The sequence below is a fragment of the Daucus carota genome, chromosome 7, assembly GCF_001625215.2.
Source record: "Daucus carota subsp. sativus chromosome 7, DH1 v3.0, whole genome shotgun sequence".
Taxonomy (NCBI): Eukaryota; Viridiplantae; Streptophyta; class Magnoliopsida; order Apiales; family Apiaceae; genus Daucus; species Daucus carota.
This window is the reverse complement of record NC_030387.2, coordinates 30,596,032-30,667,825: the sequence shown is the minus strand read 5'-3', so window position 1 is coordinate 30,667,825 and position 71,794 is coordinate 30,596,032. Positions and strand designations below refer to the sequence as shown.

Genomic DNA, 71,794 nt, shown 5'->3' with positions numbered 1-71,794 from the left:
TGATTCTTGATTAGTATTGTGTTTGACGGGCACGGGAGGCGGCCCAACTAATTTTTATCTAAATAATAATAATTTTTCCATTAATATTATGTTTGACGGGAAAGTGGCTAAAATAATTTTTTTATCTATGTTATAATATTTATTTTGTTAAAACAGGACCACAGTTCAAAATAATTTTTATCCAATTATAATATTTAATTTTATCATAATTAGAATAATTTTTATTAGTATTGTGTTTGACTGTAAAATGACTCAAACTAATATCTAAATTATGATATTTTGTTATGAGTATTGTGTTTGACAATAGAGCGGCTCAAACTAATTTTGATCAAAATCATAATATTTAATTTTATCATAAAAGTAATAATTATGAATTAATATTGTTTTTGACGGGAGGGGTGTTCGAACCAATTTTATCATTAGTATTGTGTTTCACACTTAAACAAATTTTTATACCAATTACAATATTTTATTTGTGATACGTTTAACGGGATGATGATTCAAAAATAATTTTTATGCTATTATAATACTGATTCATACCAAAATTTATCACGCCGCTGCGAAGCGCGGCTTTTTTCACTAGTATATATATATAAAGGAGGATGTGGGCGTCTCTAGAATTGTTCGATTCAGTTTTCTGATTTTTCTTAAATTTCGGATAAAAACTATACTTATAATTCAAAAATTCAAAAAATCAGGTTAAAAAATTCTAAGAGTAATACAATTCTTTTCTTATTGAATTCTAAAGATTGTACAATTCTTTTCTTATTTAGTATTTCTTATTAAATTCTAAAGATGATACAATTCTTTTCTTATTTAGTAATCCTAAAATAAATAGAATTATATTTATTCAAACTAACAATAATAGATAAAATACAAGTAGATAAGTTTTTAGATAAATAACAAAATATTTAGTTTCACTAAAAATAAAAGAATACTCATAATCGATTTTAACAACAATATCCATGACCTTTTCTATGTGTATAAAAGAATCACATTATTTATTCGGATCTTAGACACACCGTTTACAAAATTTAAAGTATCAGAATTTTAGGATTTCTAAATCCATTCAATCTTTAGGCCATCTCCAACAGTGGAACCAGTTTTTGGCCTAAATTTTGATCCAAATTCATATATCAATATTTTGTTATTCTAACAATTTTTATATTATTATTATTCTAATCTTTTTAAAAATAATATAAGATTTCATATTGATATTAAACTCAATAAATTCATTAAATTAGAAAAACAAAGAAAAATTAACATTTTATTTAATTAACTAAAATGAAATTTACAAAGATTCAATACTATTCCGAATTAATATATGTTCCCACAAATACTCAATTAATGCATCTCGAAGTGCAATATGAGTTTTTTTATTTTTTATTTTTCAATATCGTCCAAGAAACTGTTGAAATCGAGTATTTTAATGTGTTGTTAATTTGAATTATTTTAAAATTATTTAATTTTATTATATTTCATTATAATATATATGATTATTTAAGTAACATTTTAAATATAATTTATAAATATTTAATAATTTTTTTAACATAAAATCATTTAATTAACTAAATATAAAAAAGAAAAAAGGTTATTATTATATTATTAAAAAGATTTAGGCCGGTGAATAATGCCGGCCTAAATTTAGGCCGGTACTGTTCACCGGCCTAAATTTGGACCAAGATTTAGGCCACTGTTGGAAGGATTTAGACCGAAACCGGCCCAAATTTGGACCTTTAGGGCACTGTTGGATTTGCCCTAAGTGCGCTTCTGGAAATCCTTCGTCTAATTTTTCTAATATTTTGAGAGAAAATAAGTAAAATAGCTAAAAAATAGTAATCGTAAAAGAGATTTAATTTCTAAATAATTAAGAAATATGAATTTTAACAAAAATATAATAGCTAAAATCTACGAAATTCTAAGTAGTTAAGAAGTAGGAGTCTTAAAAGAAAAGAGAGATAATTCTAAACAATTAAAAAATATGAATCTTAGGGAAAAATATAATAGCTAAAATCTATGAAATTGAATATATTTATCCAATTATAATTATAATTTTATCATAATTAATGATTCTTGATTAGTATTGTATTTGAGGGGAGGGCGGCCGAAATTAATTTTTATCTAAATAATGATAAATTTTCTATCAGTATTATGTTTGGCGGGAAAACGGCTAAAATAATTTTTTATTTAAGTTACAATATTTTTTTTTATTAAAATGGGACCACTAACTTAAAAGGGAATATAGATTTTTTTGTCACCGAACTTATTATATTTTTAGAAACTTGCCACTCAACTAATTTTTTTTTCCTTTTAGTCACTGATGTTAGGTTCGGAATTTTTTTTGCCACTAAAGTTAGGTCCGGATTTGATTATTACCATTATATTAAATTTTTGTAGTATTATTAAAATATAGTGATAACCTGTAATATTTTGATGATTTGATATATGTCTATCTTTATATATAGTACTTTTATGTACCCAAGATCGTTTATCTTCGATGATAAGAGTTAAACACGCATTTTACGGTTTCTAAAAGTGTACTCTCATAAATTATTTTATTTTTTCTTCCGAATGAAGATTAGGGTTTGAATTTTTATACGCAAAAAGAAAATCTCATAAATCATCGAAGATTAAGTTTTCCTCTCTACTTATTTATCTTTATCTTGAAAATTATAATAAGATAAGGTTATTAAAAATTATGAGGATAAATTTAAGAGAGATCTTAGGCTGAACTAGGTGATTGAAACTTTAATAGTGAAAGATGATGCATCGTATCACTCAATTAGACTTTATTTTATCATGTAGAGCATAAATTATTTGAAGTCATTGATTCCATACTGATGATTTAATGAATTTCTAGAATTCTAATTACGATTTTTCCTGATTTTAATATTATATCACCCCCATTTTATGTTATTATTGCTATATACAAAGATATAAACATACATCATATTATCAAAAAATTATATACTATCGCTATGTATCAGTGATACTACAAAAAATTATCATAATGCTAATAATCATATCCGAACCTAAGTTAGTGACTAAAAACAAATCCAAACCTAACATCAGTGACTAAAAGGAAAAAAAATTTAGTTGAGTGGCAAGTTTCTAAAAACATAATAAGTTCGGTGACAAAAAAATCTATTTTCCCAACTTAAAATAATTTTATTTGATTATAATCTTTAACTTTGTCATAATTATAATAATTTTTATTAGTATTATGTTTGAAGGTAGGGCGACTAAAACTAATATCTATATTATAATTTTTTGTTATTAGTATTGTGCTTGACAAGAGAGCGGCTCAAACTAATTTTTATCTATATTCTTATATTTAATTTTATCATAATTATAATAATTATTGATTAATATTGTCTTTGATGAGAAGGCCGGTCAAATAATTTTTTTTATTAGTATTGTGTTTGACAGGAGGGCCACTTAAACAAAATTTTATATTATTTATAATTTTTTTTATTAATGATATGTTTAACAGGAACATTACTCAAAATAAATTTTATGCAATTATAATATTAATTCGTATCAAAATTTCTAAAAAGATTCTTGATTAGTATTGTGTTTGAGGGGAGAGCGGCCCAAATTAATTTTTATCATATATTTTCTATTAGTATTATGTTTGACGGAAAAACGGCTAAAACAATTTTTTATCTAAGTTATAATGTATTTTTTTATTAAAACGGGACCACGGCTTAAAATAATTTTTATCTAATTATAATCTTTTTTTATCATAATTATATAATTTTTTATTAGTATTGTGTTTAACGGTAGGGCGACTCAAACTAATATCTATATTATATTTTTTTTGTTGTTAGTATTGTGTTTGACAAGAGAGCTGCTCAAACTAATTTTTATCTATATTATTATATTTTTCTATATTATTATATTTAATTTTATCGTAATTATAATAATTATTAATTAATATTATCTTTGATGAGAGGGTAGTTCAAACAACTTTTTTATTAGTATTGTGTTTGACAGGAGGGCCACTTAAACAAATTTTTATATTAGTTATAATTTTTTTATTAATGATATGTTTAACGGAATCAGACTTAAAATAACTTTTATGCAATTATAATATTAATTCATACCAAATTTATAAAAAATTCATAACGCCGCCGCGAAGCGCGGCTTTATTCACTAGTTAACATATAAATGAAGATCATATAATATTTTAAACATGTATAATGAACAATAAACGCTATGAATTTGATTCAAATTCTACTCATTCTCATCTCTAATTCACAGTTTTTAGAGACTTTCGACTCCATTATCATCGACTTTCTTGACCTTCCGAACATGCATCAGCCCTTTGTACATATGATTTTACGAATTACGATTGTGCGGAGACCTGTATTTTTTGGTAAATTGGCCCCTGAATTACAGGCTATTTTGCCGGAGTTCCTTAAGTTTCTCGTGCCCTAGAACATTTCTGATCATATACACTGTACAGGCTGAAATTAGAGGTGTAGGTGGTGTGGCCATTTCTGATGATATACAGGCTTCATCAGTTCATTCTTCAATTTTGTAAGCACCGATAAACATTCTCGGACCATTAAATATTGTAATGACCCTGCATATATAACACCAATAATTAAATGGCCACATCTTTGATTACGATTTCCACATTTATAATACTGCTATAGGAGAGACTGTAACTGGTGTCTGCTGCCTTGCAAAACTTTATGCTGGTGAACGGTAAGAACCAGCAGCAGAGTACCCACACATCTATTTTCGGCAAATTTAGGAGGAGCATATTTTGGTTCCCTTCTCTAGTTGCAGTGATATGAGCTAGACACTAAACCACAATATTTACTGCAAACTGTTGTCGAACATTGCAAAAACCTAAGAATGGTATCTGGGTAAAATGACGACAAAACAAAGGCTCCCTTATAGTTCCGCAGCTAGATACTTACAAATAACTTTTGCCACAAACAATGACACTGCAGTTATAAATTCCAAACATTGAAAGAGATTTTTCTTGTTTTTTGCCAGCAAAAAAGAAAGATGAATTTCTCACATGCCCGGTTTTTTTATTGAAACACAATAGAGTAGAGGTCCATCACCATCACATACAAGCATATAACAAAAATTTACAGATATTCGTGTTACCACAGTTAAGTACCAATTTGAGGACCTCCAGCATGGAAGTAGTGGATCAAACTCATTGGCTGCATACTATAACTGGCAAGTTCCTTGAACAATTAGGCAGAAATTGGCATGTGCAGAGCTATATAAATTATAAAAGCAAGTTTCATATCTGGTGAGTACTTTTATGATGCAATCATGTTCAACGTGGAAGCAGCGTGTTGCATGCAGTGGACATTCAAACTATAGAGGCAAGAACTTCAAACAAGGAAGCAGCAAATTGCATTTGCGTCTCCTCGTCTATAGTTAAAAAGGAAGGAACATGTACAAAGAGTGATGAGATCCCATTCTGCTCTGCAAAACTCAAGGAATGATAGTAGACATAGTTGCAAACAAACCGCCCAGCATCATCAGAGGTCATGACCTCATAACCCATCTTTGCCAAGGACTCCGTAATCTTCTCAACAGGAAGAGAAGTCTGATACAAAATAAGCAGAAAGTGGTTAAAAAGAAAGAAAGACGTTAACCTGTACTATAAAAGTAAAGATAAAATAGTTTTTCCAGGACAACTCTCATAAACATCAGTTAGCATACATACTATTATATAGTGACCTTGATTTGGTGATGCCCAATCGTAATGAGCTAATAAAATATGCATAAATGTAAAAAAGGCATTACTACAATATGACCACGTTCAATACCAACTTCAACTAATGTCACAATCAGCTAAACTATCTGATTCAATGAATGCTGTTTGGAAGTACAAGCTTTATGCATGAGAAAAAACGTTGGCAATTTAACTCGTTAAATAACCATATTTGACAGATACATTATAACTTATAAGTAACCATAGGACATTAGTAAATACTTTAGAATATGCTTGACAAGCTGTCAAAGAAGTAAAATAATTAAATTCTTATCAACAATATTATCCAATTCATCCTTTGAACAACAAATATGCAGCAAAGTTAAATGTCATACGGATGATGTAACATACAGAAAGCACATGTGAATTCCATAATTGTTAATGACAAATGTAATACAGTAAATAGAATATGTAATATTTCAGTATACTAATATTATAAATTAACATCTATAATAGGTAAGGTTATGTCTGGACAGGTAAGATGGCAAAAATTAGATGTATCAGTAATTCAGTATCAGTCTGATGATGCACCAGCCAGAAAAGGAGTCTTGTTTTGGGATGATAAAGTAGGAGAGAAAGAGGCATAAATCAAAGTTTAGTTGAGAGTCCAAGGGGCCAAAATATAACCAAGGACATTTTCTTGGAAGAAAAAGTGCTGTAGAAAAGCCACATAACTATTTAATCCTGAAATTTATGCCGTTTTAGATTACTTCGGTTAAACCATCTCCCGTAGTTTCTCTTTAAAAGAATACACACACATAACTGAAATTACATGTAGGTACGTTTTTAGTTTTCATACACTTTACTTCCACTTCTTATTTTATAACTTGCACCTGTTGTATGCTTTTTATTATCCCCATCTTCAAAATGTGTTTATGACCAGACCAAACAATTAAGTATCGAATGTGGATGAAAATAATATGCTTCAACTATATAACAACAACAACAACAACAATAATTTGTCAATCACTACGATTTATAGGCTATGGCTGTGAGGATACTAGCATATAGCATCCAACGAAAATTAACCAATACCGCCGAACTTGTACAGATGGAATAAATGAGCCTTTATTTTCTCCTAAAAGATCACAAAAATCAATTTAGAATCCATGCATTTTAACTAGTTGGCCTGATAGTTCCAGATGTATGCCGGAAAATTGGCAACACATGCTTAAGATTTTCTTTATTTTGTAGTTGGTGCGGAATGGAAACTAACCGTGACACAGATATTCTAAAAAGAAAATATATAGGATATATCTAGAATAACAACATCTTTATAACTTATCTTAGAACTATGGAAGAATATGAAGGGAGATCAAGATAGTTTGTAATTTTACCTCTCTTGTTCTTGATATTGCTCCATCTGCTGAAACTATAGGAGCTTTCTGTAAGAAGTAAATTTTTTACTTGTCAATAGAGATGTAATAGATTAGAAGCTGCAGTTATCTTTGTAAATTCTATATCTGACCTGAGGCTTCCATCCCATCTCATCCGCGCAACGAAAAGTAGCTTCATTGAATGCTTGATGTTCGATAGCAAACCTTGTTGCACCACTATTAACACCAAAGTGAACCTGCGATGTGTTTATTTAAATAAACTTAATCATTTTCAGAAGGTGGGTAACTGATATACAAATTGGAGATGATATCTACCAAATTTAAGCTTTAGACCTTGCTGCGTAAGTATATCATGTCATTGTACAAGATGATTAGTGCAGAGAGAAGGTTTAACCAGATTTGGCAATAACATTTGCACTACTGAAATGCAAGAGGAACTTTAAGACGAATATCACATCTTAGAAGTTTAGTTATCTGCTTTGTATGTCATAATTATATTTTGAAGTCATGAGCGTTGTGATACATGATAATGTCTAAACATCACTCTGCAATCTGAAGTCAAAGAGACATTTCTATGGTTCGCAACTGGTCCTCCAGTAAGGCCGTACACATTAAGCACCAAAAGAGGACACTCGATACATCTGATACACAGATATGTGCGTGCACACAATAGTAGATCCGCTCAAGATTTATGATTAGGTTTTCTAGGCTTTCTCCGTTTCTCTACTCATTTCATATTTCATAACATCATGATTAGAAATAATTTGGTGTACAACATAAGAGAGTCCGGATTAGTTTACAGTTACGTGTATGCCTATTGTCATTTGAAAATCTAAACTATACAATGTACATGAATGTTTCCTTAGCAAATGCTAGCTGGTAAGATGTAAATATTTATACTTATAACTATATGTCAGAGCAACTTACCCATATTATTTTGCCACCATTTGATGCTTCTGAGTCCTTTTCGCTCAAACCAGTTTCCAGTGCCTGGTAGAGGGGAATGACAGCTCCCTGGCCAGCAGTCTCAAGAATACTACAACTTCCCAGGGTCACCCCTTTTGGCAAACCTTTAACTTTTAAATACTCCTGTAAATTAGTGACAATGGTCTCAGTTGGATTCTCTGAAACACCATGAAATTTTTTAAACCCTGTCACATGTATAGTTACTGCTGGAGGCCCTTCTGACCCCATTTGTCAGAAATTCAGATAAACCCAAGAATGTCAAAGCATAAAATATAGTTACCTGCAATCAGAAATCATCAATAAGTTATTCAGAGATCACAAAATGAAGAAAATCACGACAAGGCATGCGAACTACTCCCTCCACGGGCTCCATCCCATATTAGATGAGCTAGTTGACTTTGGGCACGTAACTTAAGGTGCATTGACCGTCTAGTTCTTATAATTTTTCTTTTGTAAACGATAAACGAAAATTTCATATTTTAATTTTTATTTGCGAAAATAAAATTTTAAAAATAAATAATATAGCTATGCGGTCAATGAACCTTAAATTATGTGCCCAAAGTCAACAAGCTCATCTAATTTGGGATGGAGGAAGTAGTACACGACTCGCATTGCCCAAGAATCCGAGTATTCATTACAGAAACTGGAAAACTAGGTACAACAGTACCTAATGTCGTTATACAAATACAATTTTCAACATTCTATCCACAACAAATGACTAAATTATACTCCCTCCGTTTCAATTTACATGTCCACTTTTAAAAAAATAATTTGTTTCAAATTAGTTGTCCACTTTAACTTTCAATGCAAAATCATATTTCCAAAATTATTTCTACTCCACAAATTTCTCATTTATATTTCCAAAATCAACCCTATACCACATGTTATGGTCATTTAATGCAATTGATTTGTAAACAACCATTTTTCTTAAACTGTGTGATTTTTTTAAAGTAGACATGTAATTTCAAACGGAGGGAGTAGAATTCAAAATAAGAAAGGTCATTATTACCCAAATTTAAAGGCCGGTGAGATATGTAATCCATCTTTAAATCAATATTGTGCAGGTTTTCTAGGGTCAATTTCCACGGATAAAACAAAGACACAATATTCTGGTTTGGTGATAACAGGTTGAAGGCCACAAGCTCAAGATTTCTTAGTATGATACAAATGACTCAAAAATCAAAAGTAACAAAGCTGATAATCAGTACTTATATTGTAGTCAACCCCATCATCAAATAAGTTAAAACAACTACTTCCAACACTGAATCAAAAGATCATATTATAAGCTCATAAAAGTCCAGCCCGCGTATGATCAAGACTATAACACCAAAACCAAATGAAATTAATCACAGATAACAAGTTTTAACACTAATCGCACAGAATTAAATACATGATCAGAAACCCATATACAATTTAAGCTAAAACCATGTTTAATTCTCATGGTCATGGATACAAGATTTAATTACAAGAAAAGAAACAGAGAGTGAGTCTCTTACAAACCTGAATGAACAGTCCGTGGGTTCTTCTTATCTGAAGGGAAGTGAATAACGATATATGCGAAGTTAATAAAACTTAAAAACAATATATGCAAAGTTAGTGACGAGAGATTCTATGCGATTAGATTAGAATCAAATGAAAATCGAGTCGTTTTATCATTACTTAGCGACGTGGCAAACCTTCTACGGGGTGAATGTTTTTATTTTTCAACCTCCTACACCAAAGTGGTTTGTTGCGTGTCCAATTAAATGATTACTTTAAAATTTAATTAGATAAATAATGGAGTATGGATTATTTAAGTTATTGAAGTAGATTATAAATGATGAGTTGGTGATGATTTATAAAATATGGGGTTATAATAAATTAAATAAAATTATAAAGCTGATTCTGACAAAAAAAGCAAAATTATAAAGCCGATATATAAATATAATATATAAACAAAATAGTGTCTTTAACACGAAATTTAAATGATAGTAAAACATATTATTTTAAAAAAATAAAATAATTTGATGACTATTTTCTGAATATTTGATGAAAGAAAGGAAAGTAAGAAATGAAAAGTATGCGGAGTTAAAGTATCTTTGATAAGATTGGTTATGAAGGGGTCGGGTAAATTGGAATTATAAGGCAAGTAAAATTTGTTGAATTTATAACACATTTTGTTTTAATTGTAGCGAATATATTATCTGACTATATCCTAAAAATGATATGTTATTATTATTTTAAATTGTTATACATAAAATATATTATCTTAATCTTAATCTTAATCTTAATCTTAATATAATAATAGATGATGTGGTGCTTACCACATATTTGTGGTCTTTCTATAAATATAGTCATTTGCAGAGGCTTGACCAATTTTATAGACAATATGAATGGACTTGACTAACACTATTGATAAGAGGAGTGTAATATTGGATTGTGAGATTTTGAGGACAATATGTATTATTTTTTATTTATTTGATATGTCAACATTTTTTAGTTAAAGATTCGTGAAGGTTGAGTAAAAAAAAGAGAGGTGAAAATAGAATTATAGGAGTTTGAAAAAAAAAAAGAGAGAAGGTGAATTAGTAGAAAGAGAGAATGACCTAATTAAATAAGGACACACAAGTAATAATTTTAAAAGTACTTCGTATATATGTATAAAATTAGGTACAAGATTTTGCATAAAATAACATGATAATGAAAATGAGATGTCTAATTGGCGTTGTTGGCAAGAAAAAGAGATTTTTTATCGCTCAATTTATTGTGTCTTTAGAAACTTTTCACTCTGTTTCCTTTATCGTTTTACTCACTAATGTTTGATTTGACTTGTTTTCATCACTCTAACTTAGGTTCGGATTTTTTTTAAATTTTTTTGTCAGAAGGCTTTCATGTCAGAGAATTGAACCGAAATACAATATAAAAAAAATTTAAAAAAATTTTACGTTAGTGAATTGTTTTAGTCACTCTAACTTACGTTCGGATATAATTCTCAGCCTTTTAACTATTTTTTAGTATTACTAATACATAGTGGTAGTATATAATAGAATAATATCTTGATGATGTGATGTATTTTATATCGTTATATACACAAGTAATAATTTTAGAAGTACCGAACCTAATTTTAGTGATTAAAAAAATATCTGAACCTAACTTTATTGAGTAAAATAAAAAAAAATATAATTAAGTGGTAAATTTTTAAAATAATATTTTTAACTATATATAATATATATAATTTTAAAAAAAATATAAAACATTTTTAATACTAATTTATACAACTATTATTTAGCTAAATAATTCTTATATCATGTATTCTCATATAAATTATTTTAATCCTGATATACCAAAAATGTTTTCGCATTTTTGTCCAAAGGAAAAAGAAAGAAAATATAGAACTTCAATATCTTCCATATTAAGAAAAAGAAACAAATAGCGAGTAAAAATTACAGAGAAAAAGTCAGTCCAGGAGAGATCCCAATATCATCAGATCAGTCCCAAGAAATTGTTGACATCATTCTCATGGATCTCAATTCCGTAAGTTATCAAATGCTGTACATGATTCGATTTAGCTCATACTTTGTCTCTTCAATTATTATGTATTGTGGAGCGGTCAAGCACTTTGATTCTCAGATTGCACACGCTTTGTTTGATAATTGATTCGCACAGTGAAACCCTAACAAATTAGTACTCGATTAGTTAATAACATTGCTACGGTGTTGTTTTATCTTGATTAATTTTAAATCTTTTTGGTCCAGAGACTTTCAATTAGTAGATGTCATGTTACAGTATCTAGAAGGTCAGATTATAGGTTCATCTGTTGTAAGTAATTAATTGCGAATGTTAAAGCCAATTTTGCGGCATTGTAGAGGTTTTACTTATGTAAGTAATTAATCGCGAATGTGGAAGCCAATTTCCGGCATTGAAGCTATCTATACATGTATGAAAAGATTATGTATGAGCTGTAATATTTGATGATAGTGATTTCAAATTCATGATCTGTAAGTATGATTGTAATTAATACATATTATTTGCATTTTTTATCAACTACATGTGGGAATTTTGAATCTATGACTTTCATTTTGTTACATTCACTACCTTCTGTCTGTTAATTAGTAGTGTAGATGTGTTAGATGGGGTAATGTTTATATTGGGGGGTGAATTTATTGATATAATGCCGTATAATATAGATGACGAGTGAGATTTTCAGTACATTGTGGGGCTAAAATAATTAAGTTTTTTTCTGCAAGACTTAGCTTAGTGGATATTCCTCGTCCTAACAAAGGTTGGTGGTTCAAGCCTCAGTGAAGGCAAATGTGTGTGGGAGTATATAAGTTTCTTGTATTTGATTTTACCCGAATAATAAAATAATTGAGTTATTGCATTGCATTGTGATGATTTAGAATAATGATCTCTCTATTTATGTGTCTGTGTGTTCGATGCTGAGACTCTTTGTTAGACTCTCATTGTAAAGCTGTTTAAGATATTGCTACAATATGCAGACTGCAGGGGAGAATTATGCCCACCCACAGATATGTTTCTTCCATGTCATCTTCAAGGTAGTTACATTATTATTCCTAAATTATTCTTGTTTTCGAGTAGCATAATTTTGCCCTCTAACATGGTATTGTCTGTATGACAGGCTTCAGCTTTGGCATTTTACATACTTTCAGCTCTATTTTTTGACAGTTTTGTCATAATTTTTGTGGTAACTGTTCTTCTGGCTGCACTTGACTTTTGGGTAGTCAAAAATGTCAGTGGGCGAATTTTAGTTGGTTTGAGGTGGTGGAATGAAATTAATGATGAGGGTGAGAGCATCTGGAAATTTGAATGCCTCGACCAGGAGGTTGGTGATTGTCTTTCTTCTTTGACATGTTTGAGTTTTCCATGGAGTTTTGTTCCTTTCCTTGTTAATACTGAGAGACTTGATGATTGAGTCCTCTGGGTCTGGGTTATATGTTAGCCTACTTGCTAATTCTCACATAGTGTTATCTTTTCTATTGGTTTAGTCACTGGCTCGAATGAACAAGAAGGACTCTTGGCTGTTCTGGTGGACTATTTACCTTACTGTAAGTTGTTTATTCAGTAAAGCGTACTTGAATTGGTAATGGGTTCTCATGCATAAATAAAGGATACAACAAAAATAGCACCGAGATTATCGGTACAAGTATCACGGAGCACCGTTTTTTAATTAAAAATATGATGCTGCTCTTATGTGTTGGCAATTTTAGTTGACTTTTATTACCCAGGAAGTGAAGCTTCTTCATATTATTTTTTAAAAAATTTTGCACAAATTTTGAATTGGATATTTAGCCAATTAAGTTTCTTAAAACAAATTGCTGTTACCTGACGAGTTGCTCTTTCTGCCATAGCTATTTATTGGGAAAATTTATCTCTACTTGTTTACTGGTATCAATAATACATCAGATTTTTTTCTTTTCTTTTGACTGCAGGCTGTATTGTGGCTTATCCTTGGAATATTCTCCCTCATCAGGTTTCAAGCTGATTATGTCCTTGTTGTAGGAGTTTGTTTGACCCTCAGTGTTGCAAATATTGTTGGCTTTACTAAGTGCCGCAAAGGTGAGCATTACCACCTGCTGTGATTTTCTTTAATTTTCATTGCTATTAATGTGAGTATAATATCATTCTGTAATAAATTAGTCATTTCCTATTATTTTGCCACGCACCACTCCCTACTTACACTGAACGTTTATGTCTGGGATTAGCTGAAGAAATAGACATAGATATAGGAGCTTAAGTGTTCACATACAGAGGCAAAACTATTTTCTAATAATTAAATTCATATATTTTGCATGAAATATTGATGTGGGCTATTCAACAACGATATTGTGTATACATTTTTAATACAGAGAAGATAATAATAAGAAATTATATGTACTGAAGTAATTGGAACTATGCCCAATATTATGTATATGGGTAAAAACTTAAATTTATCAACTCCTTAAGTTCCCAGAGCCTGAAGATTGTTACATGTTAACAAGAAGTGAGTTGCTCTGGTCTATGCAGTAATTCACATTAATAGTTGTAGAGCCCCTAGTTGGTTGATGAATGATGGGAAAATTATTAAATAGGAGGTAAAACATCTTGGAAAATAAAGCAAGTTGGGTAAAGTGCAAGCTCTTTTTTTAGAGTCTCCACTGGTGCTCCTTAATCATTCTTTAAAAAATAATATAATATATGGCTCCTAAGAAGTTAATACATTAAATATCGTGACAACTCCAACCCTATTCTTGATACTTGCTCTTTATTTATATGTTATTATTATTTGAAAGAAAGGTTGTAGAGGGAAGTGAATAGAATTGGATAGAAATGAATATCATATTCAATAATAATAAGTTAAGAGCACCTAGATGCTCTTTAAAAGAGAGGAGAGAGAGAGGAGTCTCTTAAATTTTTAAAGAGCCACTTGGAGCCCGTTGGAGCACTATTTTTCACATGCTCCTTAAATTTAAAGTTAAGAGCTTGTTTGAAGAGCCCATTGGAGATGCTCTAAGATAATGAATGCGAGGATGAGTTGCTTTATTTATTTAATTATTTAACCAGATTTCTTTGTATTTGGTGAATTTTATTTTCTGAAAGTAAGAAGTTTTTCCTTTTCACACCAAGCAATTTAGTTGCCAGCAGTCAATTTCTTGACATCCTGATTGCTTATATGGAAAATTTGTATGACGAGGAATGAAGTTTAAGTTGAAAAAGGCTTTTTACTGCTGGAAAATAATTTAAAAATTTTCAAGTTAAAGTTTTTTCTTTGAATTTCACCTTAACTAACTTTATGTGAAGAAGCAGCTAAAATACTCTTGGTAAGTCGGTGATTAACTGATTATTAGGAAAACCTTTTTACTTTTAATTTGTTTATCTTTTCACCAACAAGTGAAGATGTTGATAGCTAATGGTTTTTGTTGGGCTTCCAGAGGACAAAGTCTTTTCTAAGCTAATTACCTGCCAGCATATAGGAGTATATCCTTATATGGATTTTAATACAAATCTGCACAATGCATTCCAGGGAATGGACATATACTAATTGTGAAATATGTCACAGGAGCCAGGCACCCGTGTGATTGAGATAATTTTTGCACGCTAATGAATCAATTTCGAAATTTTACACTTGTGTTTGTGTTATGTCTAAGTTCCTGAATAATGTGTTCTTTTTTGTTGTTCTACAGATGCTAAGAATCAGATTCAGGCATTTGCCTCACAAACCATTGCATCTCGGTTCTCATCCTCATTACAGTCTGCATTTACTGTTGTCTAAGCAATTCAGGAAGATTAAAAAGGGATCAAATGCATAGGAATTACTAACTTTATATGCCCAAGTATTGTATTATGGATGGATCATATCCGTGTTTGTTCTTTTATCTCTGGTGGAAAAATTACTTTTTGAAGACAATATGCTTAGCATAGGGTAATTGCTGATACAGGATACATTCTAAAATTTGAGCACTTTTTAGTGAATGCCCTGTATTATTTGCATTTTTGACTTTTGTCTTTGTATATGCTGAATACCAAAACATAAAGATTCTTTGCCTGATATATATATTTACACAAGGAAGCTTCTTGTTGGTTGTCTGTTACACTGTACCTCTGTATTCTCCACCGAGCAGTGTTTCTTTTCTGTTTTTTCAGTAAAAAACTCTGGTAAACCCTTAGCTACATTTACATGATTGAATTTGAAGTCCTCCGGTTAAAACATGTGGCAGAAGTTGCACTCATCAGAGCATGTCCGACCTCACAAAAATACCCCCATTTTTTCCAGATGAAGTGACAAAAAATTAAAAAAAATCCATTTATGATATTTTACCAATGAGATGAGCATTTCTAATTTAAGTAATTATATCAATTTTCTTGTTTCTGATATTTAGGAAAAAGAAAATTATATTTCATCAATATGATAATACCTTTTGGGTTAAAGCAATTCCTTGGCAATGGGATACCACTATACTAATACACCCAAAAATCTATGCACATAGGCTATATAATAACAAATAGGCTAATGATCAAATGGAAACCAATCTTAAAATAAAAACTAGAAACCAATACAAGTTAGTGATATTCTGAGTACAATTTAGTGATATTCTCTTTAGGATTTAGTGATGTGTGTTGCAGGAATTAGTGAAAACTTGCAGAAATTGCCCAGAATCTTTAGATATGTTCCTGAACCGCTCAGAATCTCCAGATCTGTTCACGTTTTCGATTCAGATGGTGGTGACGGTGGTGGAGATGGTGGAGGTGAAGGTGGACATGGAGGAAGGATGATTACAATGGAGGTTTGAGCGGCTTGAAGTTCGGGATTGGAGCGTTGCCGGAATAGTGGCGGCTCCGCCGTGATTTGAAGTTGAGCCGAGGTGGAGAAAGAAGTATGAACGGGGCTGAAGGATGTTGAAACAGCGACCAATATGGGGCCGGTGAAGATGGAGATGGAGATTGTGTTGTTAGAGAAATAATGGAGGTGGTGGTTATGTAGGGGCTGGCGACATAAGGGTGGTGGTGGTTATGGAGGAGACGACGGAGGTGGTGGCAATGGCGGATGTGGAGGTGGATTTGGTGAAGATGGAGGTGGAGATGTGGTTGTTTAAGAATTTAGTGGTATTTGCTTCAGGATTTAATGATATTTGAGCTTGATTTTTAGTTTCTAGAATAAAGAGGTGTCTATTGGAGTATGACTCATAATAAATATATGTATTTATATATTTACATAAATTTAAATTGATTGTGTTGTTAATTTTAAAATGATATTTTTGATTATATTATTGTATATTAATTTGAATATATGTAATTTTTTCTTTTATGATATTGAAAAATAGGACACTATTTTCAAAATTCGTCTAGGACATTTAAACTTATAGGCCGATCTTCTTAAAAGCATCACCTGAAAATTGTTTATTTATTTATCATTATTAGTTCTCACAGCAATTTAATAAATGAATATCAGTGATATCCAGATGGTAATGCAGATCATGCTGATATTTTTCTTTTTTGTGTTAATTGAAAATATTCCCGTTTACTCAATATTTGAGAACTTCAAATGCATAGTGACAATAATTAATAGATGTTTTAAATATTTAGTTGATCTTGACCTCAAGTACGAAATTATTATTTCCAACTTTATTCAAATTTTCCATAATAAAATTCAATCATACAAATTTAACTTAAATATAACACTTAAAAATACATTTTGAATTAATAATATATTTTTTTAATAGTTTCACGAGAATATCATATAAATGTACCGAACGAAAATGAAAAATCCAATTCAAAGATCTAAACTATACCCGAATCTAAGATCAAAGATCCGGAATCCCTACCAAGTCCAAACCCGATTACCCGGATCCCAAAACCCATAACCATCTCTCTCTCTCTCTCTCCCCATCTCTCCCTGGGTTCGCTTGATCTACTGAATAACGAGGAATCTCACACTCTCTCTCTCCATCTCTCCCTGCGTTTGTTTGATATACGGAAGAACGAAGAAATGTTACAGTGTATATTCCTTCTCTCAGATTCCGGGTACGTTTATATCTGCAATTCTTACCTGTATTTCAGTTCCCAATTAAATAATTTTTAGGCTCCTTAATTTCATTAATGATCTAGATGTAGTTTAAGAACACTAAAATCAATCTAATTGCATAAAATATTGTACTGTTATATACTGTTTGTATTAACTATATTGTTGGATTATAATATTAGGGAGGTGATTCTAGAGAAGCAGCTCACTGGTCATCGAGTTGATCGCTCGATATGTGCTTGGTATTGGGAACATGCTATGGCTCAAGCCGATACGTTTAAGGTACTAATTGACTATACTATGCTAATCTTACTCTAATTTGTTTTTGATGAAAACGTCGATTTCAGTTGAAGTTATTAACAATATCGATATGGAGGCTTATTGTTGTGGTAATAAATATTAATTCATTTCGCAGATAGAACTGTATCAACACCTGGTATGTGCATATATGATAAATGAGTGTTTTTTTGGGTAAGGGAGGGAGTATTGGAATTATTTATGTTTATCTTACTGTTGTTTGATTCAGTTTGGAGCTTGTATTAATAATATATTGCTATGGGATTGTAGCCTGCTCCGGTGATTGCTTCTCCTACGCATTACCTTTTCCAGATTGTTCGTGATAACATTACATTCTTAGCCTGCACGCAAGTTGAAATGCCGCCTTTGATGGCCATTGAGGTGAGATTTAATCCGGATTTACTAGGAAACTGATAAATCTCTGTACATATAGTACAATATTTATACTAAGTTGAGATTTTATATGAACATTATATATGAACAGCTATGCCATGCATTGTGCAGCTATGATGTTATAAATGCTGTGAAATTATCGTAGGAGATTATGTATCGTGGGAAGATATACACTAATATGCATTGGTTCATTCTAATGCATACTAGTGGAATTACTCTTTGAAACTTTCTTGTTATCTAGTTTCGTGGCCTTTACGGAACTACAAGATGTAGCTTATTTTAAGTAATAATATGATATTGCATACGATGACAACGTACATATCCTTGCCCTGTACAGACTCACTTCATGGTACAAATACCGGACTTGGTTATAAAGAATTATCTCTATGTGTGTTGTCTGTGTCATTAGGTGGATACTTTTGTTAGAGGCAAGACTCACTAATATCTAAATGATTGTCTTTAGTTCCTTTGCAGGGTGGCTGATGTTCTGTCGGATTATCTCGCAGGATTGAATGAAGATCTGATAAAGGATAACTTTGTTATCGTGTATGAAGTATGTGAGGAATTTGCATATTCCATCTTTTTAATTTGGTGGAATTTTTTTACTCCTATGCTAAATGTAATTTTTATGCTATAAACTGAAGGACTGCTAGTCACATGCTGGTCTAGTGACTAGTGGTCTGTGAGTGTTTTACTTTTTATCTTATTATATAAAAAATTAACCTGCCGTTTGGTTTTGGCTTTCAGCTATTAGATGAGATGATAGACAATGGCTTCCCCCTTACTACAGAACCTAACATCCTGAGGGAGATGATAGCTCCTCCAAGTATTGTTGGTAAAATGCTGAGTGTTGTTACCGGTAACTCTTCCAATATGAGCAACACCCTTCCAGGCGCCACCGCATCCTGTGTTCCATGGAGAACCACAGATCTGAAGCATGCAAGCAATGAAGTATATGTTGATCTCGTTGAAGAAATGGATGCAATCATAAACAGGCAGGCATCAATTCATTCTTTATAATTATTATTTCTGCATTTTTTTTATGATAATCTCATCAACACAATTTGCGGGAATAGTAAACTGAAAAAATAATAGAGAAGGGAAGAAAAAAGTTCATTTTAACTATACAACTTTGTAGACCTGCAGAGGATTTTAAAATTAAAGCTTCCAGAGGTCAGCACCTGCCCTTAATTGTATTATGTCATAATAAACCTTTGGTTAAAAATTAGAATTAATGTCTAAATTGTTTCCATAGGTTGATTAAGAAACTGGATTGCTTCCAAATGTACCCGTTTGGATTAATAATTATGTCTAGTTTTTAATTAACAATCCTATTAATATTGGAATTTTTCTGTAATTATTGAATGCTGTGTTTATGAATTGTTTTACTACAAATGATAATTTGTTGAAGGACATTTATCCTGGAATGCCCTGAAAAGAAATTATGGATGTTTAAATTGGAACAGAAGCACTTCTAATTTGTAACATACAGAGTGGATACAACATTCTTATTGTAAATTAATATAGAAGAAAAAAGGGGTCAATTATTTGTTTATCAATATTCGCTTGCTCTCTCCTGTGATATCCATCTTCTTGTATCGTTAGTAAAAAAGGGTGTCTATAAGAATCTCTGCAAGTGGCCGACTCCCATCCTTTCCCCTTTCATCTACTGATATATAGGAGTTAATAAATTTATGTGATATAGGAATTTTATGTCATTGTTAAATCCCTCGTCAATCCTGTTCAGGGAAGGGGCCCTTGTTAAGTGTGAGATCTATGGTCAAGTAGAGGTGAACTCGCAACTGTCAGGTTTTCCTGATTTGACTCTTTCATTTGGGAACCCTTCCATTCTGAATGATGTGCAATTTCATCCTTGCGTTCGGTTCCGTCCATGGGAATCAAATCAAAACTTATCATTTGTACCTCCTGATGGACAGTTTAAGTTGATGAGTTACAGGTTGGTGCTTTCAGATAGCATTTAGTCCATTCTAAATTTCCATGAACTTTGGCTGCTATAGCTTCTGATTTCTGTACATGCATATTTTGAACAATAGTTCTTGCACATCTTATGTATGCTAGCTTATAACCTGTACAGTGCACTGTTGCTTTTTAATTATTAAATTCGTGTTTGTTTGCGTTATATTATTGGTGTATTAATTTTTTTCCAAAATTATGTTTTTGGGTAAATATTAGGCCATACATTAGTACTTATCGTGGTTGATATAATTGGCCTTTTATCCGCTGTATATGCTTGAGATTCATCTCAAGCACTAGTGTTTTTTTTAATTTACGTTTTTTTCCCCTCCCTTGTAGTGATAGCAAAATTTGAATTGGTTTTGGTATATAGTATTTTGAGTTTTGATGTATAGAATTTGGATCGTTGAGTTAATAATTTGACTTCGAGAGAGGATGCTAACTTAATTTATGATCATTAAAATGAATATTACTCCCTTTATCCTACCAATTTGCTTACACATGGGTTGGGTATGGAGGCTAAGAAAAGAGATGAAAAGTGGGTAAAGTTGTTGGACCAATCAATATTAAACAATAAAGTACAATATTTTTGGAAAGGTTGAAGAAAGCAGTGGGTTTAATAGTGAACTTTAGAAATGTAAATAATTGGGACATCCAAAATGGAAATGTAAAGAATTGGTTGGTACAGAGAGAGTATATTTTAATATGTTTCATTGAACCATAAATCCCTAGAGTTTATGAAATGTATTATACTTTAATATGTTGGTAAGATTTGAACCCTTGACCTCTCGTAAGGTGGAATATGGACTAACAACTAAGAGCATCTCCAAGAGTTTCCTTGTAGGCTCCTAAATATAATATAATATAAAAAACGGTTTTTCTATGGTGTGCCCATGGGCACATGCTAAGCGCGGAAATTTTTGTGTTTGCATCATTTTGATTGGCTCCTGCTTCTTAATAATGGTGGGCCCTCCTGCAAATACACCAACCACACCAATCAAAATGCAAAAATATCCGCGCTTAGCATGTGTCCATAGGCACACATTAGACAAACCCTATAAAAAATATGGCTCTTAGTAATATAACGGGTTTTTGGATCATCAGCTTCTGGGCTTATAAGCTCCAGAAGCCCACTTCACTTATTCTGTGACTGTTTGGCAAATGTTCAGCAGGGCTTAATATAAGCGGAAAGAGCCCCAAAAAAAAGCTATCGAAGCTGGCTTTTTTTGTTCTCCAACTTATTGCAATTTGCAACACATTATCCCCTGTAATCACCTACCTATTTATTATTTTTGTATTTAAGATTTCCCGTCTCCATATGCCCGTTCATTTATAACTTCGTCTATAATTTTCTCCTTTTCCTATGTTATATATATACTCCCTCTGTTTTGAAATATAGGTCGTTAGACTCTTTAGCACACACTTTCAAGTCTTTTGACCGCATAGCAAAAATCTTTATTTTTAAAATTTTCTTTTTTCAAAAGTCAACCTTTTGTTTTTACATTTTGAATCTGTAAAATATTTCGTGTATTTAATAATAAAAGGTCTTGTATTATTATAATTTATTTTTAAATAAAATAATTTATATATTACAAAATTATACTAACTTATAAGTTAAGTTATCCAAACACTTCAAAAACCTATAAGTCACGGTATCCAAACACTTCTGGTAGCTTATAAGTCCAAACCAACTTCTCACTTTTAATCCACTTCTTTACTTTAAGCAATAAGTCACTTCTTTTAAGTCCAGCCAAACGACCCCTATAGTGTGATTTTAAGAGTGTCAACTCCAACAATGCTCTCTATATCCTCTCACTATTGTATATTTTATTCATATTTAAACCCACTATGTCAAAGATTCAAATTTATATAGTGGAGGGAATGCATTTTTTATTATTAGAAACAAGTTAAGAGCCACTAGATGGTTCCTAAATCAGAGGAGAGAGAGAAGAGGCTCTTAAGCTTTTTAGATAGATCCCTCACAGGGCTGTAATATATAGGTAATAGGATATAATCATACAATTCATGAACTTTTTATATTATGTATGGGAAACTGTCGAAGGGTGTGTAACTTGAGGATTAATCTTGTGTAAGTCTTGATTAAATTAGCTTAAAAAGATTATATGGAATTGGGAATAGAGTGATTATATGTTTATTTAACATCTTACCTTTAGTCTGTTTCTTTAAACTTGCTCCAGGATTAAAAAGTTGAAAAATACTCCGATATATGTGAAACCACAACTAAGTTCTGACGCTGGTACATGTCGCATCAATGTGCTAGTTGGAATACGTAATGATCCCGGAAAGACAATAGACTCTATAGAAGTGCAATTCCAGCTTCCTCCTTGCATTTTATCTGCTGATCTCACTTCAAATCATGGTACTGTAAACATCCTTGCTAATAAGGTACGATCCTAAGGCTTTGTTGGAAATTTATGAAGTGCAAATATTTATATAACATTCGTGTGCCCATGGGTTGCAAACCTGTCTGCTTTCGCAGACCCTGTAGTAAGTATAATTTCCAAAATTACATGATAAAGTGCATTTCCTTCATGGCACTTGTCACTGATTTGACTGTGTTAATCCTTGCAGACTTGTTGTTGGTCCATTGGGAAAATTCCCAAAGACAAAGCCCCTTCACTGTCTGGATCAATGAAGCTTGAGACAGGTCTAGAACGCCTCCATGTATCTCCCATTTTTCAAGTGTCATTCAAGATAATGGGTGTTGCTCTCTCTGGTCTTCAAATTGATAACTTAGATATAAAAAATCTTCCTGCACGCCCTTACAAAGGTTTCCGAGCTGTAACACGAGCAGGAAAATATGAAGTGAGGTCATAGTAGTAATTATTTCTGCTAGCATAAATTCCCATCGGTACTGTCATTGCCAAGCATAAGGAATGAGTTGTGTTCTATGCTGCTTGGAGTTGAGTACTTCTTGCACTTCTCTGATGCCGAAGTGAAGTGGAATTGTATTTAGTGTACTTTTTGTATTAAGGAAACTGAAACTTCTGTCGGAGGTTCAGTTTAAGATCGTTCCGATGGTGTTTTCTGCTGGACTATTACTCATATCTTCTGGACAAGACAACAAAAATCTTCTGGATGTCTGCCTTAAAAAAATGTAGGTAGACTGGTCCATATGTTTCGTTGAAGTATAACCAAAGACCTCAATTATACATAACAGTCTATTCCTTTCATTAGCCTATGCAGCTTAAACTTCAAGGGAGACGGTCTCTAGCTAGCAATTGTTTTTTGCTAATTGTTAATAATCTATACATGGTTATTTTTGTCGCAGAAAGTAAAAACTTCCTAGAATTGGTGTTTGAAGAGCGGATGGGTTCGCGAGCTATGTATGTACATAAGAAATTTAGAGTTAATATCTTTCTGTCATAAAACATGTCATAAAACATAGCGGATAGTTTGCTATTACAATTATTTTACGGGATCATAAATATCTTTTGATTTTCTTCCATTATAATTAAATGTGATGTTATTTTTTCCCATAAATATCTTTCGATTTTCTTTCAGTATTATTAAATGTGATGTTTATTTTTTTAATTATATGTTCAAATTATCTAGCATAATAGAAAATCAAGATGGAGTATATAATATACTCTGTAATATATGTTTTTGTCCAACTCGTGCGTCATAACTCATAAATAATTAATATTCAAAAATTTCGAAAAACAGATTAACTAAATGATATCACATATTTTATAATATTTACTATAAGTAAACTCTCTTTTTATTCTCCATTTACTATAGAACATAGCAATACTTTTAAAGTCAACAAGTAAAAGAAAAAGGAAGAACGACAGTTGCGGAAAAGGGACAAAATGCTGGCTTAAATAAAATCGGAGAAAATCTGGATTGAGAGGTGAAAAGAAATCAACGTCTTAGTTGCAAGGTAAACAGGGTTAACATGTGCATGAGCCTCTGATCAGGTTGCAACACCTTGAGAACCTCAAGGCTTTTGGTGTCATTGTACTTCTAATTCTGTCAATACTCGAGAACACCAAACTAAAGAAAACGATGGAGAAAACTTTTTATCTGATCAATGTATGGAGACCGAGTAGGTATTATGTGTCCAAATTCATGTTCAATAGTCACCCGAGAACCTTCTTCAAATAAGGATTCCAAGTCTCTGCTCGTTTGACTGGTAATCTGCCTGTCGTCACCCTTTTCATTGCCAAAAACATGGAGTGAAGGGCAATTTATTGATCCTTTCTCATACCCCATATTAACAGCAAATCCAGAACACAATATCACAAATCTAAATTCAATTTCTCCCTTTAGCTTTTGTTGTAGTCCACAAACTGAAGCAGCCATGGCTGCTCCTTGTGAAAATCCCAAGATCCCATCAAACGGCCCTTCCTGTAAATACACTTTCTTCAAGTATCCAAGTGATTCATCGAACCCTTGAGTTTGCTGCTGGTACTGCAAAGAATCAAATGGACCATCTGCTACTTTCCAGTCAGCATCGCCTTTCCAACTGATATTAGGATCAACCAACCATGCAAACTTCTTACTGCAACTTTTTGGTGGCTGTGAACTTTGCTCTGCACAGACTGATATATGATTAAGATTTTCATCTCTGGGCTGGTAGATGAATGGCAGCTCATGAGGCCCATTGATAAAAACAAGCTCGGCGATGTTTTTGAGTTTCTTGGCTAGTGATGCCAATCTTCCTTTGAAACCAGAAGCATTCTGCCGGAACCCATGTAAGCACAAAATTCTCAGTTTTCTTGATGTTGCACCTGTTAATATATATTTTTGTAAATTTAAAACTCTACATAAGTTATTAAAGTTTAAGCAAAGAAGTGGTCATGACTTTTGCAGAATCACACTTTGCATTAATGATTGGCTAATATATATGAAAAGATGGAAATTACACGATACCTATGCAAATACAAAACTATAAAAAGTAAAGCAGTATGCAGAGCTTACCATTTTTCTGACTGGCATTCATTGTAACACAAACTTCTAGATCAGGGGATATTGTTGTTTCATGTAACTCTTCATTTTCAACTGATAGAAGCAATGGAACACGCTTGCCATTATCATGACACAGTTCACAAACATATTCATAAACTCTTTCCTGTCAGGTTGTGTAAATAATATTAATAATCAAACTATTTAATATTAATAATCTAACTAGGATCATATCTAAAAAATTGCATTTACAACAGAATAGGCAGTAATCCTCTTATGTTGATATTTATACATGCACTAAAATGTGTATAGAATAACTTCTCCAACGCAAAAATATTTCCTTCTGTTGTGAGTGAATAATGATAAAGCAACCGGTATACTTGGATTTTGTTATGAATTTATAACAGTTACAGTGTAGGTGACAGACTGGCAGGTGTAATTAAGAAGACACCAATATTGTGCTTCAAGATTCAAGCACAAACTTTTGTTGGGTGGCATACGAAATATATATTGCTCCTCTTCCCCAACATTTTCTTTGTGCTTCCTAAAGTTACTTAAGTTCAGCTATCTTCCAAGCTAGAGGACCCAAGTCAATCATATAATATATGTGTTTGACAGAAGTGCGTAATAACTAATAAGGGGGCTTTTTATTGACAAGATACAACATTCAATGAACAAACAAACACTAAAACCAATCTGAAGTTGTTGAGAGAGTTATATGCAGCAACATACACTATTACTCAATCAGAACAAACTTTGAAGTTTTATTTACAGCAGCGAGCTATTTGCAGCACATATACAATCAATAATAAGTTTGAAGTTATGTCACCAGCACATACCCGACAGTTGTCACAAACTAACACAAGCATTCTGCAGTAACTGCATCGACTGCGAGAAGAATAATCATCATATGCTGTTTTACAGAGGAGGCAGGAACCCAAGATATTTGTATCTAAACTGCCAACAGAAACCCTACAAAAAATAAGTTAGCTGGTTAGCAAAATTCAAGAATTTATTATATAATATAATAATGAGCCAGGTTATACCATAATCATGTAAATTGGGTCTTTTTCTTAACATTCAAAAAGCACATATATTCACATGACCAAGAAAATGACACATTACAAAAAAACCCTATGTCAATATGAAGCGAGTTCAGATGTCTCCTTTAATCTGTGACGTTTAAATATCTGTAGGAGCTGAAAAACATAATTTTTAATATGGACATGTTATGCCTGTTCTGTGATGCATAGCTGTGCACAAATATCATTCTTAGTAAGAAAGAAACTCAAATCTTCAAATTAAAGAACATAACATATATACCTGTGGTCAAAAACAAAATTTTTTCCTTTAAAAAAGCCACCATCAGGATATTGCTCTAGGTAACGCTGAATTCCGCCATATAACTGCAGCCAAAGTATTTCAATAATTAAACTTCATTATCGCAAAAACCGCTTAGGGCTATTTTTTTAGTGGGGCTTTAAGCTTTACATGCCAAACCAAGTGCAAGGATAAAAACTATGACTTCACCAAATCTTGTGACAAGGAGAGTTTGGACTTACGAGGCACCAAAGCTTGAATCTTGTCTTTACTATGTAAATATGTAACTTACATGTTAAAAAAAGAGAAGGAATCACTTTTTTGTTTCAATGCAAGTATGTAACTCAGTTATTCAACTGCAAGTACCTTGGAACTGAAATGAGTTACTATCTACGGTTGATTGAACTTTAAGTTGGATAATGGACTTCTAGTTCCAAGGTACTTATAATTCAATCAACCAAAATTATTAACTCATTTAGTTATTAATTGAGTTCCTATCTATGAGTTAATTATTAATTAATAATTAAATTACATCGTAATCATATGATATATCATTGATTAATTTAATTTGTCAAAATTGAGTATAACTACTAGTTACTTAGTGCTGAAATTAAGACAGAGGAACTTTATTTTTGAAGGAAGCAAGAATTCTAACTTAGTTCCATGGGAATTGAAAATTTTTAAGTAACTCTAAAACTGGTGAAACATACAAGGCACAGTATAAAAACTAGAGGGTCAATTTTCTTTAAAAAATTTAAACATAATATTCTAAACAGTCAGCCTTCTAGGGGCGCAGCAGGCACCTCCCACTTTCCACACCTCCCTAGGTCAGTCAAGTACCAAATGATATAATCTAGATTCTGGAATCAGCACAGCAATTTTCCAATTATCTTAATCAGACAGAATGGTAACAAACAAAACATACAAAAAATTTCCCCAGATGAACATATTGCAATTACAAATAACATGTGCATAAAAAATGACCTTCAAATAAAAAATTGAAAACATTAATGTTAAGTAACAGATATCTATATTCTACACAGAAACACAACAAATCCATAATCAACACCTATAAAATCCATTTGTGCGCCTTGAATAGAAAAGTTCAAAGATTCTAAGGAAGGAACTGTCTAAAGATGAAATGCTGTAATTCTTGACCACTCTACCAATCACTTACAGAATTTCATAATGAATCAGTTCAGCTATATAACATCCAATCAAAAATCATCATTAACTTATATCTGCACATCAATTTACCAATCCCCATGATGATTACAAAGGAAAGGGTTTGGAGGTCACCTGGAAGACATTCTCAAATCCTGGACCTTTTGACCGAACATAGGCTGAGGCCATTTCGCACCTAATTCCACCAGTACAATACCTGTGAGAAGACAGCTAATGAGAAACCAATAGGCCGAGGAAGATGAAAGTTATAAGAAAACAATATAGTGACCATCATTTTTACCATGGGACTTGAGAAAACTGGTAGCTATGCAATAATATACTCCCTCCGTCCCGCCTGATTGTTTACGTGCACTGTTTACACGCATTCTGAGGCTCTCGTAGATTATAGTTCTATAACATATTTTTAATTTTTTTCTTTTCCTGAATTAAAGTTTAAACGTCAAACTTTTTTTCAGGATTTAAAAAAATATATATATATATATATAATGTAAGTATCCTTTATATGAGCCTTAAAATGCGTGCCAAAAAGTAACGTAAAGAACCTGGTGGGACGGAGGGAGTATGATGCTACCAACACAGGACAAGAGCATCTACTTACTCTGTCTGGCTCTGGCCATTACTACCACCCTCTGGATAATTAAAAAATATGATAGAAAGATGTTATCCATAAGAAATAATGATCAAAGCATACTACAAATAAATGAGCGAATGTATGCCATGAGCATAGCAGGAAAACTTTACGATTACATACAAGGATGCAAGCAAATTTTCATGATACAATGACATAAACACATTCATAATGCTACATATATAATATAAAAAAGAGAAACATCTTTTAGCAGTTAAATCATAATATAACCAAAGAAAGAATGTCTGGATAAAGGAGGAGTGCAAGAAAATCGTAATAAACGGGTAATCACAGAATATATGTCAAGATACAATTAGACATTAAAAACCTAAAAATATGAACTACGGCACTTGTACTTACATTAGGACACATTTTCCTTTCAACTTCTCTGAGTTATTATCAATCCAGGAAGGAAGATCACTATATTGCCGGATTGCTGGATCCAAAGTTTCTACAGTTGGAGTGTAAAACTTCCCAATTCTCGTCTCATATAAATTCCTAGCATCCAGCAGAATAAGTTTTTGTGGATTATTTTCTTCTACAAGATTCCCTGAGGAATATAAAAACTATGCTTAAAGAAGCAGTTTCTTATATATTATATTAATAACTGATAAAAATGTCGACATGAGCACTAACTGAGCAGATTAAACTGAAAAGAATTTTAAGAGATACTAACTAGGCAACTAAGTCGCACAAGGAGGCAGAAATATTAAACTCACCTCCATTCTGTAGCATAGAATGGAACTCAGCTGCAGAAAGATGCTGACCAACATTTGAAATTTCTGGTGGTTTGGACAGAGGATGAGAACCGAATGTTACCAACTCCTGTGCACAATATCAACCTATAACATTAGCATAAAAGGACAGATTACACTATACCTGACCAACCCATAATAAATTTCAGGATATCCTAGACAGGAAATGGATAGTTCACTCAAAACTTGTAGCTTACTGCATCTGTATGTAAGGAAGTTGGTTTGTAATTTTGTCTTTCTGAATGTTTTCCTATTTTATCTACTAGCCAGATCTATAACATAATGAGCGAGAACCTCAGTTCCACTTGAGCTAATATTCAAGTCTTCATATACAGTCACATATATTGGGAGATTAAAGGTAAATGATGCTATTTTAAGAACTACCCTTGCTCTGCAGAAATATTGCTATGACTCCTAACGTAAAGATTCACCATAGGAATTAAAATTTCATTAGAAGTAAAATGGATTCTGTAGAATAACCTTTATAATTACTAATGTAAAGATGCATAATAGGCTTTACAGTGTATTTTGTAGAATACGATTCGTAACAGCATAAATAAACATCTTTGTAGTTTTATATAGCTTGACACTGTTATTCTAGCTATTAATTACCCAGCACTAGATGCAGCAGAAAATTAAGTGTTGCAAGTTCCAATGCATATTAATCAACTAAATCTAAACAATTGTAGTTGTAAAAAGGTCGGATTTAGTGGACAAGAATCCCACATCAACAAAGTCTGTAAAAGATTGTAACTAGAGCTGTATCATGTGGATACTAAATATTTAATTATAATATAAGAGCAAAAGAAATAGTGGCAGATAAATAAAATGTTACAGTAAGGAGTTTAGTCTTACCTTGACAATTCGGATGGAGAGAGAAGTGAACCCACACTCCTCTGCAACTTTGTCCATTGAAGGCTGATGGCAAGTAGCCAGCTTGAAATCCGTCCCTTCAAATAAAGGATTAGACTTCATTGTAGCTATGTGTTTCTCCAAAGATGCAAGTTTTCCACCAATCTAGAATAAGAAAAACACATTACTAACTAATAGGCTTTAACACCCGTAACGTACATATACTACTGGAATTTCAAGATGAAATAGCACCTCAAACTCTCTTTATCCAATGGCAAAAATCTAAGGGTCATACTGTTTTTTCCTTCTATTTATAGGATATAGAGAATACATTTTCTTCCTTCCAAAATAATGTCCGTTAATAACTTAATATACTTGAGGAGTCATTAATATTTTTTAGGATATAGAAAATCTCTTTACTGATATTAGTGAGTACATTTTCTTCCTCCCACATTGACGTAACTTAATAAGTACAGTATTAGGGTACAAGGGTATCCATTTTACACTCCACCTCTTGGTGGTTCTTTGGAGAGAAACTAGAATTGATCCTCCTCCTTTAGCATTAACGGAATGAAATGATAAATCAAATTAGCAAGACTGAACTCTAATTCATATCAGAATGAACAACTATGGGAACTCTAATTACTAGAAATCCTAAATTTTTACTTTCAAAAATCCATTTAATTCCCAATAACCAAACAACAATACAATTAAGAAATAAATCTACTAATTGGCACAATAACACACACATAACACACAAAAAAGAGAGGGGATTACAGTGACATTGACGCCATTAGGAGAGAGACGAACACGACCGAGGAGCGAGAGAGAGTTGCAATTGGTGTTATAGAGATTGAAGAGCTCGTTTACGTCTGGAATAAGAGTGTACTTGTAGTACAACAATACGCCGTAGTGGTCAGGGGTAGACTTGTTATCCGCCATAAACCCTTTTTTTTCAACTTGCAACCCCGAGAAAAGCCACTTATTATCACACTTCTGGGTCTAAGCCGTCCAAAAAAGAGAGAAGGGCCTCCATGTCAATTGTCACAGTTTGCAGAATCAACGACCTTCGTATTAGGTTCTCGTCACACTTGACATATTTACGACATGTATTTTGAAATGTATATAAAATATAATTTATATTTTTTTCTTGGAAAATGTTCATTTGTATATTAAAATTTAGACAATAAATTTTTATTATAAAAAATTCAAAAGCTTTATGAAAAACATTTCATTCACAGATCAAAAATACATACTGTAGATATCAGCGACCTTTATTTTGACTCGAAAGTACTATTGATTTCTCACATATTCAATTATCAAATTTTATTTTATAGAAAAGAAATAAAGAAAATTTATGTATTTCAACTAAAATTTATAAATATAATATGAACATAGCAGCTAGATTTTAGACTCGTGTCTTGCATGAAATTTTATTTTAATTTTTAGTACATCACTTAAATGACAATTTGGTAATAAGAGATTTCATCCTAAATTTTAAAAAATAATCTTAATTTTATATTAAAATAGTTATAGACTAAATTCAAATGTTGAGTATCTAACCGCAAGCTTGATAATAATACTCCCTCCGTTCCAATCAATAGTATACATTGGGGGACGGGGGCGCGGCACGGACTTTAATGCTTCAATATAATATAGTTCTATAAATTATTTTTAAGATTTTTTTTTCTGTATAAATGTATAACATTTATATTTTTATACAAAAAAAGAAAATCTTAAAAATAAGTTGTAGAACTATGTTTTATAACCGCCTTAAAAAGCGTGTCGAGCAGTGAAAAAGAAACGTATACAGTTGACTGGGACAGAGGGAGTATATGTTTTGTAAAATAAAACAGTAAAAATTAATGTTTGTGTTTTATGGTATAGACATTATTAAGTACCCTGTTAATTAATTAATTATGGTGTTGGGTTCAAGAGCATCTCCAACGGTACTCCTAAATTATTCCCTAAACAATAATATAAAATGTGGCTCCTAGTAAGTTAATACACCGGAAAACGTGAGAACTCCAATGCTACTCTTTATATTTGGCTCCTTATTCACATTTTATATTTATTTTATATAAATGAGAGGAAAAAGTTAACTAAAAGAGAGAGAAGATTGAAGGAAAAATAATATAATATTGAGTTAGGAGCTACTAGATGCTCTTTAAAAGAAAGGAGAGAGAGTAGGCTCCTAAATTTTTAAAGAGCATCTAAGAGTCTATTGGAGCACTAAATTTTGATTTTCTCCGAAATTTTAGACTTAGGAGCTTGTTTAGAGAGCCCTTGGAGTTGCTCTAAGCCTGTTATTAGGTCACTTTCGACTTGAAATTGGGAGTAATTGAACTATTTCGGAGTCGGATCGGGTCAAGGTTGAATTCATTCTGTGCACTCTGTACTCAACCACTGAAACCCTGCTGCTCAAATGGCTCGGAGGCAATTTACATCAATTAATTCCCGATTTTTGTCAACACCCTCTTATTTTGCTTCAGATTTCAGAAGCTTTTCTTCTAAATCAACCCCTTATGAAGGTATTTTTATCTTTCTCCGTATGTGTCTGTTTATAAATGTCATAAATTTCACATTTGTATGTGTTTGTAGAAATGCGTGAGTGGGAAATTGGATATGGGTATTTATGTTAGTGGTTAATAATGTGCAGTGAAAGTTGGAATACCAGAGTTCTTGAAGGGCGTTGGGAAAGGGGTGGAAAGCTATGTCGAGAAGCTCGAAAATGGGATTGGTGATTTTCAGAAGCTGCTCGTTACTCGTACCCTCAAGCTCAAGCAACTTGGCGTTGAATCTTGCAAACATGTAAATGTTTCGGAATGCCCTTTATATCTTATACTGATATTCATTCGGAAGTTATAAATTTTGTTGGAATTTTGTGCTCAAGAGGCCGATGGTTTGTTGCTAATGTTGTGTTATGTATCTTTAAGTGGGAGAATGACTTTGTTTATGTGCTACTTTGTCCGAATATATGTATGATGCATCCTATGATGACTAACAGAAGAAATAACAAGAAAAGCTCCTTGCTTAGATGAGTTGTTGTATGTCTGTATCAGTCTACTCTCCTGATCATATAGTTTTTTAATGATCATCACCAAGGGCAAATGTTAAAATTGGTATAGCACTTTATTTTCGCCTTTGAATAGTTGGTTAGGCCACAGTCATGTCATCATCTATTTGACTTCTTCTAATTTACAATTCATGCAGAGTACTAACATTTCACTGATATTATCTGTATGCACACCATAAAAAGCTAGCTTGTTAGATTAGATATGCTAATTTTAGGATTCTTTGTCCATTTCCACTTGATCTGGATGAGTTTGTTCTTCGCTATTAATTTAATCACCAAAATTTTTTAAAGCTTTTGTATTTTTTCTGAAGAAATTTAAATTTGGAGCAGTGACCTCTGCTTTAGTAAGATATAGTGTAAAAGGATTAGCAGTTTATAATATCTACAATTTTAATGAGGAGTCAAAAGTATGTTGAAATGTTGATTGTTGCATAGTACATACTTTATGCTTGCATTTTGAGATAGGCACCTGTTAGGTGCCTTCTGTCTTTCTTGCGCACACTGTCTTAGATGAAAAGGGCCCTACAATTTTGGCTTCTTGTTTTTGAATTTTGGAGTTCCGATGGATTATTTAGTGGATCACTCATAGTTCAGTAGCTGCATTGCAACCTTAATGTTTTTAATAATTCTGAGTGGAGCCTCGTGGCTTCAATTAAATTGTTCAAGAAAACAAAGTTAATTAGCTGAATGTGTTGCCTTTGTAATAATTGTTTCATGTATCTAATAACTCATTTTGTGTGATGTTTTGTATAAGACTCGCTTGATAATATTGTTTTGCTTTTTCAGAGGAAACTGATATTGAAATATACCCACAAATACAAGTTGGGTCTGTGGAGGCCTCGAGCTGAACCTATGAAGACTCAGTGACTTCAAGAATATGTTCCTCCACAGTCATTGTTCTCTGAAAATCAAGTTTTAGAATTTTGGGAATCTCGTGTAGTCTGATTGTTCTATTTAATCTCATGCGAATGATTATCTCTTAATTGTTTGGGATACAATTTTGCTGCATGTTAACAAAGATTTGATTACTGAGCAAAGAGAAGTAGAGAATCATTTGGAATTTCTTTAGTCTTGTTTAAACTATGAGGATAGTTAAAGTTGGACCGGCGATTAAATTTATGTATTAGTGTTTGATTTGATTAATCTCAGTTGCCAATTTAATTAGATAATACATGAATTCCTGTTGAATGAAAAAGATGGATCACTTTAAATGATTTATTGGATTGTCCAGAATAAGGGTCTCCACTTTGTCGGTCTCCACTTTGTTATGAATTAATCTATTAAGTAATGGTTAATATATGTTTTAAAATCAAATACAACTAGTATCTGGTGGATTGGCGAGCAGAAAGATTTCAAATCTGTGAAGATTTTTCATGTTTTCTTATATGATACTCCCTCCGTCCCACCAGGTTCTTTACAGTTACCTCTTTTGGACGTCCCATCCATTTCTTTACATTACAAAACTTTCCCAAAATAGTTAATGGGTTCCACCACTTTATCACTTTTCCTTCCTTTTCACACTACTTTTACTCTACTATCTCTCTTTTATATATTAAAAATCGATGGGTCCCACCACTTCACCCACTTTTCTTCCTCTTTTTCACTACTTTATACATATTTCTTAACCTCCGTGCCCAAACCCAATGTAAACAATTGGGTGGGACGGAGGGAGTAGTAGAGAACTGAAATGTACTATATAAAGTAAGAGTGAAAAAGTAAGAAAAGTGAGGATAGTGGTGAAACCAGTTGATATTTAATGTACAAAACAAGTATAGTGCCAAAAATAGTGGGAGTAGTTCAGTTTTATATTATAAATTTTTACTATATTTGATAAGTTTTGAAAGGTAAAAAATTGGACAGGACACCTCAGAAAGAAAGTATAAGGAAATTGTTGGGACGGAGGGAGTATACAGTAACAAGAAGTTTTTTTTTATCTTGTTCAGAGTCAGCAAAGTTGGGAGCCAGCAAGGAAAAGATTAAATGCAAGTTAAAAGAAATGGATTTACAGAAAAAGCCCTTTGTTCATAGTGAGCTTAAGTTCAGTCTTTAAAACTATTGTCGATATCTTCGTAACCTATTCTACAAAACTTAACCAGTTGAACATTACAACAAATCTGCAAAGCTACTTGAGTATCAAGTCCAACAGAAGCACATCATCCAAACTCGAGGCTGATTCCAAGTTTTCTGCAGTACAAAATAATAAACAGAAAACGTTAACACTTTTATGCAAAATGAATTATACTAACAGTTAGTAATGTTACGTGGGGAATCATCATTTGACATTCGAATTCAAGAAATAAACATAATTGACAATTTCTTGTTTCAATAAGTAGCTGGAGACAAGCTCGTATAAGCACCTGCATGGCACCATTCTACAACAAAACTGAATACAACTTAAATTTTCTAGTCATGTGCAATGAAATGTTAGCTTTTACTATTGAACTACACATTAAAAAACCCAATTGACCTTCACAAATTTTAATTTGCCTAAAATACCAGTGGTGATTATTGCAAATTACTCAGGTATGAAACTACATAATACATCATCCAAATCATTGCTGTGTACAACAGGCAGTTGACTGCATATCTGCCTCCAATAATTCTTTCATAATGATACATACAAGTCATTCCCTAATGGAACTGAGCTCTTATGCTGTGTCTACATACATGCATACAAAAGAAGCGGATGCTTGACGAGTTCTTTCAAGTAAAACAGAAAAGAAATTGTAAACCTTTTCGCATATTCAATGTGTGCACGTTTATAAAGCCTCAGCTCGATCTTTTTACTCTTCTCCCTATGAACAATAAAGACTTCTCTATAACCCTTCATCTGCCCTGAAATATATATTTTATCTTCCCCATTCCTGGGAAAGGAAATGGCCAGCCAAGTAACTGGCCCTTGGAGAGTTGGAGTGAACCTGGCCATGTGTTTGTACAGTAAATGTATTTTCCCAAGTCATATAAGGAAAAGCTACTAGCTCCTAGCTTGTCTGGAGACATTCGACAATGTTGATAGGTTTATGAAGCCTAGACATAGGAGTTACAGACTGTAAACTTACTCAGCTAAGACCTTACTGCAATGAAGTTGGATCCTAATTAGGGTGCAGAATAATTATGACTTGGTAAAGACAAGTCGAAGCTTATATTCTAGAAAAAGAAAACAAACTTGGCATCCATAAACCTAAGAAAGGCAACTAGTTCGCTAAACCTAATAAGACTTTATTTTTTCCTATAAAGTTACTTGTAAATCTTACCTTACAGGACTTGCATCTACTCAAGAATCCTCCTAAGGTAAAAAGTTGTCAGCCCTAATTTGACTTGGGTAACCTATAAACTATACCAACTCAAAGCACGCAATATGATTTTGACTGTCATGCACTCTCTCTGTTAATAACAACCTCTTTACCTAATTACTTACCCATGCCAATCTCCTAGACGGTACAATCCCACCAGACTTTTTCTGTAGGTTGGCTATTGAGCACCCAAGGAGATGCATTCAATTCAGATTTAATGCACCTTAACCTTACCCTTGGGGTAAAGGCACCACTCAGGTACTTTATACAACATTAAGAACTTCCATCTTTGGACACTAAATTCATGAAAATCAACAGATATAGATAGCTGCCAGAATCCCTGATAAGAATACTAAAAAAATGCTTGCTTTGGTTCAAATAAGAGGGCAAATTCATTGCATAGTAAGATAAACAAGATTTCTATAACTGACAAAATATTAATATTGTTTGCACACTAGTACTTCATAATGCTCGTACATAGTTTTCTCTCCATTCGTAGATGAATAAATAATGATCTGTAAACAGAAATATATGTAGAAGATGGATAACAAACAATAGATAGTGCATTCCCCATTGCCAAATTTGGAGAATTATTATAAAATAAAAATTGCAGATATATACCTGAGCTTAATGGCAAAGAACACTCTTCATTTGAGTCATACGTTAGAACCAAGAAGTCCTGAAAAGCAAAAAAAAAAAATACTTATAACTACTAAGCAAAGAAAATGGAATAGTTACTATTATTCCATGAGATTATTGGTATATCAAAACAGCAAAAGCTTGCTAATCCAGATACCAATAAACATCACTGTTCTCCAATCTCCTGTATTAAACTACTTACTGTAGAGTGTATAAACTGTATTCTGAAATTAGTTTCTGCATAAAAATAATCATGTATCATCCAGCAAATTATGACAGGAATCACACAAAAAGTTAAAGTTCGCATTCTGTCGGAAAACTTAAAACTCCCAGATAAATGATCTCCAGCAACAGATTCACAACGATTTAGAAGACATAGCTTGTTACCGGTTTACAAATTTTGCATTAATATTTGTCACTAAAGTAGTACAAACAATTAAACATTATTAGCTCAACCAAGTGTCAGAGAAATGATAGCTGGTCTGGAATCCCATGTCTAGACACAGTTTCACATGCCTCACTTAACCTGCAAAGAGCCCTCTGAACTCTGACTGTGTATACTAATTTAGCTATCCTGTCTGTTTAAGAATTTATACTTTTATCGAACACTTGCATCAACCGATATATGTTCTCATGTTAGTTGATGTAAAACATGATTCAGAAGTGAAAGATCGAAACTATTTCGCAAACTTATCATTAAAATACTCAATTAATTCAACTCAATTATATAATAATATTACAGCAGTTTCAAATTTCAACACAGATCCTTTAACATAACCAAGAAGTCCAATCCTAATATTAAGGAACCTACTCCTAATTGATATCTACTCTTCATTTTTTATCAACCAACATAAATTGATAATGAAAAATGATCTTATCCTGGAATATTAAAATACATACAATTGAATATTTCAATATATACATATAAATTGATATTAATTGCTTATCAATATTCATGCTCTGCATCACTGGTCCTGGTGTGTGCTACACATCTTCATGTAATATCTATATTTGCTAAATAAAATACAATAGTCATGTAACATTACAATACAATATTACTGTACATTAATGTATCAACTACTAATCTTATAATAACTAATTTGCCCAAGATGATGTGAAAACTGAAAAAACCAAAAGTACGACATTAATTAAAGTGAAAAGATCATTGAGTACAAAAAAATATTAAAGACATAGGTATTATGTTTAAAAAACACTTAATGCTTAAAAGATAAGCCAACACAAATCAGCAAGAGCGTCATAGAGTTGAACTTATAATTGTACAACCAGTTAATCGTATTCCAGTAGTCTTGAGTCCCTAAACTTCCTTATGACATCAAGAACCAATAGGTAGTAGATAAATGTAATACAGTAACAAATGCATGAGATTAACTAAGAATCCTGATGACAATTAATAAGCAAGGTAAAAAATTATATGTACTCACCATGGAAGATAATAACAAAGCCGAAGACACATGTTACCACCATTGCAATAACATTCGAGCAAGATGATGATTCTTGCTCAGATTTCTTTTTCTTTAATTTATTCATTCGTTCAACCCTTCTACGCTTCAACCTAGCCAGCTCAGAAAATTCTTTGACAAATTTCATATCAGCAGCATCCAATAACGGACCTTTCGGAGGTCGAGGTGGTTTAGAAGGGTTTTTGGAATTTGAGGTTTTCTTTTTCTCTCTACTAATCTTCTTTTCCAGTGAATCAACATCTCTGGCCAACTGGTCTGATATTATATTGACATTATCAGCAGAAGCCCGACCAGAAATGGACACTTCATCATATGAATTTAAGCCATTCCCAACCCTTGCAGACCTGTTTAGTCCCACAAATCCACTCCATGTCCTCCGCAAGACTTTCTTCCCATGCTCAGCACTAAGATCAGGGACTATCCTACCATCCTCCTCACTTGTAGTCCCTCCACTTTCCAAATCAAGATCAGTGTCACTTCCTTCAGAATCCAAATTACCCATTGCAGGCCCAAATTTTCCTCCTTAAAATAATTCAAGCTTACTAATACTAGATCAAATCAGCGCACACTGTAAAATAAACAGTTTTATAAATTCATCAACTTAATCTATCAAATTAAATATTCAGAACTCATTTTACAACCATATGTATCTATAAGCCACCCATTACATATAAACTGTAGCTAGCGATCACCTTTTTTCTCACTTAAACTGCCAAGACTAGTTGACAACCAATATACAGATGAAACCTTCAAAGTAAACAGGCAAAAGGCAAGCTTCAAACTATTTAGAGTTAATTGCAATTGGCACCCCTTTGGTTTCGGCTTATTGCACATTGCACCTAATAGTTTTGGAAAATACACTTTGCAGCCCCAGACTTTTAACCCGTAGACACTTTGCACCCTTTCCGTTAATTTCTGCCGTTACCGTTAACTTTTGTAGGGGCATTTTGGGAAATTTAATTATATTTAATAAAATCAGACTTTTATTTAAATTTTTTGACCATCTAAACGATATTTTTCGGAAAAACTTAAAAGACGAAAGTTGTAGAGAATAAAAAGATCTTTTTAGAACAATAAGGTTCAAAATTTAAATAATTATTTAAAAACGATTGTTCATTTTTACAAGATTGCTAATTTTTGAATTTTTTAAAAATAATTATAAAAAGAATTACGATAATTTTGAACCTTGTAGTTCTAAGAAGATCCTTTTATTCTCTACAACTTTCGTTCTTTAAGTTTTTCCGATAAATATCGTTTAGATGGTCAAAAAATTTAAATAAAGGTCTGATTTTAATTAAATATAATTAAATTTCCCAAAATACCCCTGCAAAATTAACGGTAACGGCAGAATTTAACGGAAAGGGTGCAAAGTGTCTACGGGTTAAAAGTCTGGGGATGCAGAGTGTATTTTCTAAAACTATTAGGTGCAATGTGCAATAAGCCGAAACCAAAGGGGTGCCAATTGCAATTAACTCAACTATTTACAACTTTCTTTCAGTTGAAATGGTATTTCAACTTGCATAGTGTCCCGGCTTGCAAACATTGATAAACACATGCACTTAAAAGTTAAAAAACACATAGAGAAATAGTTATTAACCGTTGTTGCATAACGTACAAATTACAACAAATTGTGAATAGCAAAAGTTAGAAGGTGAAACTTTAAAGCGAAAAAGCAGGATGTTTTTTATAAGCAGAATTTCGTAGAAACGTCTTTCTTGGTTCTATGAAAACTTAATAAACACTAGAATCTTCAATGTTACTACAACTTCTCTACCGTGAATCTAAGAAAACATATGTGCCATTCTTATTCAAGAGGAATCATTACTCCAAAGTCCAAACATGTATGGACAAAACTTCTAATCAAATACTGTAAATCATTAGTCACAACCCGACAAAACAACCAAGAACATCACAAAGGAGGAAACTTTTGATAATTCATACTTCAAAAACACTATCTTTAACTTCACACTGCATTTGTATTCTAACCATTCCCACTCTCAACAGAAAATAAGTGGTAATCATGATAAACCCCCAATTCATAACTCACAAAACCCACACAAAAACATTTAAATAATAATTAAAAAAAAACAACTTTCGAATGAAACCAGTAAATCTACCAATTGGGTACTTCAAAAACTAAAGATTGGTAAAAAAAAAAGAAATAATTAAAACTCATCAGGAATGATCAAACACATATAGTTTCATCACTAAACTTAAAACACATAAAATCAACAAGAAATTAGCAATTACGGTAAGTAAATAAGGATTACAATAATTATACAAATGATATACTCACATTGGGATTGATGAATCGTATATGGGTAGAGTTGAAAGAGTTTACCTTAGATCACGCACTTGTGTGTGTGGTTTACTGGTTTTAGAGAGAGAACGGGGGTTGAGAGAGATGACGGCTTCAACGCGCCGGCTTGTATAAAATACTTTAAACGATGTCGTCTTTAAGCGCCGAAAGGCCCGAAACCGTGTTTATCATTCTATTTTGGGAAAGCTCGGAAAAATGTAAAAAATTTAGAACAATTTTTTTTTGTATATTTTAGAAAGTAAAATTAAGTAATTAATTTAAGATATAAATTCATGATTTTGTGAAATAAGATAAAACAAATTTAAATATTTCAATAAAAAAACAAATTTAAATATTTTAGAAAAAATATATTTTGAAAAAATTGAGGAGATACAAAGTCAGTTGTACACCATCAGTCGATCATGGATCAATATACTTGTACAAAAGAAAAGCGGGCGTTTATCTAGCTCCACTAAGATATCTCTATTATATTTTTTAATTTTTTAGAATTTTTGAAATTTAAATTTTATTTTTGTTGATTTGTATTGATTTTTGATCAGTTTGACTTTCATCTGGTGATTATGTGGCAGTGGTTGTGCGCAGATGATAGTGGTAGTGTGAAGATGGTGGTGGTGCGCGGAGCAGGCGTGTGATAATAACAACTAGTATAAAGCGGAAGTAAACTAACTGTAGCTACTATTATCTAGAGAGAATTGAGAGAGAACATCAAAAGAGAATATGCATAATTGTGTAGTAGAAAGCGTTAACAGCACTGAGTGTAGGGCTGTAAAATGATCCGGGTGATCCCGGGTACCCCTCTGCTCAAGTACCGGATCATATTATTTTTAAGTTGTCCAGATTTGGGTCCGGGATCGTTTTATTCGGGTATAAACCGATCCCGGGTATTTGAGATTCGGATCCGAACCGGATATGATCCAGTATCGTATTTTCTATTTTTTAACCGGGTAGTTTATGATCCATCGAATATGAGCCGGATATGATCCACTAACATCAAATATCATTATTATTTCAGTTGTTCAAATAATTATCATTTAGTCCAAGTAAACATAATATTATAAAGTATAATAATTTTGAATTAAAACTTATAGTTATGTGTTGGTATATGTCATTTATTAAATATATATGAAGATAATAAGCATTATCACATTAAATAAATCATATTTTATGAAGATATAAACTTAAATAAGATAGTACAATTTTATAAAATGATGACTATTTACTTGCAAATATGATGGTGTTAAAATATAATAGGTATATGAGTTTGAATCGAATATGAACCGTGGATCATATTCGGTTATTCGGGTAGGATCATATTATGAAAAATTATATGAGACCGAATCTGAGCGGGTATAGGTGTGCTCGTATCCGGGATCATATATTATACGGGCTTAATTTTTCCGCCAGATTTGGATCGTTTTCAAAACGGATATGAGACATGTATCATATTTTCGAGCCGAATATGAGCCGAGACACCGGATAGTCCGTATCGATTTACACCCCTAACTGAGTGCTATCCATGAGTATTTATACAACACAGCAGAGTAGTGGAGTAATAACAGAAACGGTTACAGACAATAAGGGACTGTTTGGCTATAAGCTAGAACTAGTTTATGACTTAATTCTGGAGTCAACAACTTCACATGAGAAGTTGACTTGATATTCACATTAGCCCCCCTTGCAACTGAGATGTCATGTGCTCCTTATACCTCATTATTCCCCCTGATGACAGATGAAGGAACCAGAATAAAAGTAAGACCAAGTTTAGTTGAGCAACTCCAGTGTAATGCTTTGCCCAAACCCTTGGTTAATATGTCTGCTGCATTATCCTTAGAAGGGACCTGTAAGACACAAATGAGACCAGAAGTAATCTTTTCCCTTATGAAATGACAATCTATTTCAATGTGTTTAGTTCTAGCATGATAAACTGGATTTGCAGATAAGTCTATTGCAGCCTTGTTATCACAAAATAAGGGAATTGCAGAATCACACTTAATGCCCAATTCTTGAAGCAAAGTGGTAAGCCAAACTGCTTCACAAGAGGCATCAGAAAGAGCCCTATACTCAGCCTCTGCAGTGCTTTTAGAGACAACTTGCTGCTTCTTAGATCTCCAAGAAACCACAACTGACCCTAATGAAAATGCATAGCGACCAACAGACCTCCTAGTGACTAAACAACCACCCCAATCACTATCACTATAACCAGTAAGAGTAAGAGTGTTATGTGAAGGGAAAAACAAACCATGATCTTTAGTGAAACTCAAGTATCTAAGGATTCTATGAACAGCTTCCAAATGTTTCCCTCTTGGAGCATGAAGAAACTGACTTAAATGCTGAACAGAAAATGCTATGTCAGGTCTTGAAGAAGTCAAGTACAACATTTTTCCAATAAGTGTTCTGTACAGGGTAAAATCAAGTAGTAAATCCCCAGACTCAGGACCATCATATAGCTTAATATGAGGATCTATAGGGACTGATAAAGGCTTGTAGTCCTCCAAACCAGCAGTTTTAAGCATGTCATGTATAAATTTCTGTTGACCAAGAAAAATGCCTTTAGCATTTCTATGAATTTCAAGCCCCAAATAATACTTGGCAGGACCTAAGTCTTTAATGCTGAAAGTATCATCCAGAAGTTTCTTGAGTGCATTTATGCTGCCCATATCATTGCCACACAACAGAATGTCATCTACATAGACAACTATAGCAAGAAAAACATTCCCTTGTGTGTAAGTGAACAATGAATAGTCTGATAAAGACTGTTTGTAACCACCAGCTAATAAGTGTTCGCAAAAATCTACACGCAAGCGCACGTGATCACAAGTAATATATTAAGTTCGATCCCACAGAGACTGGTGAATTAAGAATACGCACCTATGCAACAATGTATGATCAATTATCACTGCCAAGACAATTAACAAAGATGGTTTCTTTTATACTAATAACTAAAATTACTAATCAAATTCAGAATAGGAAAACACATGGGATTCTAACTTCATTATCGAATTCATCTAGAATTGAAATTACTGATTAACATGCGACTGTTGATCCTAATCAGACAACACGAAAGTAATACATGCCAACTCTCGTTGCACACATATCATACCAATCAAAATCCGCAATTAAGACAGAAATCTCATGGACACCAACAAAGCTCAGACCCTATATCTCTATAGCGGTAGTGTAAGCAGAGAGGTTTAATAACAGGTCGTCTATCGTGATTACACAGGGTGATAAAATTAGTTCAAGTCTACCACAAATTATGTTTCATTCACACAATCCTATGTTTACATGGCATAGTTCTAAATTCAATCATCCACTCTCGCTTCAGAAAGAATTAACAAACAACTTAGAAGTTAGCTACGCTCCTAAGAAGAATAAGCACGGCTCATGCAAAGAATTCAACGTACGTCACACAATCAACCAAGTAATATTCTTCGCTAAACTACATCGATAAGTCCATTAGAATCCCATGAAGGCGGTTAGTTCATAATCGAACTAATCGACATCATGGGTTCTAACGAAAACATGATAAATAAAAGACAAGAATTCAACGGAATAAAAGTACTTGAATTAATAATAAAGAACACAACGTTACAGATTTGATGTTCACGATCTCGCTCGAAACTGTCACTTCCTCGCGAAGAACGATCCAATACAAAACTGATAATGTGCTTGATTACAAGAGAAAAACTGATAAAACTATAATCCGATATTCTACGATACTAAAACTACTTGGAGGCTAGGGTTTTTACACTTGAGAAATTAAAATGCTTTGACTAAGTCAACCGGGCCTCGTCCGCTGCGAAAATCCATCAGAAAAGCTGTAAAAATCGGCCCGGAGCACTTCTGGAGGGCGCGGCCGCGCTAAACTAGCGCAGGCGCGCTAGTGGCAGCAGTAGGTAGCGCGGGCGCGCTACTGTCTGCCACTGGCAGCCCTATTCTTCGTTTTTCAGCTCGTTCTCGCGTGCATGTCCTTCCTCGCTCTAGTACCACTTCCGTAGGTGATCACGGTTGCATTTAGCACATGCAACAAGCCCTTTAAACCCCTAGATAGCTCTAGTGGACGAGTGTGTTCTCGTGAGGGTTTGTAGAAGATGTACCCACAAAATCCCAAGTCGTGATGAATCCACAATTCTCTATTCTTGCAAATAATGCACCAAAAACCACCTAAAATGATAGAAAATCACTTCATCACCTCAACTCGTGACCTGCACAGAAAAACACTAAAAACACATCAAAAGACACTAAACACTTAAGTACAACCAACCAATTTAAGTGGAAATGAAGGCCTATAAGTGTGTATAAATACCACTTATCACACCCCCAAACTTAAACTGATGCTTGTCCTCAAGCGTCAACGACACTATACAATAATACAATGCAATGCATGAATGCAACTACGTGATGAATGAGTAAACTATGAAGTAATTGCCTTGCCAATTATAATACCTCAGATTGTGCTAATGTTCTCGAATTTCACTTCTCTCGCTACCAAGTCAATTACTCTTCCATTTACAAGTGTGGAGTGCCAATGTGTGCAAGCATGCTCTTATATTGAGACAAGACAAAAACTACTACTCCCACAGAATCCCAATCAAGAATCGTAAAAGTTTAAAACTAACACCCCGTCACTCAAGTCCAACTAAAAGCCAAGGTCCCAAAGAATGTCCACACCCTTCTATTTTATTCACTATATATTTTTTATTTTTTTTTCTTTTTATTGGTGATTAATTGCTCGGTCTAAGGTCAGAGCGCTTCGCAGTGTAAATGCGTTACGAACACCACAAGACTTCACACACCAATTATTCACCTTATTCTAGTGGTTTATTTAACCGTGCAATGGTTGAGATCCCTAAAGATTTATGCACTAGTACCCATGTAGCGAGCGTTGGGTCAACAATCCCAAACCACGAAGGGCTTTAGGTTGTTAGGCACAAAGTCCCCTCAGACTTAATTACTCGAGTACTAATGAGCTCAACCTAGCTAATTCTACCACTTATTTTTTTTAGTGAATTTGTTTACTACTATTTTTTTTCTTTTTTTTTTCTTTTTTTTTTTATAGAAAGATATATCTACTCCTCAGTTCCCCCAAACTTAAGATTTACAGACCTAAGCTGAAGGGTGTTCAATTCAATCCTAGAATTCATGGAATTTCGTCTAAATCCTATCTCACGAACATATGTGAATTACAATTTCCAACACAAGCAATTTCCAAGTACTAACCTAGCATTGCAATTGAAACTACTAATCAAGAACTACACACATACTCATCATAGGCAATTAACTTGGCTTAACTTCATAATTCATGCAAATGCTCGTGATACTACTACGACAATTACCACTAAACATGTAAAATAAAAAAAAATGAGAAAAATAGAAAAAAACGTGAGAAATAATCGAAACAAAATAAAAAAAAACGTGAACTACATGAACTAACTAACACATGCAATAATAAACAAAATTACAATAACATGCTCTTCCTTAGATTACCACCCCCAAACTTAAAATTTTCAATGTCCCCATTGAAAGTGGTAAAAAGGCTAGAGCGAACACGTACCTAATCGGAGTCCTCCCCCTCCTCTGCCGGAGGTGAATCCGGTGGAGGATATTGCTTAGGTTTAAGAAATGGGGTATCCACTTTCTCAAACAAAATCTCGCCACCACAAATAAAATCAAGAGCATCAAATATTGTCTTTGTCCTGCAGAAAGTCTCCAAACAAACGTTAGTAAACTTAATTGTCACTTCAAGAAGTAACCATTGATCGACATTTATACATTCAGAGAACTTTGTGATAAAACAACGAAAAAATTCACATCCATTAAAGGACCGAACTCCTTCGACTTTCACACAAGGTGGAGGCTCGGGTGGTGGTTTTTCAGAACTCTTCACTTTCACAGGAGTCATAAGAACTTCTTGGCCTTTCATGTCACTGAATAAAGAGATGAAATTGCTATCCTCTTTTTCCAAGAGTTGACGTGTAAGAGCCTTTTGGACTGGATAACCCACCAGATTTTGTGTAAAATTATCTTGGACAATCATCATGTCAGCTTTAAAACATGTACTCTCAAGTATAGGGGTAGAGGTTGGATTGAAAGCCAAATTTTCAATATCAGAACATGGAGCAACCTTGATTGAGCTAATCCCCTTCAGGAAATGTAATTCAAGCACACCTGGTGTAGGAGAAACTACGATCAACTCGATATTGCTTTTTTCACGCACCTCATCATCGCCCACACGGTCCACAACAACAACTTCGTCGATTTTGCCGTCAGCGACACGATCTTCCTCTTTATTAATAGGCACATCATCATCCCAGGTCGAAAAACTATCACAATCTCCATCATTTGCAAGAATGGTAGCATTTATGTCATCTTCAACTTGGGTGGCTATAAGTGGAGAAGAATCGGGTTGTTCGACAGTAAAAGAACTAGCTAACCGCTCAAGTCGAGCCTCCATCATCAGTTGTGTAGCTTTGAGTTCCTTAAGAGTCTTGTTTATGTTTACCAACATATCATATACCTCATTTGTTTGATCAGAAAGCACTTCTACAGTGGGTTGAGGAACCTGTAGCTCTTGTACTTGAGGATATTGATACTGTTGAGATTGTGGTTGCTCATATTGAGGCTGATAATACTGTTGCTCAAACTGATCATATTGTTGCATTGGAGGTTCTTCATAACATTGTTGCTGAAATTTTTGTTCTTGAAATTGATGTTGACCATGATATGGGAAATCACCAAAATTGTTGTCCATGTAAGAGAAATCTGGTTGATCCATCCATTCTTGATCACAAGAATTAGAATACTGATTGTACTCATATCCTTCTTGATAATTATATCCATGTCCCGACTGAGTATTCTGAGAGTTGAAGTGGTTATAAGAGCATTCATAACTATAGTGACCCTGAACACCACAAACTTGACAGAAGCTGTATGTTGTAGGGGCAACTTGTGACATCTCATCGACACTCATCGGATACAAGGTCGGCTCTGTAGCTTTCGACGAATATGCCTCAACTATGGAAGATAGAAGTGCAAAGGTATCGACTTCTTCCATTGTAACCCTGTAACAGCACAAACACAGCCAAGAACGCAGTAAAAGCTACCTCACTTGGAACTGAAGTCCCAAGGAGGCAAAGGAAACATTATAAATAACTAAACAAAAACAATAGATACAACAACAACTAAGAAAAGTGAGAAAAGAATCCGAGTCAGTGAATTTTAATGCACACTGATGACAAGTACATAAACTAATTAATTAACACCGAGTCCCCGGCAGCGGCGCCAAAAACTTGTTCGCAAAAATCTACACGCAAGCGCACGTGATCACAAGTAATATATTAAGTTCGATCCCACAGAGACTGGTGAATTAAGAATACGCACCTATGCAACAATGTATGATCAATTATCACTGCCAAGACAATTAACAAAGATGGTTTCTTTTATACTAATAACTAAAATTACTAATCAAATTCAGAATAGGAAAACACATGGGATTCTAACTTCATTATCGAATTCATCTAGAATTGAAATTACTGATTAACATGCGACTGTTGATCCTAATCAGACAACACGAAAGTAATACATGCCAACTCTCGTTGCACACATATCATACCAATCAAAATCCGCAATTAAGACAGAAATCTCATGGACACCAACAAAGCTCAGACCCTATATCTCTATAGCGGTAGTGTAAGCAGAGAGGTTTAATAACAGGTCGTCTATCGTGATTACACAGGGTGATAAAATTAGTTCAAGTCTACCACAAATTATGTTTCATTCACACAATCCTATGTTTACATGGCATAGTTCTAAATTCAATCATCCACTCTCGCTTCAGAAAGAATTAACAAACAACTTAGAAGTTAGCTACGCTCCTAAGAAGAATAAGCACGGCTCATGCAAAGAATTCAACGTACGTCACACAATCAACCAAGTAATATTCTTCGCTAAACTACATCGATAAGTCCATTAGAATCCCATGAAGGCGGTTAGTTCATAATCGAACTAATCGACATCATGGGTTCTAACGAAAACATGATAAATAAAAGACAAGAATTCAACGGAATAAAAGTACTTGAATTAATAATAAAGAACACAACGTTACAGATTTGATGTTCACGATCTCGCTCGAAACTGTCACTTCCTCGCGAAGAACGATCCAATACAAAACTGATAATGTGCTTGATTACAAGAGAAAAACTGATAAAACTATAATCCGATATTCTACGATACTAAAACTACTTGGAGGCTAGGGTTTTTACACTTGAGAAATTAAAATGCTTTGACTAAGTCAACCGGGCCTCGTCCGCTGCGAAAATCCATCAGAAAAGCTGTAAAAATCGGCCCGGAGCACTTCTGGAGGGCGCGGCCGCGCTAAACTAGCGCAGGCGCGCTAGTGGCAGCAGTAGGTAGCGCGGGCGCGCTAGAGGTTAGCGCGGGCGCGCTACTGTCTGCCACTGGCAGCCCTATTCTTCGTTTTTCAGCTCGTTCTCGCGTGCATGTCCTTCCTCGCTTTAGTACCACTTCCGTAGGTGATCACGGTTGCATTTAGCACATGCAACAAGCCCTTTAAACCCCTAGATAGCTCTAGTGGACGAGTGTGTTCTCGTGAGGGTTTGTAGAAGATGTACCCACAAAATCCCAAGTCGTGATGAATCCACAATTCTCTATTCTTGCAAATAATGCACCAAAAACCACCTAAAATGATAGAAAATCACTTCATCACCTCAACTCGTGACCTGCACAGAAAAACACTAAAAACACATCAAAAGACACTAAACACTTAAGTACAACCAACCAATTTAAGTGGAAATGAAGGCCTATAAGTGTGTATAAATACCACTTATCAATAAGCAAGAGGTCAACTTAGCAAACCACCTCCTTGATGCTTGCCTAAGACCATAAATGGACTTAATCAGTTGACAAACCAAAGGGACATTTGAAGGAGGCAAAACATAACCAAGAGGAGGACTCATATAGACCTCTTCCTCTAAATCCCCATAAAGAAAGGCATTGTTGACATCAAGTTGTTCAACAAACCAATTATTTGCTGCTGAAATTGCTAAAAGACTTCTGACAGTGTCCATCTGAACAACAGGGGCAAAAGTCTCATGAAAATCTACACCTGCAGATTGGGTATAGCTCTTAGCCACTAACCTAGCCTTGTACCTCTCAACCTCCCCATTAGCCTTGTATTTAATTCTATACACCCATTTAGAGCCAACACATGTCTTGCCTGGAGGTAAGGGTACTAAAGCCCAAGTATTATTAGCCTCAAGTGCCTTAAGTTCAAGTTGCATAGACTGAATCCACTTGGGATCCTTAGCAGCCTGATGATAATAATTTGGCTCTACCAGAGCAGTGGAATAAGCTTGGAAAGTCTGTTCATCAAGATCAAACTGATCATGTTCAACTACATTGGAAGGTAGTGTCTGTAATTGAGCTGATTTACAATGATAATCAGCCCACCATTTAGGCTTATTTTTAGCCCTGATGGATTGTCTAGTAAGCTTAGTTGAAGGAGTTAGAGTTGAAATGGGATTCTGATCTGCCAGAATATTCACATCTGAAGAGGTGGAGATTGAATCAGAATCATCTTGATCAGGAATCTCAACTGAAGAAGGAGAAGAACCAGGATTCTGATCATCAACAAGAGTATATTCTGGTGGAATAGGTGCAGAACATGGTGCAGAAAGTGAAGATGTACCTTCAGCAGTGTTAAGCCAATCCAAAAATTGATAAGAATTGCCAGGTGTGACAAATTTGTCAGCAGTAGATGAATCAGATATGTGGTGATAAGGAAAATTATGTTCCAGAAATTTCACATGTCTGCTGACTAAGATGGAATGAGTATCCAATCTTAGTAACTTAAAACCTTTCTGGAGATAGGGATATCCCAAAAATATACACTGTATAGCTCTTGAGTCAAATTTGTCAGCTGGATGGATTGAAGCATAACATAGACAGCCAAAACATCTAAGCATAGAATAATCAGGATCCTTTTTGTATAAGGCTGTATAAGGACTTTTATTATCCAACAGGAGTTCGAAGAAGATTAATGATATGTGTTGCAGTCAAAATGCAATCACCCCAATATCTTGGAGGTAAGCCTGACTGAAATCTGAGAGCCCTAGCAACTTCAAACAAGTGCTTATGTTTTCTTTCAACCCTGGAATTTTGTTGTGGAGTATATGTGCAAGATTTTTGGTGTGCAATACCAAATTGATTTAGAAAATCATGAAAAGTATGATTGAGAAACTCACTACCATGATCAGTCCTAATAGACTTGATTGAGGTGTTGAAGTGAGTATACACATGGTTATAGAAGATCTTGAATTTCTGAAAAACCTCTTGTTTTGAAGGCAACAGAAAAGTCCAAGTGGCTCTACTGTGATCGTCCGCTATGGTCAGAAAATATCTACAACCTTCAGTGGTTGTGACAGAATATGGCCCCCACACATCTAAGAGTACAAGATGAAATGGAGAAGGTGCATGACTAGTGCTGTGTTTAGGAAAAGGCTGCATAGTCTGTTTGGCAGCAGGACAAACTGGACACTCTTTAGAGTAAGATGGCATACTGTTTAAAGCCCCAATATGTTTTAATACATCATGAGGAGCATGTCCTAATCTAAGGTACCACAGTTTTGAAGAAGTATTGGTAACATGTGACCCCACATTGTTGATATGAGACACTTTAGTGTCAACAAAAAAATAGTATAAGCCCCCTTTCTCTGTGCCAGAAACTACAATAGTTTCATTATGTTTGACTAAAAACTGGTTAGGTGTAAACTCTACAGTACAAGTAGAGTCCTGTGTAAGTTTGCTAATAGACATCAAATTACAGTGAAAGGTAGGTACTGACAGCACATGATGTAGTACTAAAGTAGGTGTAAGAGACACAGACCCAGTATAATGAACTGCTATCATCTGACCATTAGGTAATGCAATCTGAAATGGACTTGGCAGTTTGTGCAAATCAAACATAATGCTCAAGTCACAGCACATGTGATTAGAAGCACCAGTATCTACTATCCAAGTATGTAAAGCATCATGTGATGAATAAGATAGCATAGAGTAGGCCAAACCTGCCACATGATCCTCAGGAGTATTCTTGTTGTTAAGCATTGCATTCATAAGCTGAGACATTTGTGTAACTTGCTGCTGCAATTGCTTCAGAGATGAAGACTGTGATGGCACTGCATTGTTTGGATAATGTGCATCCTGTTGAGATTGTGCATTTCCTGCAACAACATTCATTGCCTGTGATTGAGAAGGTCCATATCCCTGATTTCCAGAACCAAACTTGCCTCTGCCTCTTCCTCTTTGAGGATAACCAATGATTTTGTAGCAACTTTCTTTGACATGTCCTTACTTGTGACAATATGTACATTTCAGACCTTGTTTCTTGACAGTTGAATCACTGTTGGAACCATTGGTATTAGAGCTTGATTGTCCTTTGCTATAGGTATTAGCTTTGACATTAGCAGTGGCAATGAAAGACTGATTAATATTGTGCCCCAACCTCTGACGTTCTTCTTGCTTAACCATAGAGTAGGCCTGTGGCACACTAGGTAATGGATTCATCATGAGAATTTGGTCTCTTGCTGCAGAAAAACTTTCATTTAATCCCATTAAAAACTGCAACAACCTCTTCCTTTGCTCCCTTTCTTCTTGCAATTTGTGAGTGTCACATTGTCCATTACATCTGCATGGCATGACAGGTTCTAGTGCAACATATTCATCCCACAAGTTCTTCATCTTGTGATAGTAAATCTCAACTGAACTGAAAGGCATATGTTCAGCCTATTTGTATTTAAAGAGGTACAACTCAATTCAGATAAGAAAGCTCAGTAAATAGCAAGTCAACGGAATCCGTACGAAGAAAGTCAAATGATTTATGGGAATTATATGTCAGATAAATTCCAGGATGCTGCTGCACACCACTGAAAGAAGTTCATTAATATGTTCAAGCCTCAGTGCACAAATAATCTTTTGTGGCACGTCCAGGAGTTCAGAAGATATAAAGTTTCTATACTTTATCTTATCAGAAGATTCCAGTTAATGAAGAAGTACTTACAAGACGAAGACTCGACGAACAAATCAATCTCTTAATGTTTATTTGACAAAGAGTATTTGATTTAACTAGATACAGATGAACCAGACAGTAGGGATGGCAACGGGTCGGGTCGGGTCGGGTTTCTTGAGATCCAGACCCGATCCATTATATTTCGGGCCGGTTCGGGTCCGGGTCCGGGTCTGGAAAATGAAGATCCAGATCCGATCCATCGGGTTTTTTCGGGTTTCGGTTCGGGTCCGGGTCTAATTCGGGTCTTAAAAAAAAATTATAAATCTATAAAAAAATTGTGATGATTGATTTTTTTAAATTTAGGAATATAAAAAAGGTTTTTACAAGTATCGTTTAGTATAATAAACACGTGAAACATGTAACTTAATTGTATACAATCATTCAACTTATCATTTATATTTTATATTTTTATTATATTTACATTTTTGAATGCACAATAATTGAGAAAAATATTAATGAAATGAATATAAATTCTATATTGGGCATATAAAATCAAGTAAAATGTTAATATTCATATATACCTTATAATTCATAGTATTTCAATATATATACTTTACATTAAACATAATATATATACATATATATATATATATATATATAATATTTGCATCGGGTTTTTATCGGGTTTCGGGTTCGGATCGGGTTTAAATCGGGTTTCGGGTTTCGGGTCGGGTCTCGGTTCGGAATACCTGAGATCCAGATCCAGATCCAAACTCTTTCGGGTCTAAAAATAAGACCCAGATCCAGATCCAGATCCAAAAAAATCGGGTTCGGGTAGACCCAATCGGGTCGGAACGGGTCGGGTATCCATCGGGTCGGGTAAAACTGCCATCCCTACCAGACAGTACATCTGTGTATCAGTTATTCAAATTGAATATTTGAAGTCAAGCAGAGTTGGTGATTCGTTCGTTCGACTGATCAAGACGGAGTTATTAATGTTTAAAGAAGACGAGAAGCAATTCTACTGAAGAAGGGGTGATTTAATATTTAATAGATTATTATTTCACTTCTCAAATAATTAAATTAATTATGTAATTTATTTGTTAAATTAATTCACTCTCGAATTAATTTAATTTATGAATTTATATGATTAAATTAATTAAGTGGATAATTTTCTATTTAAATATAATCTACAATTACATTTCAATCACCTACACTTTGGCATCCAGACAATCTGTTTTGTCTTGTTAAAATTCGGCAAGACAATCTCAATAGAATTGTCTTACCGAAATGTTCCTGGATCAACTGCCAAGACAATACAAGTTGTCTTACCGAAGCTAAGCTTACAAGACAATTCTCAATTGTCTGACCGATTGGTTATCAGCAAGACAATCTTTGATTGTCTGCCCGAGAATGCTCTGCCAAGACAATAAGATTGTCTGACCGACTGGTTGCTTACAAGACAATCTTAAATTGTCTGGCCGAATGCATTCTGTCAAGACAATCCTTGATTGTCTGACCGAATGAAGTTCAGCAAGACAATCCTTGATTGTCTGACCGAATTGAGATTGTCTGACCGAGCTCTCAATTGTCTTGCTAGGCTTAAAATTGTCTTTCTGCTATGTCTTGTGCTTGCAAGGCAATCTGAAATTGTCTTGCCCTTGCTAGATTGTCTTTTCTACTTGCAATTGTCTTGTCTTTCAATTGTCTTACAAGTACAAATGCTTTGCCTATAAATATGGCATTGCATCCTTCATTTTTAGTGTTCATTCACTTTGTAATCAAAGCATTTGTAAAGCTTTCAAGTTGTTCGTAACTTGCTTGATCGTTATATCCACAGTTTTCTGTGCTTTGATAACCCGGTTGTTTTAATCACTAAATCTAGAATATACCCTGTCGAATTTATTCTACGAACTTTAGTGGACATTAAAACTGAACCATTTTAATTATATAACGACGTCAAACATTGTTATATTAATTAATTATAATCTGATTAACAAATCATATTCAATCAGATTCACTTCCGCGACGATTTGGTACTGATTGTATTCAACCCCCCCCCTTCTACAATCATATCTGGACCTAACAATTGGCATCAGAGCGGTTGATACCATTTTTCCGTATCAGATTCTATACACACTCTGTAACGTCCAAATATTTTTTATTCGAATTAATTTTATTCCAAAAATTAATTTTGATTAAAAATATTTTTCTTTCAAAAATCTAAATCTCTCCAAACACTATTCATTTCAAATCCTTAAACATGAGTACACAAAAGATCAGTAGCATCAAAATCCCACCGTTCAGCCAGGAACACTTTGGCCTATGGAAGAGGCACATGTTCCTATTCTCCGCACTGCGAACAGAAAATACATCGGGATTTTGGACAAAGGTGTTACTACTCCGATGAAGGTCATATTAGCACACGAAGAGGATGGTGTGTTGATACCTCATCAGGTCATTCCGAAAGAACTTTCTGAGTACACAGACGAAGAGAGTGATCAGATGAACTTAGATGATGCTCTTCAACTAATCTTGGTTGAATCTCTAAATCCAGTGATGTACAATGCTGTTGTAAATTGTACGAACGCCAAGCAAATCTGGGATACATTAGAGATTATCAATGAAGGCTCAGAGGAAGTTAGGGAAAACAAGAAAGAGATACTGATGGCTCAGTATGAACAGTTTGGTTCCCATCCTGGTGAAGGGATTTCAGAAGTATTTATCAGACTTAATAATTTGATAAATAATTTAAATCTGAATGGGAAATTCTACGACAAGAAAGAGGTCAACATGAAGTTTCTCTTAACCCTTCCTGAACATCTGGAACACAGAATCACTGCCATCAGGGAAAGCAGAGACCTGAATGAGATTTCTCTGGAAAGACTCTACGGAGTTTTGAAAACTTATGAACTGGAGCAAGTTCAGAGTAAACAGAGATATGGCTGGGGTAAAACACAGAACCATTCGAGAGCTCTAGTTGTTGAGTCACCTGTACTGGAAGAAAAGAAGAAGGATGTTGTTGTTCCTTCTGAGACTACTCAGGAATTTGTTGTACCTGAGATGGGTCAGACTGCTTCTACCAGTGGTGACGAAGATTTCTATACAATGGAAGAGCTTGAACAGTTAGAAGATCAATCTCTATCACTGTTTGCCAAGAAGTTTGGAAACATGAGATTCCGGAAGAACCCTTCCTATAAATACAAACCTACTGTTAGTAAGTTTCAGAAGGGAGGCTATTCATCTTCTACAAGCAAAGGAGGATATAAGACTGGGATGGTGGACAGAAGCAAGTTCAAATGCTTCAATTGTGGTGAACCTGGACACTTTGCAACTGAATGCAAACAGCCCAAGGTTCAAGGAAAAAGAAAAGATTCGTATGATGAGCTGAAGCAGAAGTATGATGCACTGGTTAGAAAGCATCATGGTACTTCTGGAAGTCAAAGTTTCAAAAGCAAGTCTTATCTGGCAGAAGGCAAAAGCTGGGATGATACAGATAGTGATGAAGAGGAGCAGCTAGGGAATGTTGCTTTCATGGCTACTACTGGATCATCTTCACCTCCTCCTGCTGGAAGCTTTCAGGTAGATCCTACATGCCCTAAACTGTTTATGCAATTAGGACTTGAAAGAGATGATGCTATTAAAAGGATGAAAGCTGCTAATCTTAAAATTGATACTTTAGTCTTAGAAATTCATGCTTTTAAAATGAATGAGATGAAAGTATTAAAACCTAAAATAGAACAATTGACTATGGACTTAGGATTACAATGTGCTAAAGTCAAAGTTCTAGAGAAAGGTGAGATTGCCTTAAGACTTCAGCTAGACGAAGAGAAAGTGAAATGTAAAGCCTTTAAGGATGCCTCCTTGATAGTCAAAGAACTTAATGATAAACAAGAGATCAAGAGAACTGTTGGAATAGGCTTTGACTATAACAAATCTGTAGGTAAGGCTAGTAACATTACTCCTTTTAAGAAGAGTGCTGAAGAGAGAGGGATTCCTTTTGTTTTGAAAGATTCCCTTAAACCTTTGTTTAAAACCTCAGAAGCTGAACCTCTTTTAGAGACTCCTGTTGTCATTAGATATGAACTAAAACAGGAAGACCTTAAAATGAAAGAGAGTAATGAGATGAGAGATGAGATTCTGACAAACCTGAAACCAATTAAAGTGAAAGGCAATGTTAGGTTGCCTAAAGCTGGTTTGGGTGTCAACTCTGAGAGAACTAAATTCAACAAGCCCAATAATTTTGTTAATAGTAAGAACAAGAACAATAGGTGTCATTCTACTGAGAACTTTAAATCTGATAACAAGGTTAGAGTAGAATCTATTGATGTTCCTACTACTATGACTGATACTTCTGATGTTCCTGCTTTTGATGCATGTCATAAATCTTGTAGTGTTGATAATTGTATGACTTGTGCTTTCAATTTGATGTCTGCTTATTTTAAAAATTTGCATGCCAAAAATGAAAACACATCACCTAGACAACACACAAACAACAAGCATGCTAGATCAAAGACTGCTAGTCCTACTCATGTTAGGAAGGAGACTTATGTTCCAAAATCTAAAACTAAGGTTTATAAGGCTGTTGTTAAGGAAGTAAGTTCAGTCAAGTCTGAACCAAGTATCAGTCCAAGAGGCTCTGTTGTATTACCTAATAGAAATCAGTTCTTTAAGACTGCCGGACCCAATCAAGTGTGGGTCCCAAAGACTGTCTAATCAAGTTGTCTTTTGCAGGGTGCCAGTGGAGTTGTTCGTGTTACCTGGGTGCTTGACAGTGGAGCGTCAATGCACATGACTGGCAATAAATCCCTGCTAGAGGACATAAGAGAAGGAGCTGGCCCTACAGTCAGTTTTGCTGATAATAGCAAAGGTCGTACTGTGGGATATGGCAAGTACAAAATTGGAAGGATCATCATAGAAGATATTGCAATAGTTGAAGGACTTCAACATAATCTCCTGAGTGTCAGTCAATTCTGTGACAAAGGATATTATGTTCATTTTGAAAAGGAGATATGTATCATTAAACATATCAAGGATAAGCGTCCTTCACTATGTGGCATAAGGAAAGGCAATATATTCGTAGCTGATTTGTCTTCAGGACCAGGAAACGAAGTTCACTGTTTCTACGCCAAAGCGTCTGCTGAAGATAGTTGGTTATGGCATAAGAAGCTCTCACACCTCAACTTCAAAACCATGAACTCTCTAGTCAAGAGAGATCTAGTGAGAGGTTTGCCTTCCCTGGAATTCTCATCTGATGATCTTTGTGAAGCTTGTCAGAAAGGAAAAGCGAAGAGAGCATCTCACAAAGGCAAAACCATCAATACCATTACAGATCCACTTCATTTGTTGCATATGGATTTGTTTGGCCCTGTGAATGTTGCATCCATTGATGGAGGAAGATATGCCTTGGTTATTGTGGATGACTTCTCAAAATTTACTTGGGTTTACTTCCTGGCTTCTAAGGATGAAACTCCCCTGACAGTAATTGATCATATCAAGTTGGTTGAGTTGGAAAAAGGTGTTCCTGTAAAAGCTGTAAGATCAGACAATGGAACTGAGTTTAAAAATCAAACTCTAATCAACGTTTACTCTGAAAAGGGAATTAGAAGGCAGTATTCAGCACCAAGAACTCCTCAGCAGAATGGAGTCGTCGAAAGAAAGAATCGTACACTGATCGAAGCTGCAAGGACTATGATTGCTGAAGCAAAGCTTCCTCTGTACTTTTGGGCTGAAGCTGTGTCTACTGCCTGCTATACCCAGAATAGAACTTTGATCAACAAGGATCATATGAAAACTCCATTTCATCTGTATAACAACAAGAAACCTTATGTCAAACATCTTCATGTCTTTGGAGCCAAGTGTTATGTTCTCAAGGATGGGAAAGAGAACTTGAACAAGTTTGAGCCAAAGGCTTCTGAAGCAATTTTTGTTGGTTATACAAACAATGCTTATAGAGTTTTTATAATTGATACTCTGTCAGTAAAAGTTAGTGTCAATGTTACATTTGATGACACTAAACTTCCAAGTATACAATCTGCTGATCCATCTGAGTCTCTGAAGTTTGACAACTATCCAGACTCTGATTCAGATGATGATATTCCACCTGAGGTTGCAACAGGAGATGACAACAATGATAATGATCCAGGCAATGGTGGAGGAAATGGCAATAATGCTGGAGATTCCACTGATGCCAGTGGTGGATCATCAAGTCAACCTGGCAACAACTCAGGGGGAGCTGATGGATCAACTAGTCACACACATCAGCCTAATGATGATACTGCTGAATCATCAAGGACACAACTTCCAAGGGAAAGGATTTGGAGCAGAGATCATCCCTTTGATCTGATTATTGGTGATCCTGATGTTGGTGTAAGGACTAGAAGTGCTACGACAAATGAATGTCTATTCTCTGGTTTTCTTTCACAAATAGAACCAAAGAAAATAGATGAAGCACTTGCTGATCCTGATTGGGTTCTTGCCATGCAAGAAGAACTCAATCAATTTGAGAGACAAGAAGTCTGGGCCCTGGTTCCAAGACCAAAAGGAAAATCTACCATTGGATCTAGATGGGTCTTCCGTAACAAGTTAGATGGTGATGGCATTGTTGTAAGAAACAAAGCCAGACTGGTTGCAAAAGGTTATTCTCAAGAAGAAGGAATTGACTACGATGAAACCTATGCTCCAGTTGCTCGTCTTGAAGCCATCAGAATATTTCTTGCATTTGCTGCACACTCCAACTTCAAGGTATATCAAATGGATGTGAAAAGTGCATTTCTGAATGGAAAGCTAGAAGAAGAAGTATATCTGGAACAGCCCCCTGGCTTTGAAAATCCAGAGTTTGCTGATTTTGTTTACTTCCTATTCAAAGCTGTCTATGGACTCAAGCAATCACCAAGGACATGGTATGACACTCTCTCTGATTTTTTAATTGAAAACAATTTTACTAGAGGTGTCATAGACAAAACTCTCTTTTACAAATTGCATGATAAGGATATGATATTTGTACAAATATATGTTGATGACATTATATTTGGTTCTACTAACGATAACTTGTGCAAGAGATTTGCTAAGTTGATGCAGAGTAACTATGAGATGAGTATGATGGGTGAGCTGTCCTACTTCCTTGGTCTTCAAGTAAGCCAAAAGGATGATGGAATATTTATTTGCCAATCCAAGTATGTCAGAGATCTTCTTCGAAAGTTCAATCTAGAAGACTCTTCACCGGCAAAGACACCCATGGCCACTGCCACAAAGCTTGACCAGGATAAATCTGGTAAGAAAGTTGATATCACAAGCTATCGAGGTATGATTGGCTCTCTACTTTATCTTACTGCAAGTAGACCAGATATCATGTTTGCAACATGTTTGTGTGCTAGGTTCCAAGCTGATCCTAAGGAATCACATCTTATAGCCGTCAAAAGAATCTTTAGATATCTTAAGGGTACACCTGGTTTAGGTATTTGGTACCCTAAGAATACTGGTTTTGACTTAACCGGCTATACAGATTCTGATTATGCAAGATGCAGGATTGATAGGAAGAGTACGTCTGGAAGCTGTCAATTTCTAGGACGTCGGTTGGTTTCCTGGTATAGCAAGAAGCAGCACTCCGTGTCTACTTCTACTGCTGAAGCTGAGTATATAGCTGCTGGTAGCTGCTGTGCTCAGATCTTGTGGATCAAGAACCAACTGAATGATTATGGTGTTGTAGTAAACAAAATTCCCATATTTTGTGATAATACAAGTGCCATAGCCATTTCCAACAATCCGGTTCAACATTCAAGAACCAAGCACATTGATATCAGGTATCATTTCATACGAGAACATGTCATGAATGGTACAGTGGTGTTACATTTTGTACCCACGACTGAGCAAATTGCTGACATCTTCACTAAACCACTGGATGAATCCACTTTCTCTAAGCTGGTTTGTGAGTTAGGGATGTTAAATATGACATAGTTCTCTGGTATATAATTTTCATATGCATTATATGTTTTTATATATTTTTGTGAATTTTCTGTATAATTATATCTATTTTATTAGATTTTATATGATTTTCTGTATGTTATCTGATAATATTCTTAATAATTATGCATGTTTGTATATTAGTCTGTAATTTTCTAAGTGCTCATACACTCCCCTGTAATATTCCCCAAGCATTTAGATAATTATTTGTAATTATTTTGTATTTTTCAAAATTAATTAAGCATAAATGTTTGATTTTAAGTTAATTCATTTTATTGAATTAAAGTTAAAGTCATAAGTATTTATATTTAATTAAAGTTGAAATTTACAAAATATATGTGTAATATATAGTATTATTTTTATTATAAATTTTTGATTTTAATTGCAAAATGTTTTATCTTTTAAATTAATCAAAAATCATATTATTTTGATTATTATTTGTTTTTCTGTTAGACAATTGCATTGTCTACTGATTGGCTCGGCAAGACAATTAGATTGTCTTGCTGAACCGGGTTTTTCAGTGAGTTTCAAACAACTCGGCAAGACAATTTGATTGTCTTACCGAGCACGTTTTATAACAGCCGTTTGTATCAATAAGACAATTATGATTGTCTTACTGACACTCGTCTTGCCTGCGTCGATTAAAATCTCGGCAAGACAATCTTAAATTGTCTTACCAAGACTTAAACCAGCGTTTGTCTTGCTGCTTGTATATAATTGTCTCAAGACAATTCGAGCAAGACAATCTCGTTTTGTCTTGCCTCCACTTCATCTTCTCCATCACGCATATACACACACTGTTACACACACGATCGTTCTCGGTTTTCAAGTTTCACCACGAAAACTTGCTGATATACGGTTATTCAAGCTCTTGCTTGCTGGTTTCGATTAAATCTCTGTATTTAAGTCGAAACTCTGCCGATTTTTCAAGAAAAATTAACCTGTTTTTAGTAGTGATTAGCTTGTGTTTTTGGCTATTTTCGAAGCTTGAACTGGATTAGAGTCTCTGCGTGTGCCCTCTGTACTGAAGTATTTGCAGATTTGAAGTTGATTTGGAGATTAGGGCTCCTAATTTGAAATTGGGGCTTTTGGATTTAAGGGCGCGTTTGGCTTTGTTGGGTTATTTGAGATTAAGGACTTGTTTGTTTGGCTAGCTTGTGGATTAATTGATTAAGTGCCATTTAAATTAATTAACTTTTAATTCGATATTATTTTAATATTTCGAATTATTAATTAATTAATTAAGCTCTAATTAATAGTTGAAATTTGCGAGACATTTGAGAATTCACATTTAATTTGAAAAAATTCTCGCTTAATTCAATTTTTAATTATTAAAAAATGGCCGGAGAGTTTGTGATTGCTGAGACTAACTACTGTGCCAGCCTCAACCCTGATGATTGCTCTGATAGATTCCGGACTTGGGTCAGATTCCTTTCAAGACAGAGTTTAGTCAGTACAGCAATGACTGCAGATATTCCGATTAAGCTGCAACCTCTTTTTGATTTCTACTCAAATGCTGTCAACTCTACAACCCTGGAAAACTACAAGATAATAGGGGATCTACCTAACCGGAAGAGGATTGTAATCACTGTAGATGATGTGAACCGGATCTTAGGACTTCCAAGGGACAATTTTGAGCCAGATCCCTCTGAGGATGAATTGAGACAGTTCTTTCAGGATATTCACTATCAAGGTCAGATTTTTCTACCGAAGATGTCAAAGGGAAATCTGAAAGCTGAATGGGATGTGTTCTTTGACACCCTTGCCAAGGTGTTTGCTCCCACAAATAGAAAGAATTTTGGAAATATATCTTCAATGCTGCAGATCTTTGGATTCAGCATAGCTTACAACCGTCGAATCAATTTTGGGAAGATATTGCTGAGGGAGATTATCAGGAAGATGGGGTCTGTTGCACAGAGATCAATTCAAAAGAATGACAAAGTTGAATGCTTCTATCCCAGATTCCTGATGTTGTTTATGAATGATAAGATGAATGCTGATGATAGGCACATGTACGTCGATTCTCCTGTTGTTCCTATTCAGAGGACTTGTGCCAAGATTCAAACTAGGCTGGTCAACAAGAAAAAGCATGACAATGTACCACTGGTGGTGACTCCATTCATGCTCGAACAATTCAGTGTTCCTTTTCAGCCTGTACAAGTTCCAGAACCACTACAACAGCAACAATATCAACAACAACAACAACAACCAGCTAATCCTGATCAACAACAATCACCTCCACGTATCAATCAACCACTTCAACTCCTCCAAGACTACCAATCATCCAGCCAATCCTCACATTACTCTCCTTACAACCCTCCTTACAATTCACCACAACAATCACCTCATCAATCTGATTACAATTCTCCTCACCAATCTCAACACCAATCCCCTCCACAATACAACTTCTTCCCAGACCAACAAGCCTCCATTCTTCCCTCTCAATCTGAACCAACACCTTCACCTACACATACACATACCATACCTCAACCTCAATCAACCTCTCAGCCACTGCCTGCTGATTCTGCTATCAATCCTGCCCTACAGGACTTCAGGGCTGATTTACAGGTAGCTCAGGTACTTTCTAATCTCACTGATACCTTTAATATTGATATTGCAGATTTTGATTGTGATATTGGATTTGATTTCCAGACTCCCAGCATTGAACCTGTCAACACCCAGGTTCATATCCAAGCTGATGTTTCCACTTCAACTACTGATTCTTCTTCAAACACTTCAAACAACACTACTTCTACACCAGTTGTTCGAAAGGTAGCCCGGAAACGGAGTGGGAGTGCAATTCTGAGAGAACCCGCAGCTCTGTCTCATAAGAAGCAAAGGGTGGCAGAACCGGAGACAACTGCAGCCACATCCATTTCCTCCCAAAAGGATTTGGACACTGACATGGTAAATATACAGTCTCTAGATTCATTCTCTCCACAGAATGCATTTATTGAAATTGGCCGTCCGACCGCGGTATCCTGTAAAGAGTCAAGCACACAACTAGCACTCACGCTAGTAAACACTGAACCTGTGTCTTTTGATTCTTCACTTAGAGAGAGCACAGAATTTCAAAATATGTTATATGAAAATCTTTCTGATCACTCTTTCTTTTTGGATCAGGATCTACTTGGCAACCTGCAAGTACATCCGCCTTCACAGGCATTCGGAGGACAATTTGTTTCTTCACCTCCTACAGTTCCATCTCAGGGAACTATGGTTGTATATACAGGTACTGGTGACGGTGTGACAAACACGAGTGAAATCAGGCAAACACCGAGCGAAACACATGCACGAGAGGATAGTGACAAATCTTTGAGTGTTCGTGAGGTGAGTGCACACACCAACACAGATCTGCTACAGGAACAAATGGCTGCTCTGAGGGCTGAGATAGAAAGGTTGAATGCTGAGAACGCAAGATTCAGAAGTGGAGAGTTGGTGACTCTACAAGAAAAGGTTGCTGATCCTTCATTCTCTTCCCTCAAACAGGACCTAGATGCTCATGTCAAGGGTATTCACTCTAGGATGGACAAATTTGATACAACTCAGGAGCTCTGTCTGACGAAGCTTGACAACTTGGAGCAAACTTTGGCTCAAGTTGTTCAACACTTAAAGATCAATCCGTCAACATCTCAGTCTACTCCAGAGGATCCCTCAACTAAGGGGGAGAAGGATAAGGATGACAAAGATAAGGATGACAGCAATGCTGGTGATGGTGGCAATGGTGGTGACAAGGGTGGAGATACTGATAGGAGTGATAAGGGTGGAGAAGGAGCAAGTGAAAAGGACTCTTCTGCAGCTAGCAAGTCTAAAGGCAAAATGCCTGAAACTGAGAACATCTTCACTAATCAGGATTATGACAACATTCCTGAGGATGTTGATGATGATGATGCATTTGACTCTGCTTATTTTGAAGCTGAGGAAGAAGGTCGTTTCGAGGAAGGCTTTCTTTTCAACGAAGATCAGTCTGTAGATCCTGAGCACATGGAAAAGGTCAAGATGTTCAAAGCTCAACATGAAGCTAGCAAAGCAAAGCTTCAGGAACTACAGAAACTGGTAGATGAAAAGAGGACAACTGATGAGTTGGTCAAGCTGGAGAAACAGAAATTGTGGGATGCTAAGTGCAAGGAAAAGAGAGAGGATATCTCCAGAAAAGTTGGTGAAAGCTGGGATATTGCAAGGCAAATCCTCTCTGGACCTCAAAGGGAACCTTTCAATGATGGTAAATTCAAATCCTTCATTTATGACCTGAGAGAGGCTAACCCTAATGAAGATATGTTTATGCGTGCTCTTGCTCTCGAGTTAGAATATATAACTATTGGTGTCAAGAATCTTCTCAATGAATGGGAGATCATTATTTCTACTCAGAGAAACGGAACATTCAGGGTTTCAATTGATTTATTCAAGTTTCTATCTCTAACTGAAATCTGGGTGATTCGTAACAAGATCAGACGCAGTTCAAATCTGAATGAACTCCTTCGTGACAAACTTATGGATTGTGTTATTCATAACAGTCCACAAGTTGTCAGAAAGCCTTACTGTGTCAAGTTCATTCACGAGAGAAAATTTGGAACCTTCTACCTGGACCACCAACATCTTCTTAAGTATGATGTGAGTCAGTTGGTTCTTGTATCTACAATTCTACGTACCAAGGGCTTCGCTACTAAGGCCAAAGCTGATGCTGATACTGAGATTGTGAACTACTGCACAAGGAGAAATATTCAGCAATACTTCAGGAAGATGAAGTATATCAACCAATCTCAGCCAGCAGATTTCATCGAAGACCCTGTGGATATTGAGGTTCAATATTATCTCTCATTGGCTCGTGAAAGAAAGAAGCGTGGAGAATCCACTGCAGCTGAAGAGCCTACTCAGAATGAGCCTTCAACTCCAATCATTCACTGTTCAGATGCAGAGGAAGGAGAAGTCACTCGTTCTGAGTGAATAGATTGATTAGGATATTTTGTTAGATATGTTCAAGGAACATCCTTTTGTAATCTATTATGAATATGGTTTAATGTTCAATGCAAGCCATAAACTTTTGCTATTTACATTCCATTGTTTAAATCTTTGTCTTATCTGTTAGTTGAGTTATCCTCTAGGAAATTTGCATGTTATGTTAACAAACAAATAGGGGGAGATTGAAAGGCATATGTTCAGCCTATTTGTATTTAAAGAGGTACAACTCAATTCAGATAAGAAAGCTCAGTAAATAGCAAGTCAACGGAATCCGTACGAAGAAAGTCAAATGATTTATGGGAATTATATGTCAGATAAATTCCAGGATGCTGCTGCACACCACTGAAAGAAGTTCATTAATATGTTCAAGCCTCAGTGCACAAATAATCTTTTGTGGCACGTCCAGGAGTTCAGAAGATATAAAGTTTCTATACTTTATCTTATCAGAAGATTCCAGTTAATGAAGAAGTACTTACAAGACGAAGACTCGACGAACAAATCAATCTCTTAATGTTTATTTGACAAAGAGTATTTGATTTAACTAGATACAGATGAACCAGACAGTACATCTGTGTATCAGTTATTCAAATTGAATATTTGAAGTCAAGCAGAGTTGGTGATTCGTTCGTTCGACTGATCAAGACGGAGTTATTAATGTTTAAAGAAGACGAGAAGCAATTCTACTGAAGAAGGGGTGATTTAATATTTAATAGATTATTATTTCACTTCTCAAATAATTAAATTAATTATGTAATTTATTTGTTAAATTAATTCACTCTCGAATTAATTTAATTTATGAATTTATATGATTAAATTAATTAAGTGGATAATTTTCTATTTAAATATAATCTACAATTACATTTCAATCACCTACACTTTGGCATCCAGACAATCTGTTTTGTCTTGTTAAAATTCGGCAAGACAATCTCAATAGAATTGTCTTACCGAAATGTTCCTGGATCAACTGCCAAGACAATACAAGTTGTCTTACCGAAGCTAAGCTTACAAGACAATTCTCAATTGTCTGACCGATTGGTTATCAGCAAGACAATCTTTGATTGTCTGCCCGAGAATGCTCTGCCAAGACAATAAGATTGTCTGACCGACTGGTTGCTTACAAGACAATCTTAAATTGTCTGGCCGAATGCATTCTGTCAAGACAATCCTTGATTGTCTGACCGAATGAAGTTCAGCAAGACAATCCTTGATTGTCTGACCGAATTGAGATTGTCTGACCGAGCTCTCAATTGTCTTGCTAGGCTTAAAATTGTCTTTCTGCTATGTCTTGTGCTTGCAAGGCAATCTGAAATTGTCTTGCCCTTGCTAGATTGTCTTTTCTACTTGCAATTGTCTTGTCTTTCAATTGTCTTACAAGTACAAATGCTTTGCCTATAAATATGGCATTGCATCCTTCATTTTTAGTGTTCATTCACTTTGTAATCAAAGCATTTGTAAAGCTTTCAAGTTGTTCGTAACTTGCTTGATCGTTATATCCACAGTTTTCTGTGCTTTGATAACCCGGTTGTTTTAATCACTAAATCTAGAATATACCCTGTCGAATTTATTCTACGAACTTTAGTGGACATTAAAACTGAACCATTTTAATTATATAACGACGTCAAACATTGTTATATTAATTAATTATAATCTGATTAACAAATCATATTCAATCAGATTCACTTCCGCGACGATTTGGTACTGATTGTATTCAACCCCCCCCTTCTACAATCATATCTGGACCTAACATGAACGATCACCTTGTTCCCAGGCATGTAAATCTTTCAGAACATGATACACTCTATGACCATCAATACTTGCAAACTGGTCATGAAGTTCATTCCACACATCTTCAGCAGAATTCACAAAATCCATTCATGTGTTAATTTCATCTGACACTGTGTTTAATATCCAACTTATTATCATGTCATTGACTCGATCCCACTAAGCCCTAAGAAGTGAATCATCCTCAGGTCTTGGAAATGTACCATTCATTAACCCTAATTTGTTTTTGGCTGATAGTGCAATGGTTATTGAACGTTTCCAGGGACCAAAATTCTCAGTTCCAGTCAATTTCTTAGAAATTAATACTAAGCCTGGATGATCAATATTTTGCAGATAAAGAGGATGCATTGTTGACTTAAATTCTACAGCAGGATCTGTAGTATTTTCATCAGCACCAGCATTTTCAGGATTTTCATCTTCAACATTATGTTGATTCATCACAACATTCGCATAGCTAACACTTCTCACCATTTTAACAAGTTGCAAGAACTATTAACAAATCCAAAGCAATTATAACCTCAATAAGATGAGAAAATACCACAGCGATAAGAGAGATTGAAGAATCTCTGATCGAAATTGGAAGATCGCTTCTGAAACTCAAGAAACGCTCCTCAATACACCGAAATAGTGAGATCTGGATTGAATTGTCTTCGAGACTCGAGAAGACAATCAATAGATCGTTCCTTTAACCTTGATTTATCAACGAACACAATCGATTTGGATCGATATGCTCTGATACCATAACAACTAGTATAAAGCGGAAGTAAACTAACTATAGCTACTATTATCTAGAGAGAATTAAGAGAGAACATCAAAAGAGAATATGCATAATTGTGTAGTATAAAGCGTTAACAGCACTGAGTGCTATCCATGAGTATTTATACAACACAGCAGAGTAGTGGAGTAATAACAGAAACGGTTACAGACAATAAAGGATTGTTTGGCTATAAGCTAAAACTAGTTTATGACTTAATTCTGGAGTCAACAACTTCACATGAGAAGTTGACTTGATATTCTCATTAGATAATTAATGATTGTTGTGGCAGATTTTGTTTCATTGTGATGATTTTTACTAAGATCCGGTAATTTTTGCGTGAATATGGTGATTTTCAGCCAGTGGTGGCTAGTGTGGTGACCGGAGGGGATGGTGGGCAGTGTAAAGATTATGAATTCTTCTTTAGTACTCATGATGCTAAATTTGCAATTGTCAGGGTTTTCATTGACATAATTGAGGAGCTATGCATACAGCCTCCTCCAGGTTACAATGCACCTCTAGGTTATTTGTGTAAAATGAAGAGATCCATTTAACTACTTCTGGTATTTTATTTAACCAAACGAAAACATTTTAGATTTATAACATGATACTGGTTTGGAATCTTGCACTTATGTTCAAACAATTCTTCTTAGTATGTTTATCCTAGCGCTACTAAAGGTCCTGCTTTGCCAAACATTTCTCTTGATTACTAATGTTAGGGGTTGTCCAACATCGATTATGGTAACTGAAATAGGACTCCGCACAATATGAACAATTTCATATTATTGTGAAGTTAGCTTACAGAATCAATAGATGTAGAGTCCGTGAAAGAGGATCATTTTATTCTTGATCATTTGGATGCAAAATTTTTCAAATTTACCATGTTTAGTCAGATCTCTAGCTTGCTCATCTTCTTACAGAGTCACTGTTGGAAGTTTGTCATTTTGAGCACCAATTTGAGTGAGGCTCGGCTACGTGCTCGTGGCGGGTTATGCTTGGATTATGTTCTCCTCCGAGAGAGCTTTCCAATGCATGTTTATTCACTCAAAACGACTAAGGAATGGATGAGTTGTGATGATCCAAAGTTGCTTCCTTGGTAGTGGAAAATTGGAAAAGAGAGCTAGTATCCCACATAGAAAAGAATATGGGCCTTTAATGGGTTTATATAGTAGAACATTCTTGTAGTGTTTAACTTGTGTTAGTGTGTTATGCTCCACCACCTACGTGCGCGCAGGGGGGGTGCAAATTGTGGGATTTCAAAGCAAATCTCGTGGCTTCGCAAGCCTCGGGCTTTTCCGCGTGTGCGACCTGCGGACACGAATGCAGCAAAATCTGGGCCCGAAGAATTACGGACTAGTTTTGCTGAATTTAATTTTCCACTGGGCTTGGGCTCAATTAAATTGACAGAAATTAATTCCGATTTGATTTCGGATTAATTGTTTGGTTTTAAATTAATTCGATTTGATTTCAGATTTAATTTATAACCGTGTGAATTAATTAACGCGTTTAATTAATTACAAAGCGTAGCGCACAAGTCTTGCATTGCCTATATATATTCATTATAGTTTAGGGTTTGCATTCACGAAAATACACAGCCTCTCACATCCAAAAACCCTAGCCGCGTCGGTGATAGTTTTCAGTCCTTGTTCTAGTTCGTCGAAGGTGCTTCTCGCATCGTCAATCCGTTTTATCCTGGGAGGCGATCGTTCATCACACACGGTGAGGGCGAAATACGCTTTAAGGAGACAGTTACGCACTGGACTCGGATTTCTGTTCATATATCCTTCGTTCTATCCTGCCTCCTTACGTTTACTGTTTCTCACGCACACACACAAACGCACGTATTGAATTGTTGGTTTTGCACAGATTGTATAACATCTTAAAGCGTATTTTTATTCTGTTTTACATCTGTGGTTGATCTGATTTGGTTTGTTTGCGTGTTGATTCACAGTATAATGGAGAATGTTAATAATGTTATCCCCACGAGCGGTACGGCTGTTGATCCCAACGCACTGGTTAATCCAGATGGGGTCAGACGCAGCAGTCGCAGGCTAACCCCAACGCACTGGTTAATCCAGATGGGGGTGTGCCATCTGGTTCTGGACCTACGCCTGCGGGCTCTGGTTCTGACCTACGCCTGCGGGCTTCGGCTTCAGGACTACGCCTCCGGGCTACGGTTCTGGGACTACGCCTCCGGGCTATGGTCCTGCGGGACAGATGACCTTTGGTCAGTTCAGTGTTCCACTTACACACTGTCCGGCAGGACATGTTCCTCAGCCGATTGGGACTGCTGTGCATACAGCGCCTGTTGCGCCCTTTGCGCTAGCTGTGCCTCATGTGCCTACTTCTCATGCTGAAAGGCCAGAAATGTTCAACGGAACGAACTTCAACAGTGGCAGCAGAAGATGTTGTTCTACCTGACCACACTGAATTTGTCTCGCTATCTGAGAGAAGAGACACCTATACTCACTGCTGAGAGCGATACGCAGGCGGTGTTTGCCGTTGATGCATGGAAGCACTCCGACTATATTTGTCGGAACTATGTGCTTAATGGTTTGACTGGCCCACTGTATGATGTGTACAGTTCGAAGATAACATCTAAGGACTTATGGGAATCACTTGACCGTAAGTATAAGACCGAAGATGCCGGGTGCCAAGAAGTGGATTGTTGGACGCTTTCTTGACTACAAGATGGTGGATTCCAAGACTGTTGACAGTCAGGTGCAAGAGTTGCAGCTGATATTCATGAGATGCATGCCGAGCGGATGGGTCTCACAGAATCTTTCCAGTTGCTGCTGTAATAGAAAAGCTGCCTCCTGGATGGAAAGATTTCCAGAACTACCTTAAGCATAAGCGAAAGGAGATGACTATGGAGGATCTGATTGTTAGACTTCGCATTGAAGAAAATAACAGGGGATCTGGAAGAAAGCATATTGCCGGTGAAAAGGCAAATATGGTGGAGCATGCTCAAAGCTCCAAGTCCAAGAAGACCAGTTCCGGGAAAGGGGCTAAACTGCACCCAAAGGAGGAGTTTCGAAGCCTTCGAAGTTCAAGGAAAGTGCTTCAACTGTGACAAAGTTGGTCATAGGTCTGCTGACTGTAGGAAGCCTAAGAAGACCAAGAAGAAAGAAGCAAACATGGTTGATGATATCTCCAAGGAGATAGGTGATATAGACCTCTGTGCTACGGTCTCTGAGGTGAACCTGGTTGGATCTAATCCGCGAGAATGGTGGATTTGATACAGGAGCATCTAGGCATATTTGCTCCGACAAGGCGACTTTCTCTAGCCTTGTAGCTTCTGATGCTGGTGAGAAGCTCTACATGGGAAAGTCTGCGACTTCTACCATTGAGGGGAAGGCACGGTGATTATGAAGATGACCCTCTGGAAGAAGCAAGAAGAAAAAGAAACGACTTTGAAGAATGTACTTTATGTGCTGATATTCGCAAAGAACTTGTGTCGGTTCTTTGTTGAGTAAACATGGCTTTCTCATTGTAATAGAGTCAGTAAAGTGTTTTGTCTAAGAGTGGTATGTTTGTAGGCACGGGCTCTATGCTAGTGATGGGCTGTTTAAGCTCAATGTAATGTCCGTTAAGGAAAATAATGAAATGAAGAATTCTTCTG

General features: G+C 34.9%; 6 protein-coding genes across 9 annotated transcripts; 3 read left to right on the top strand and 3 right to left on the bottom strand.

Annotated features, from left to right (window-relative positions):
• Positions 1–5,017: 5,017 nt before the first annotated feature.
• LOC108193173 (uncharacterized) lies at positions 5,018–9,690 on the bottom strand. Its single transcript, XM_017359710.2, has 5 exons — positions 9,553–9,690; positions 8,014–8,332; positions 7,218–7,322; positions 7,087–7,134; positions 5,018–5,581 (listed from the first exon to the last, which is right to left on the bottom strand). Exons 2-5 carry the CDS (start codon positions 8,278–8,280, stop codon positions 5,342–5,344), a joined length of 660 nt encoding a protein of 219 aa, XP_017215199.1. The 5' UTR covers positions 8,281–8,332; positions 9,553–9,690; the 3' UTR covers positions 5,018–5,341.
• Positions 9,691–11,413: 1,723 nt separating this feature from the next.
• On the top strand, positions 11,414–15,620 carry LOC108193657 (Golgi apparatus membrane protein-like protein ECHIDNA). The gene is made up of 6 exons (XM_017360408.2): positions 11,414–11,565; positions 12,531–12,587; positions 12,671–12,874; positions 13,038–13,097; positions 13,482–13,608; positions 15,213–15,620. Exons 1-6 carry the CDS (start codon positions 11,551–11,553, stop codon positions 15,299–15,301), a joined length of 552 nt encoding a protein of 183 aa, XP_017215897.1. The 5' UTR covers positions 11,414–11,550; the 3' UTR covers positions 15,302–15,620.
• A 1,701-nt stretch (positions 15,621–17,321) lies between these two features.
• On the top strand, positions 17,322–23,543 carry LOC108193418 (AP-3 complex subunit mu). 3 transcript variants are annotated; one of them, XM_017360052.2, is made up of 9 exons: positions 17,322–17,550; positions 17,731–17,830; positions 17,964–17,984; positions 18,116–18,226; positions 18,702–18,791; positions 18,986–19,233; positions 19,986–20,195; positions 22,411–22,618; positions 22,805–23,543. In XM_017360052.2, exons 1-9 carry the CDS (start codon positions 17,516–17,518, stop codon positions 23,048–23,050), a joined length of 1,269 nt encoding a protein of 422 aa, XP_017215541.1. In that variant the 5' UTR covers positions 17,322–17,515; the 3' UTR covers positions 23,051–23,543. The 3 variants fall into 3 exon arrangements, with proteins under 3 accessions (XP_017215541.1, XP_017215542.1, XP_017215543.1); XM_017360053.2 differs by lacking the exon at positions 17,964–17,984 and having other exon boundaries at positions 17,324–17,550; XM_017360054.2 differs by lacking the exon at positions 17,322–17,550 and having other exon boundaries at positions 17,772–17,830; positions 17,964–18,019.
• A 510-nt stretch (positions 23,544–24,053) lies between these two features.
• Positions 24,054–30,967, bottom strand: LOC108193234 (rhodanese-like domain-containing protein 6). The gene is made up of 9 exons (XM_017359815.2): positions 30,659–30,967; positions 29,885–30,046; positions 28,994–29,099; positions 28,635–28,824; positions 27,761–27,842; positions 26,465–26,547; positions 25,981–26,113; positions 25,157–25,307; positions 24,054–24,966 (listed from the first exon to the last, which is right to left on the bottom strand). Exons 1-9 carry the CDS (start codon positions 30,821–30,823, stop codon positions 24,230–24,232), a joined length of 1,809 nt encoding a protein of 602 aa, XP_017215304.1. The 5' UTR covers positions 30,824–30,967; the 3' UTR covers positions 24,054–24,229.
• A 1,221-nt stretch (positions 30,968–32,188) lies between these two features.
• LOC108195205 (uncharacterized) lies at positions 32,189–34,017 on the top strand. The gene is made up of 3 exons (XM_017362159.2): positions 32,189–32,412; positions 32,541–32,692; positions 33,744–34,017. The coding sequence occupies exons 1-3, from the start codon at positions 32,307–32,309 to the stop codon at positions 33,822–33,824; spliced, it is 339 nt and encodes a 112-aa protein (XP_017217648.1). The 5' UTR covers positions 32,189–32,306; the 3' UTR covers positions 33,825–34,017.
• Positions 34,018–34,911: 894 nt separating this feature from the next.
• Positions 34,912–40,856, bottom strand: LOC108193966 (uncharacterized). 2 transcript variants are annotated; one of them, XM_017360830.2, is made up of 4 exons: positions 40,712–40,856; positions 38,332–38,938; positions 36,872–36,929; positions 34,912–35,141 (listed from the first exon to the last, which is right to left on the bottom strand). In XM_017360830.2, exons 2-3 carry the CDS (start codon positions 38,870–38,872, stop codon positions 36,907–36,909), a joined length of 564 nt encoding a protein of 187 aa, XP_017216319.1. In that variant the 5' UTR covers positions 38,873–38,938; positions 40,712–40,856; the 3' UTR covers positions 34,912–35,141; positions 36,872–36,906. The 2 variants fall into 2 exon arrangements, with proteins under 2 accessions (XP_017216319.1, XP_017216320.1); XM_017360831.2 differs by having other exon boundaries at positions 40,667–40,790.
• Between the last annotated feature and the right edge of the window lie 30,938 nt (positions 40,857–71,794).

Excerpts from the sequence above, each read along its gene's own strand:
- LOC108193966 (XM_017360830.2), bottom strand. The coding sequence starts at position 38,872 with ATGGGTAATTTGGATTCTGAAGGAAGTGACACTGATCTTGATTTGGAA. Across the intron at positions 36,930-38,331 it reads CTTTGTTATTATCTTCCATG|GACTTCTTGGTTCTAACGTA; the intron begins GTGAGTACATAT and ends TTTGCTTTTCAG.
- LOC108193418 (XM_017360052.2), top strand. The coding sequence starts at position 17,516 with ATGTTACAGTGTATATTCCTTCTCTCAGATTCCGG. Across the intron at positions 18,792-18,985 it reads ACTTTGTTATCGTGTATGAA|CTATTAGATGAGATGATAGA; the intron begins GTATGTGAGGAA and ends TTTGGCTTTCAG. Across the intron at positions 19,234-19,985 it reads ATGGATGCAATCATAAACAG|GGAAGGGGCCCTTGTTAAGT; the intron begins GCAGGCATCAAT and ends AATCCTGTTCAG.
- LOC108193657 (XM_017360408.2), top strand. Across the intron at positions 12,588-12,670 it reads TCTTCCATGTCATCTTCAAG|GCTTCAGCTTTGGCATTTTA; the intron begins GTAGTTACATTA and ends TCTGTATGACAG. Across the intron at positions 13,609-15,212 it reads CTTTACTAAGTGCCGCAAAG|ATGCTAAGAATCAGATTCAG; the intron begins GTGAGCATTACC and ends GTTGTTCTACAG.
- LOC108195205 (XM_017362159.2), top strand. The coding sequence starts at position 32,307 with ATGGCTCGGAGGCAATTTACATCAATTAATTCCCGATTTTTGTCAACA. Across the intron at positions 32,413-32,540 it reads TAAATCAACCCCTTATGAAG|TGAAAGTTGGAATACCAGAG; the intron begins GTATTTTTATCT and ends AATAATGTGCAG. Across the intron at positions 32,693-33,743 it reads GCGTTGAATCTTGCAAACAT|AGGAAACTGATATTGAAATA; the intron begins GTAAATGTTTCG and ends TTGCTTTTTCAG.
- LOC108193234 (XM_017359815.2), bottom strand. The coding sequence starts at position 30,823 with ATGGCGGATAACAAGTCTACCCCTGACCACTACGGCGTATTGTTGTAC. Across the intron at positions 26,114-26,464 it reads AATTTTGTTTTTGACCACAG|GGTTTCTGTTGGCAGTTTAG; the intron begins GTATATATGTTA and ends TATTTTTTGTAG. Across the intron at positions 25,308-25,980 it reads TAGTTTGTGACAACTGTCGG|GAAAGAGTTTATGAATATGT; the intron begins GTATGTGCTGGT and ends ACAACCTGACAG.
- LOC108193173 (XM_017359710.2), bottom strand. The coding sequence starts at position 8,280 with ATGGGGTCAGAAGGGCCTCCAGCAGTAACTATACATGTGACAGGGTTT. Across the intron at positions 7,323-8,013 it reads ATGGTGGCAAAATAATATGG|GTTCACTTTGGTGTTAATAG; the intron begins GTAAGTTGCTCT and ends AACACATCGCAG. Across the intron at positions 5,582-7,086 it reads CAATATCAAGAACAAGAGAG|ACTTCTCTTCCTGTTGAGAA; the intron begins GTAAAATTACAA and ends ATTTTGTATCAG.